The sequence below is a fragment of the Dromiciops gliroides genome, chromosome X (assembly GCF_019393635.1).
Source record: "Dromiciops gliroides isolate mDroGli1 chromosome X, mDroGli1.pri, whole genome shotgun sequence".
NCBI lineage: Eukaryota > Metazoa > Chordata > Mammalia > Microbiotheria > Microbiotheriidae > Dromiciops > Dromiciops gliroides.
The window spans coordinates 27,042,388-27,114,476 of record NC_057867.1 but is presented as its reverse complement, the minus strand read 5'-3'; the positions used below and the strand labels follow the sequence as shown (position 1 = coordinate 27,114,476).

General features: G+C 44.0%; 1 protein-coding gene across 2 annotated transcripts; it reads right to left on the bottom strand.

The window, feature by feature from the left end:
* Positions 1-25,188: 25,188 nt before the first annotated feature.
* Positions 25,189-58,351, bottom strand: EDA2R (ectodysplasin A2 receptor). 2 transcript variants are annotated; one of them, XM_043974548.1, is made up of 8 exons: positions 58,205-58,351; positions 40,916-41,051; positions 38,795-38,973; positions 36,121-36,206; positions 35,088-35,252; positions 26,327-26,452; positions 25,437-25,867; positions 25,189-25,336 (listed from the first exon to the last, which is right to left on the bottom strand). In XM_043974548.1, the coding sequence occupies exons 2-8, from the start codon at positions 41,000-41,002 to the stop codon at positions 25,301-25,303; spliced, it is 1,110 nt and encodes a 369-aa protein (XP_043830483.1). In that variant the 5' UTR covers positions 41,003-41,051; positions 58,205-58,351; the 3' UTR covers positions 25,189-25,300. The 2 variants fall into 2 exon arrangements, with proteins under 2 accessions (XP_043830483.1, XP_043830482.1); XM_043974547.1 differs by having other exon boundaries at positions 40,916-41,026.
* Between the last annotated feature and the right edge of the window lie 13,738 nt (positions 58,352-72,089).

Here is a 72,089-nt window from a genome sequence, read left to right as displayed (position 1 = left end):
TTCTAGCCCTGGAACAAAGTTACAATGTCCTAATCTTGGCCAAGTAGTGTCATTTTGGGGGGCTCTGAAAATTGATGGGTGGGATTAGATCAAATCTTAAACTGTGGGTCTCTACCTCACATGGGGTCATGTAACTGAACATGGCGGTCGTGAAAAACTTGGCACCAGTAAGAGGTTATATATACCTATTTTATATACCCAGATACCCGGGATTGAGTCAAAATTTCCCTGGTGAAAAGGGGTTGTGAGTGGAAAAAGTTTAAGAAGCCCTGGATTACAGGGGCAGCTAGGTGGCACTGCAGTGAATAAAGCACTGTCCCTGGATTCAGGAGGACCTGAGTTCAAATTCAGCCTCAGACACTTGATACTTACTAGCTGTGTGACCCTGGGCAAGTCACTTACCCCTCATTCATTGCCCTGAAAAAAGAAGAAGGGGAAGGAAGAAGAAGAAGAAGAAGAAGAAGAAGAAGAAGAAGAAGAAGAAGAAGAAGAAGAAGAAGAAGAAGCAGCAACAGCTCTGGATGATTAGAAGAGGGTCCTCACAGCTTTAACAAATCTATGTTTTAAGGTTCCTCCCAACTCCGACATCCTGTGTTCTATGTTCTGGGGCCTCTCCAGTGCTGTCCTCATTTTTCTGCTCTGGTGTTGTGGCATAACCATAATCCATAAGGCTCCTTCCACTGCTGTGATTTTATAACTCCTCTTCTCTCACACTGAGAGTCAGGAAAAGTGGACCGTAGTTTTGGACAAATCAGTCATTAATTCTGGGCCTCAATTATTCTGTCTATAAAATAAATCAGTTACTGCTCTAGTCCAACCTCTAGATCTAGAGCCAAAAGGGAGCTTGGGGGTGGGGAGGACTAGGCCAATTCCCCACTTTACAAATAAGAAAACTGAGGCTCAAAGAGATTAACTTAGGACCATAGAATCATAGGGTCCTAGATTTAGAATGAGGAGGGACCTCTGAAGTCACCTAATCCAAGTGCCTGATTTTATAGGTGAGGGTAGCCAGGGTATAGATGAGGGGTACAGGAAGGAAAGGTTTGGGCAGATAGGTGGCACAGTGGATAAGATGCTGGACCTGGAATCAGGAAAATTCAAATTCAGATTAAGCCTCAAACACTTGACTCTGGGCAAGTCACTTAACTGCTATCTGCCTCAATTTACTCATCTGTAAAATGGGGCCAACAATCATGCCTCTCTCCCAGGATTGTTGTGAAAATCAAATGAGATAATATTTGCAAAGTGCTTTGCAAAAGCTAAAGTAGTACATAAGTGCTATTATTACTAAGTGACTGGCTCAATCACACAGGCAGCAAATGACAGGGCTGAAATTTGAACTCAAGTCAAGTGACTTGCTCAAAGTCACACATTTCATAAGTGATGGAGCCATGATTTAAACCTTTAATGTCTGGCTTGAACTCCATCATTTTTTGTACCCTACCATGCTATATTCTGTCTCTGAGCAGGATTTTTGTTTTGTTTTGTTTTGTTTTGTTTTGTTTTGTTTTGTTTTGTTTTAGTGAGGCAATTGGGGTTAAGTGACTTGCCCAGGGTCACACAGCTAGTAAGTGTTAAGTGTCTGAGGCCGGATTTGAACTCAGGTACTCCTGACTCCAGGGCTGGTACTCTATCCACTGCGCCACCTAGCTGCCCCTCAGGATTGTTTTTAAAATCATCTCCCATATTGGCAGGGCAGCTGGGTGATACCATAGTAGATAGAGTGCCATGCCTGGAGTCAGGAAGATCTGGGTTCAAATCCAGACTCAGATACTTACTAGCTGTGTGACCCTAGGCAAGTCACTTCACCCTGCCTGCCTCAATTTCCTTATCTGTAAAATGAGCTGGAGAAAGAAATGGCAAACCAATCCAGTATCTTTGCCAAGAAAACCCCAAATGGGGTCACAGAGAGACAGACAAGACCGAAACAACTGAGTAATAACCACCACCAGTGTCTTCTGTTTTCATTTTCCAATATCCTATAATTAAATTTCTCCTTCCATAACCTCCCTTGGTTCCTATTATTTAACAGCTTTCAGTCCTAGGAAGTTTGTGTTTCTGCCTCACCTCAATCCTGTCTCTACAAGTTGTCTGTTTCTGAAAAGGACTTGCAAATGCTGGAGGGGCAAACCCTCATAATATTGAAAGTCCAAGTTTGGCTCCCCCAGAGTCTTAAATAAGATGACCCTGGCTAGGAACAGAGCAAGTATAATCACAGAAACCCAGCCTGTTAGAGCCAAAAAATAGCTCTGTGATCATTGAAGCCACGCACCCCACTTAGCAGATAAGGTAACCTGAGATTTGATGACTTGCCCATGGTCCCATAGCTAATAAAACCTGTCCTTTTAGACAACAAGGACAAAGTCCTTTCCACTATGAACCTCTGCCCAGACCTCGGGGGAGACTGGGAAATGGGTGCTATGGTCTCTTAAGTGAACCTCCACTCTGAGTTTTAGAAACTCATTTTCACTCTCCTCCTTTCTGGGGCTAACTGGAGAGGACAGACTATCAGACAGGAGGGGACGAGACTAGAGAGGGACTGAGTCATTGCTAACAGCTCTCTTCTGGGCTTTGTTAAAGAAAATACATTCTGCGCTCCTGTAGCAGTTGACACATCTCTTGGATTGGGCAGAGCCGTACAAAATCCCTTTTCCCCACAAGAATCAATGCCAATAGAATATTTTAGCTTCTAGCCTGATGCCCATACAGCTGCTGCTATTTCTCTTAGCCTGCTGGACAGCTCCCTGGGGACCCAGAGGAATGGCTTCAAGAATTTTTCTCCGTCCCTGTCAGAGAGCTCTGAACCAAACATCCTTCCCACCCCTTGCCAATTGCTTAGAAAAGGATCCCTTGACCACCGACCATCCCCCCCCCAGTCAATCTCAGACCCCTTCCTCCAAGACCCTTAAGGAAAGAGTGCATTGTAGAGGTGAGAGGCCAGAGGGGCTTGCCATCCTAGACCATCTTCTTTCATCCATCACAGCCTTCAATACAGACACAAGCTGTGAAGGATTCAGAAGTCAGAGGGTAGGTGGAGTTGGAGCTAGAAGGGACCTTAGGTGAATCTCCAAGTTTTAGAGATGAGGGAGAAATAGAGACCCTGACAAATATAAAATTAGAGGATCTGAAAACCAGAAAACCCTCAGGGACTCTGCGGTAAAACCCAGAGCTGAGCAAGACTTTTTTTTTGGGGGGGGGTGGGGAGGGGAGCAATGAGGGTTAAGTGACTTACCCAGGGTCACACAGCTAGTAAGTGCCAAGAATCTGAGGCTGGATTTGAACTCAGGTCCTCCTGAATCCAGGTCCGGTGCTTTATCCACTGCAGCGCCACCTAGCTGCCCCAAGACTTTCTTTTAATGGCCACCCAACAAGTGGGTGGATGAGCACTACTTGAAAAACTCCAGAGAGAGGAACTATGTCACCACCCCTACTCAATCACCACTAGTGAGTCCCTCCAGGATAAGATTTGTGGTTCTCTCTTTGACTTTTAAAGATCTTCCTAATCTGGACCCTTCTGACTTTCCTAGTCTTCTTTTTTTTTTAGAGCAGTTTGACTTTATTAGCCAAAGGCAGGTCTGGCCCCCTAAATGCTCTTACCTCCCACCATACTCTAAAATGCAGTGGCACAGCCTCTTGGCTGTTCCCCTCACATGACCCTCCATCTTTCAATTCTGGGCTTTTTCACTGACTGTTCCCCACCTAGAAGGCTCTCACTCATTACCTCCACCTCTTGGCTATCTTTTTTTTTTTTTTGGGCAGGGCACTGAGGGTTAAGTGACTTGCCCAGGGTCACACAGCTAGTTAAGTGTCAAGTGTCTGAGGCTGGATTTGAACTCAGGTCCTCCTGAATCCAAGGCCAGTGCTTTATCCACTGCGCCACCTAGCTGCCCCCTCTTGGCTATCTTTAAGAGGGTCCCAATCAATTTCACCTTCTGCAAGCATCCTTTCCCAGGTCCCCTCACGACTAATGCCTTCCCTCTGAGCTAACTTCCCATTTACACTGCATATACCTTGCACATGCATTGTTGTTTGCATAGGTTACCCCCATTAGAATGTGAGCTCCCTGAGGGGAGGGACCGTGTTTTGGCTTTCATTGTATCCACTGCACTTAACAAAGTGCCCAGCACTTAGTAAGAACTTAAATGCTTGGTTGATTCATGGATTGAAACTACTGCCATGGCGGCAGCCCCTTCTTCTCTGGGATAGTTCTCATCCTCAGGTAATATTTTTCCTTATAATTAACTTAAATCTGACTCTCTGTGGCTTCCCTCAATTACTCCTGATTCTGGCCTCTGGGGCCAAGCAGAACCAAACTAATCCCTTTTCATCAAGGGTCACAGACTGAGCGCAGGAAGGGAACTCAGAAGTCATCTAGTCCAACCCCTCCATTTTACAGATGAAGAAACTAAGGCCAAGAGAAAGGGAACATCTCACCAAAGGACAGATAGGTAGGGGGACATGGGTCAAATTGGAATTCGTATCCTCAGATTCCAAAGCCAGCACTATTTGCAGTGTGCTCTGCTGTGTCAATAGAGGATGTTCTCAAAGTCTTAGTATCATTTTTAAGCTATTTAAGCTTAAATAGCTTAAAGCTTGAATAGAGCTTAAAGCAGCACTAAGTCTTTTTGAGGCACCATGTACTCAAAGGCAGCTATCACAGTCCCTCCTGCTAAATATCCCTCGATCCTTCAGGCATGTTTTCCTGTCTTACCATGTTCCAGGTGTGTTCCCTAGATCCCATTTCACTATTCCTTTCTCTACCCACCCACCGTAGGGTAGAACGTATGTTGGAGGGGTAATAATAAAACCACATATCCCTGTAACAATTTATGGTCACAGATTTCCAACTGGAAGGGATGTTAAGGATTAGCTCGCCTAATACCCTTGCTTTACAGATCAAGAGAAGTGATTCTCACAAAGCCACAGAGGCCTTGGAAACAGCAGGACCATGATTCAAACTCAGGCCCTTAGACACCAAGGCAGATGACCTTGAAATTACACTGATATTTACAGACAACTTGCCGCATGAGATCCACCCTTCTTCCATAAGGTGTTATTTACACACGTACATACATAATACATATACATGTATACATATACACACATGCATATATGCACATGTGTCTATACACATATATACACAAATATACATATATATCATACATGCATGTAAATATATACATAATGTTAGAAACAGATAAACTGAGGCATGACTCCCAGTCTGGTGCAAAGAAGGAAGGCCACTTTGTTGCGATCTTGCAAGAAAGGGCATGCACTCTAGAAAAGTGGCATGCTTTGCCACAGTAAACTTCCCTTTTTATCCTAGATCTAACACAAAGTCCCTCCCCCATTTCACCCATTGCACATTCTCCGTAACACTCCTATTCATATTAACTCCTAAACATGTATCCCCACCCTGATCATAGGACACACATCTAATTATAATGTTAAATCTCCACCCAGGGGGGTGTCAATACTATGTATGAGGCTTATTATTTTTTTTTCCGGGGCAATGGGGGTTAAGTGATTTGCCCAGGGTCACACAACTAGTAAATGTCAAGTGTCTGAGGCCAGATTTGAACTCAGGTACTCCTGAATCCAGGGCCAGTGCTTTAACCACTGCTCCACCTAGCTGCCCCCTATATGAGGCTTATTAAGCAAGCACAGTGTCTTTTGAGGTTATTTAGGGGACATGAAGGGGCTACCTTAGGCCGTATCCTAATCTCTCTGTTTCTGGGGGGAAATTGTCCTTGTGGGACAACTTCTGATTGGATGGGGAACTGCCAGCTCAGTAGAAGGGGAAAAGGGAGGGAGAGGGGGCCCTGAGACTTGAACAATGTGGCCTGCCCTATCTATAGGGAACATGTACCACTGGTTTCTCTCAATTGTAACTGCTAACTCAGCAGGAAAAGGAAGGGAATGGGAGGGGGGTTGGGAGAAGAAGCCCCCAGGATCTAAATAATGGATCCTACCTACTGAGGAGGGCGCATTTAATTCTCTCACATAACCTTATGCATGTATGTATATACCCATTTGAAGATGAGTAAACTGAGTCTCAGAGAAGGGAAATGGCTTTCCTGCAAGCACAAAGATGTCATTAAGGGGTGTCAAACTCAAATAGAAATGGGGGCCATTAATCCATATACCAGGATCCCTGTGAGTACCTATTTACTGTTGTAAAATGTAACATCATCGAGGTCCTATTGTATTTTTATTTATTTTGTGAAATATTTCCCAATGACATTTCAATCTTGTTCTGATCTAAGTAGAATGGTGCAGGTGACATGGGTCTGGGTTATCTGTTTGACACTTCTGCTCTAAGTGGCTGAGCTGGTGGTTAGGGTTCTGGCATAGATCATAGAAAGTACCTCCCTGTCTCTAGACACAAGGAAAGAAAAGGGGCCAGATGACTTGCCCAGAGTCACCTAGCTAACAAGTGTCAGAGCTCAAATCTGAGCCTAGGTCTTTGTGACTCCCAGGCCAACACTCAGCTGACTGCTTAAGCCAAATCCTTTCCAATTGGCCCACTGGTCTTTCTTTCTGCCCACACCATACTGTTCCCAATTATCCCCATTTTGCATGTGGAAAAATGAAGCTCGATGCTTGTGATTTCCTTAGGGGGTAGCAGATGGCAGCTACTTGGAAGAAAGGAAAGCAGCATTTGGTCTTTTTCAATAGCTCAGAAAGAAGTAGATTGTAACAACACCTGCATGTTAAAGGACACGAGTAGCTCCACTCACAATAGCCCTGGGAGGGAGGTAGAACAAGCAATTGATTCCCATTTTACAGATGCAGAAACTGAGAATCCCTTGACATCAGAGCTGGAATTCGAGCAGATGTCTCCAGTTGGAGCTCTTTGCATTATCGATCAATAGCCAGGCATTTTATTTTAATTTAATTTAATTTTTGTGGGCAATGAAGGTTAAGTGACTTGCTCAGGGTCACACAGCTAGTAAGTGTCAAGTGTCTGAGGCCAGATTTGAATTCAGGTCCTCCTGACTCCAGAGTCGGTGCTTTATCCACTGTACCACCTAGCTGCCCCCTTAAGCTAGCATTCTTACTATGTCAAATGCTTTCCTAAAACTGAGACAAAGTCTCATCTACAACATTCCTTCCCAACCAGCCAGCCTGGCAGCCCTGTCTGCAAAGGAGTAAGAATAGCCTGTCAGGACCTGTTCTTGATGAAGTCGAGTAGGCTTTTTGTGTTAACCACCAAAGATGTTTGTTAACTATGTCTTAAGATTATGGTTTTGAATTTCGCCCAGAAGAGAGATTCCAATTTCCTGGTCTGGAGTGTTGCAGGTTCCATTCTTTTTCCTTTTCTGAAAGTCAGGAGGTTGCTTGTCTTCCCCTGCTGCTGTAACCCTTTGCCTACTCTCCACCATCTTTCAAAGATCATTGACACCAGCTCAGCAATTGCATCTGCTGAGTCTTTTAGTGCCTGAGAATGTCATTTACTGGGGCCAGGTGATAACTCATGGAGAGTGGCCAAATACTCTCTTCCTAGCACCTAACTTCTCTTTGATATAAACTCTCTGTTTCTTTCTCTATCTTTTTTTGTTCTGTCCTTTCTGGTCAAAGATCATTCTCCTTGGAAGAGAAATTAGAAGCCAAAAAAGAGTTGAGCGGTTGGCTATCATTGCCCCATTCATCCTCTGCACAGGTCCTAGCCTTTATTTCTCCAGACACAGCTAAAAAACCACAGTTATTGTTCAATCATTTTTCAATCATGCCCGATTCTTTGTGACCCCATTTGAGGTTTTCTTGGCAAAGATCCTGGAGTGGTTTGCCATTTCCTTTTCCAACTCATTTACAGATAAGGAACTGAGGCAAATGGGGTTAAGTGACTTGCCCAGGTTCACACAGCTAGTGTCCGAGGCCAAATTTGAACCCAGGAAGATGAGTCTTGCTGTCCCTAAGCCCTGCACTCAAGCTCTTCCCAACACACACACAAAACAAAAAACTCCACAACAAAATAAACAAAAATTCCCTCTTTCTTGTCTTAAGTTTTTCTCCCCAGCTTAAACTCATTTTGAGTGTTAGCACTCTGAACACGCCATTGTTAATTATCCTGCCATACTTTTGTATTCATCTGTCATTGCCTAACCCTGCTTATATCTTCTGCAGAAATCTTCTAAAAATCCACAATTTAGACAATTCCTTGTTTTCTCCTATTGGATTTCCCCCTGTACTTTGTGTCTTCCGAATATCATAACTGAGAGCTTCCTCTCCCTCCTGGATAACTTCCCCCACAGAATTTCAGGTCATAGGAACCCATCTATTTTTTGAAATCTGTCCCCCCCCCCCCAGAAATCTATAGTTCATTTCAAGCAATGCCTGGCTTTCCTCTCCCCTAACAGAAATTCTCAGAAGTAGCCACTTGTCTCCAAGGTTCCCATCATTTTTGTCCCAGAAGTTATTTTCTCACTGTTAGTGGAAATAAGATCCAGAACAGACATTCCCCATGTTTGGTGTCTCCAACCCTTTTAAAGGGTTGAATTATGAAGTCAAGAAATTATGAATTGCTCAGCTTTCGGGAGAAAGAGAGAGCTCCAACAGAGATCGGGATAGTTGAAGTCTCTATCACTACTATCGACTTCTGTGTCAGGCTTGTGAACTGTTTCCCAAACTCCTCATCTGTGTCTTCATTCTATCCAGGGTGTGTGTAGTGTACTCTAATGACAATACCCCTTCTGTTTTGTGCCTCTTTTAGTCAAATCTTCTCCAACATCCTTCCCTTTTCTGGTTCCTGGATTTCTTCTTATGAATATAATGTCTTAATATACAATGACACATCCTTCTCCTACCCTTTTATTTGTCCTGTTTCTTTTGAATAAGGGACACTTCTCCCCTTCCCAAGCCATGCAAGGACCTAGTCCAAGTTCTGGCTCTGCCACTTACTATCTTTGTGATCTTAAGAAAGCTCCTTGGGGCAGCTAGGTGGTGCAGTGGATAGAGCACCTGCCCTGGATTCAGGAGGACCTCAGTTCAAATCTGGCCTCAGGCACTTGATACTTACTAGCTGTGTGACCCTGGGCAAGTCACTTAACCCCAATTGCCTCACCAAAAAAAAAAAAACAAAAAAAACCCCAAAAAAACCAACCAAAAACAACAACAACAACAAAAAAAAAACCCACAAAGAAAGCTCCTTAACCTCTCTGGGCTCCAGTTTTCTCAACCCCCTTGACTAAGGGAATTGGTTTAGATGATCTCCACTCTCTCCTCTAGGGCTAAGCCTAATCTTTTTTTGGGGGGGGGCAGTGAGGGTTAAGTGACTTGCCCAGGGTCACACAGCTAGTGTCAAGTTTAAACTCAGGTCGTCCTGAATCCAGGGAAGGTGCTTAATCCACTGGGCCACCAAGCTGCCCCCTCTAACCCTAATCTAATCTAGGATTGATTGTACCAATTATCAGTGATATATACGAGGTTGAATTTGTCTTCTTGCGATTAGGATCTCTAGTTTTCACAAATATTATCAAATAAGCTAATATTTGTAAAGCACTTACCACAGTGCCTGGTACACCGTAAGGACTTGCTAAGTGCCCATTCCCTTCGTCCTCAGTCGTTCTGGCTTGCTAGCCATTCTTGGTATGTGGCTCTCAGAGATTGTGGATACTAGCACATGAACTACTCTTTTTTTTTTTTTTTGGCAGGGCAATGAGGGTTAAGTGACTTGCCCAGGGTCACACAGCTAGTTAAGTGTCAAGTGTCTGAGACTGGATTTGAACTCAGGTCCTCCTGAATCCAGGGCCAGTGCTTTATCCACTGCAGTGCCACCTAGCTGCCCCTACACGAACTACTCTTGACTCTAATTCCACTAAACTATAGACAGATCTTGGGGCAGAATATGGAATAAACCTAATACCTTCCCTAGGTCACTTTGGCAATACTACATTCAAGGGTAGGATCAGACCTTGACTGAGTTGGGAACATAGAACAGTCGTGGGGTTTGGGGTGGGGTGGGGGAGAAAAGAGGGGAAGATAACAGGGAAAGTAGACACAGAATCTGGAGCTGAGCACAAGCCAACCTTACTTCACCAGCCCCCAGCCCCCATCTCTTGGAACTGAACCAAGTTCACCTGACTTGCTGGATGTGTCATCTGATCTGAGGTGGCTGTAAAAAGAGCAGGATAAGGGAGGGAAAAACAACCTTAGTGTTCCCACATGTCAATAAAGCCGTCTTAGAGCTGGATAGAATCTTAGAGATTATCTAGTCTAATCTCCCACTTCTTTTTTTGTTTTTTTTTTTACAGAGGGGAGAAACTGAGGTCTAAGAGAGGGAAAGTGAGAAATCACTGAGAGAGGCAGTGGCAGAACAGGGACTGGAGATTTTCTGCCCCTTGCCCTTCCAGCTAGTCCTTTTTCCTTTCATCAGTCAAAGGGTACAAGCTTACTACGACCTCTTTAGAAAAAGAAGACTACGTAAGAGACCCAAGTGGTCACTACTTAGTCAAAGTCAACTGTGTTCAACCTTACCCCAGTGGGGGACAAATAACCCAGGCAAAACTGGGGCCCAGTCACAGCTACTCATCAATTGTTTTAGCTCACTAGGGGTTAGGTCAGAGAATGGGACACCTAGGGACTAGGCCTCTATTTACGAAGTTTTATGTGCTATTTCAGTATGTTGTCAAAGTTCGCCTATAGCTCCGATTTATTACCCCAGACCTTGAGCAGAAAACAAACGGAAGAGTAGCATGCCTGAGAGCACAGTTTAGAGCCTAATCCTCTAAATGGAATGGTTGCTAGGGGACCATTCCCCATAGATTAGGAATAACAAACTGAGGCACTGAATTTAAAGGGGAAAACGATTCCCTTCTGGTTGCAACAATATCCCTCATTTCACACGAGTTTCATGGTGGCAAAGTTCAGATGTGACAGCCACTGCCCAAGTCTGGAGAGACAAGAGATAGCCATGGGGAAGACGGACAGAGGGACCTTTAAGCCAGAAGGGCTTTTAGAACTCATCTCCAGGGGCAGCTAGGTGGCACAGTGGATAGAGCACTGGCCCTGGAGTCAAGAGGACCTGAGTTCAAATCTGGCCTCAGACACTTGACACTTCCTATCTGTGTGACCCTGGGCAAGCCACTTAACCCCAATTGCCTCACCCCTCCCCCCCCAAAATAAAGAAAAAATAACTCATCTCCGCCAATCCATGTATTTTTCAATTGAGGAAACTGAGCCCTAGAGATAGAAAGTGATTTATCCAAGGTCATCCAGCTAATTAATAGCAGACTCAGCTAGACTCTACTTCACATGGTACGGTCTTATTTCTGACTGATTGGTAATGTTGATGTTGCTACCATAAAAATATCTGTCCACCCTCCCAGGTTCATTGCTTTGCTTTATGCCATCTGCAAAAAGGTTCAGTGTCACTTAATTAATTAAGGCCCGTGGTTTCATCAAAAGGTATCCAGTACCCATGTACTAGATTTCCCCAAAGCCACAACATCCCTGCAGCGTACTTACCGGGAATTGCTTGCTTATCAGCTTTTATGATATTCCCCATTCCCACCACCCCAAGCTAGTTCGCTTCGTGGCACCTGGGTATTGGCCTCAATTCAATATTAATCTAGGAGTATGAAAATAGATTATCACTCTGAAATATTAAAATTATGGAAATAGTGGCTCTACTACTGCCGCTCATTTGGGAAATCTCCTGCTTTTGTCATTGACCAGCCTTATTCATAAGGCATAGAAGATGATCTCTTCAGTGGCCACATTCTTTTAAAATTAATCACATGATTTACTAAAACACAGCATAGGAGCTGTCATGGAGGACAAGTATAAAGAAATTGTTTTGTTCAATGTTATCTTCCTCGGATATTCCCAACTACCTTCGTTGCTCATGGGAAGAGAGGGGAAGGAATTGAATTTCTGAACCTTCTTTGTCAGGGGTCACTGTTCTATTTCAGCTAAGAGCTAGGAAATATTATGAGAAGACAATTTGTCCTCTTTCTTCTCATCAGGGGATATGGTACCCTTATAAGTCTGGCTTGGCTCTTGTCCACTAGTGCTAGTTTGCCTAGTTCCAGTAGGCAGCCTACATCTTTATTCTAGGGCTGAATCTCTACTGTGCCCCCCCCCCCAGGACCCGACCCAGCTCTGATGTCACCAGGTTGTATACTGCTTGGTAGGGCAGAAGCTGCAAGGGGCGTGTGGCTGCTGGCCACCTGGCCCACCTAGAGCTCCCAGCCTTAGGCCCTTTTCTTTCCTGGACATTGGCAAGGATTGGAATGATGGGACACAGGGCTCCTCCCATGGTAAAAAGCTGCAAACAGCCAAGGGGGAAGGAGAGAGTTGTGTATCCACATTCAGAATCTCTCATCTCTTAACCTCTCACACAGTCTCCTTCTGCTCTCAATCTTTTGCTCACACTGCCCACTAGGCTCCTTGGAGCACCTTAATCTTGCATAGGGATGGAGCACATTAACAACTCCTGCTAAAACTTGAAGAACATTTATCCCTTTCCCTAGCAGCCAAAAGCAAAAATCACTTCTTGAAGGGATCACAGAGAAAATCACAGAACCCCCAGAATCTTGGAGTTGGAAAACATCTTAGGGGCCCTAACTGAAGCAGGAATCCCCTTTTCAACATTCCATTGAAGGCCTCCTGTGACTCACCACCTTACAAAGCAGCATATGTCACTGTTGGATAGCTCCAATTCCCTTAATGTACATTGATAAAATGCCTACTGTGTGCAGAGAACTCTTTCTCTGCTGGAAACTACTTGATATAACATTTGAGCAGAGTTTCCATCCCTGCTCTGAGTTTCCAGTCCAAGTGTTTGAAAGTTCTTGGCTACATTTACTGTAATGGACATTGAGATGTATGTCATTGGTTAAGACTGGCTCTCTTGACTAGTACAGATCAGATATTCCTTTATGTTTTTCTCACCTGGATTGGTGTGCTTCTTTGTCTTACTAGAATAACTGTAGCAGGGAATTCCCCCCAGGAGCTAGAGGGAGGTCTTGCTCTGGATTTTTTTTTAATATACACACATGTAGATGTGCATGTATGTAATGTATGTATCTACATATAATACATATACAAATGTGTGTATATTGTATACATTATCAACCTGAAAATTAATAAAACAATATAACAAAATTAAGGTCTTTAATCGGGACAGAGGATGTTATGGGGGAAAAGGTGGGGGTTTGGGATAGGGGTAAGGGTCCTTAGGAATTCCTCTTTAAAGAATTACAGGGCGGGGCAGCTAGGTGGCGCAGTGGATAAAGCACTGGCCCTGGAGTTAAGGAGTACCTGAGTTCAAATCCAGCCTCAGACACTTAACACTTACTAGTTGTGTGACCCTGGGCAAGTCACTTAACCCCAATTGCCTCACTAAAACAAAAAAAAAAAAAAAAAAGATAAAGAGAAGTGATTGAGCCCAGGTCTTAAGAAGCTAAATCAAGAATTACATCCTCTTGCACACAAATCCAATTAGAATAAAATAAGTTTATTTAGGGTGCTAGGGAAAGGAAACCAAGAGAGAAATCCTTGGACTTCTCATGGTTAGAAGGTATGGCACAGAGAGTGGCTCTGAGATGCCAATCTCCTCCAGCAGGAGACAGGCAGATACTTTTATAGAGGACTGAGGGGGGTGATCATCTGACTATGAAAAGTTCCCCTATTGGGGGAGGACCATCCCCCACTGGTGGTGGCTGGAGGAGTTGAGTGAGGGATGGCTTCCTGATCTCTCAAGCCATCTCTCTGCTCCTCCCACCAGGAAGGCAGCAGCCACACCTAATCTTATTTCCCTGGGGGTCGGGAGACTGGAATGAAGGGTGGTGGTCCTGGAGCTAGCTCAGTCCGGATCTAGTGCTACTTATCTCTTTAGGTGTGTCTGTCCTTTGGTTTAGTTTCTCCAGGAGAAGGTTCTTTGATATATCCCAGAAAAACTTCTGGGGCGCTAGGCCCATAACAGAGGAGTTATAACTCAGGGCAGTGCATAGGAGATGCTAAAAAAAACCCCAAAGATGGGAACTAAGGACAGGGTTTATATGGGGTAACAGAACTGAGAGCAAAGAGATTGCCTCTGGGAAGAGTAAGTTTTTCACAGATAGGTTCTTTTGCATAATAATCTAAAGTCCTGGAAGAAAGCTTGGGAACCTCTGGGAGGGGAGAGTTTGGGAGATCTACAAAACAATCAGTCTGGAATTGACAAAGTCTCGTCTGCCCCAGGCAATTCATTGGCTTGGGGATGGAGACCAGGTGCAGATCAGTCAGTTTTTAATAAATTGTGTTTGTCATTGTGTGTGTGTGTGTGTGTGTGTGTGTGTGTAGGTATCTGTATGTGGCATGCATGCATGCATATGTGCATGTCTTGTGTGTGTGTTTTGGGTGGATGGGTGTGTGCATGTGTGTGTGTGCATGTATGTCTGCATATATGGTTGTATGTATGTATGGTTGTTCACTCATGTCTGACTCTTTGTGACTCCATTTGGGGTTTTCTTGGCAAAGACACTGGAGTGGTTTGCCATTTCCTTCTCCAGTAGGTATGTGCACATAGGTATATACTATACATGTATATATGTGCATGTAATGTGTATTTGCACATCTTTCTATCATCTGTCTGTCTATCTCTTATAATACTTAGGCTGCCTAGCTATTGTATCTATACATATATACACACAACATATCGTATATATATATATATATATATATACACAATATAAAAAGTGTATATATGTATACATGTAGTATATACTTGTATATATGTATATGTAGCACCAAATTGTATATAGAACACACATGTAATGTGTGTATATACCACATACACAACGCATACATACATGCCTATATACCCACATGCACACATGCATGCACACGCCTACACACACATGCACACACACACCTACCCACATACATACATCCATACACGTATATATATACATCCACACTCATATACGCACATCAGCCTGAGCTGTTCTGTTGGTATTGGCTTCCAGAGCGTGCATTAAAAGGGCATCATCAGTCTTTGATTGATGGCCTCTCTGTATTATGCAGAACACGGGATTGTAGACTTTTAGCTAGAAGAGACTTTAAAGGCCATCAATGCCTGTTCTTCATTTAGCGCATGAGGAATCTGGGGCTTCAAGTGCTCTTTTCATTTATCCGATCAACCAGCATTTTAAAGCACCTACTCTGTGCCATGCACTGGGATAGTAGCCAAAGATACAAATACATTTCTGGGTACTAGGGAGTAGAGGATTCTGGAAGGCTTCCTGTAGGAGGTGACTTTTGAACTGAACTTTGAAGGAGGCTAGGGAATCTATGAGTTAGAGGAAAGGCAGAAGGTCATTTGTGGATGGGGGGGGGGGTGGATCACCAGGTGTGGAGAACAGGAAGCCGGACCAATTGGGCTAGAACATGGTATGAAGTAGGCTTGGAAAGAGCAACTTAAGTCAGACTCTGAAAGGCTTTGAATGACGTATATTTTATCCTGGTTGGTTGGTGTGTTTGTCCTTCGTTCTCAAAGAGGACCGTGATATCTGGGTGATGTCACGGCTTGCATTGAATTTCATTTAAGTGAGGGAGGGCTGTGCAAAGTCACCAACCTCACTCTCTCCTCCAGAGCCATCTGGGTCTGATGGCAAGATAAACATCAGGAAGACTGGAGATGGCCCCAGATGTTTTTAAGGCAATTGGGGTGAAGTGACTTGCCCAGGGTCACACAGGTAGTCAGTGTCTGAGGTGAGATTTTATCCTAGATGTAAGAGGGAACTGCTCAAACTTCTTGAGCAGGGGAGTGACAGACATGATCAATAGCTTCTCAGACATGATCAATAGCTTCTCTGGAACAGGCCCATCCAGATAGCCGGGGAATGACGTAAAAGAACTGGATTTTTAATTTTTTTCCAGAGAGGAGAGAAGAGCTCTTTCTCTTTTTTCTTTAACTCTCAGACAGCCAGATGTAATGGTGCTGGACCTAGAGTTAGGAATACCTGGGTTCAAATTCAGCCTCAGAACCTTACTGGCTGTGTGACTCTGAATGAGTCACTTAACCTCAGTTTACCTCACCTCTGTTTCCTCAACTATAAAATGGGTATTGTTGTAAGGATCAAATGAGATCTTATTTATAAAGTGCTTAGGACAATACTGACACATAATATGCATTCAATGAATCCTTGTTTCTTTGTCATTGTCCCCGTTCCCCCCCCCCCCCCGCCATTATCTCTGGCTATCTTGCTGTCCACATCTGGCCCATAGGACTTCAAGCCAGAAAGGACTTCATGAATCATGTTGGCTGATTTTCTCATATTACAGATGAGGAAACTGAGTCTCAGGAGTTGATGACTCGATCAAAGTCACACAAGTTTCATGAGTGAGCCAGTGTTAGAATCCAGGGTGTCAGGTTTCTTGATTCACTGAAAGGAAAGAGGAGGCAATTCCCAGCCCCACCAGAGACCTAAGCCAGGAAGAATCAATAATATATGGATAACAAGTACAAGAAAGAATCAAGGAGAGCAGAGCCAAGATGGCAGAGGAAAGGCAATAAGCACTTGGAGCTCCTGACACAATTACTCCAAAAAACTCCAAATAATGCCACAAGACAATTCCTGGAACAGCAGAACCCACGAAAGGATGGGCTAAGACCATTTTTCAGCCAAATATGACTTGGAAGTATGGCAGGAGGAGTCTGCTGTACCTGGTGAGAGTGGATCCCCACCCACGGCTGCACTGACACAGATCCAGCCCCAGGCCCCCCAGAGAAAGAAACTTTTTGGAGCCTCTGAATCTGCTGCAGCTGCAGCTAACTCAGCTCACAGTCTGGTGAGAGGGTTGAGCAGTTGGCCAAGGGGAGATTATAGGGGTCTCTGCTGGCACTGAGGTAGAACTCTGATGTTTTGCCCGGGCTCATATACAGGACACAGTTGTGGGTGGTTGTCCCAGGTTGGGGAGGGGCACAGGCACCAAAGTGAACCAGATTTGTTTCCAGGTTAAAGAGCAAACAGCCTGTGGTTACTTGCCAACCAGAACACAGGCCGGGTGAGCTGAGAATGTGCCTCTCCTTAAATCTTACCACCTTGGACCCTCTGAAGCTTGGGACAGTGCATCCAGGAAGCAGTGCCCCAATTTAAGAAGGAGTCAAAAGTCAAGAAATAGGCTGGCAAAATGAGCAGGCAGAAAAAGGTGCGGACCATAGAAAGTTTCTTTGGTAACAAGGAAGACCGAGGTGCACACTCAGAGGAGGATAGCAACGTCAGGGCTCCTACATCCAAAGCTTCCAAGAATCGAGGAGAAAGTAAGAGGAGGCTTCAACTGTGGCAGAGAACAGAGAGATCGAGGAGTGCCATTGGGTCTCTATAGGCATCTGTAAGCAGAAGATGCAGCTGACACTACTTGTTACACCTCCCTCTTCAAAGCCTGGACATGGAAGTTCCCCAAAATTAATTTGTTCTTTCCCCAACTCTCTGTCCCCATGCCTGCCCAGTAACAAACACTATAATATACTATACTCATTCGCTAAGTAAAACATTTCCTGGGTCCTCATTTTTGTCTCAAACATAAAGAGGCCAGAGGTTGACAACAAATACACAAATATTTAAATTAGGACAGAGAACTTCGTTGAAAACTTGCTTAACTAGAGACTCCAAACTTTTGTAATTGTATTAATAAGGGCAGCTAGATGGCGCAGTGGATAAAGCACCAGCCCTGGATTCAGGAGGACCTGAGTTCAAATCCGGCCTCAGACACTTGACACTTACTAGCTGTGTGACCCTGGACAAGTCACTTAACCCTCATTGCCCCAACAAAAAAAAACAAACAAAAAAAGTAATTGTATTAATAGCATCTTGTTGGCTGTAGGCACCATAAAACAGAGACAGGAGCCACATGGTCTTGAGGGCTAAAAATTGAAAATGGACAAATTGTTTCTAACATGTGTCTGAATACCTCTCCAGAGACAGAAGGGGTAAGAAAGTGAGGTGACCAGAACTAGAGAAAAGATCATATCCTAATCCACTCTATCCTTTCATCCCCTAGGGGGGAGCCAAGGAAGACTTGGGAAAGAATTTAGCTTTGGCCCAATCTAGAAATGCCCTGAATACTGACTGGCCAACTCAACCCTCCCACAGTGACATCTACCAGTGTTAGAAGTATGGACCACTAAAAAGATTCTTTAAAAAACCCAGGGGCAGCTAGGTGGTGCAGTGGAGAAAGCACTGGCCTTGGATTCAGGAGGACCTGAGTTCAAATCTGACCTCAGACACTGGACACTTACTAGCTGTGTGACCCTGGGCAAGTCACTTAACCCTCGTTGCCCTGCCCCCCCCCCAAAAAAGATTCTTAAAAAAAGAAGTATGGACCACTGCAGAGCCCCCTTCCTCATTAGAGCCCTCAAGACTATACCTTTTCAAGTTGGAACAACCTGGTGAAAACTTCCATAAGGCTTAGCATGCCCAAAGGAGTCTGGTACCAAAAAAAAGGTTCCTAAGGACTTCTAAATTAGGGCTCCCAATAGGCAATCTTCTGTGTGGCCTCCAAGTTCTCCATCTGTTGGCTGGGGATGGCAGGGGGCGGGGGTGAGCTCTGCAGTCCCCCTCAGCTCAAGGTCCCACATGTGATCACTGACTGTGACTGCTCTGCCTCTGGGGGTCCCCACAATCCACCCTTGGGCAAGCCGGCCCCACTGTAACCATACTGTCCAGACAACCGCCCCACCAAAGTTATTCTGAGGCCTTTATTGGAATGCCACTGTGGGGGCTGGGGGGCTGGACCCAGGGCAATATTCCAGGCACGAGAATGACTCCAAGGCAAGAAGAACCCACTGAATCAGCCCAGAAATATTTAAGTGTTCCTGGACCATATAAAAGGATCATTAACAACCAGGCAAGAATCTCCCAGCACAACAATTTAAAGAGCAACTTAGATGCGGATCCATCCATCAGATGGAGAAGGACTCGGGCCTCATCAGGAGTAGCAAGGTGGACTGAATTCCACACAGCCCAGCAGCGGTGCTAAGCTAAGCCTTTCCTGGACTAGCTGCAGTGTCCATTATTATATAAGGTCCTTTCTCTCTCAGCTCTTAACTTTCCTGGGTGTCCCTCTTAAGGTTCGACCTTTGTCCTAAGTGAGCTGAAAGGAAAAGAATTTTCACGATCTTAGCTCAAAACTTGCCAGTCAATTTCCCCAGATCTCTTGCCCAACTCTCCCATCTCTCTTCTTCTACTTCTTCTTTTTTTTAATTCTTTTTTTTTTGTGGGGCAATGGGGGTTAAGTGACTTGCCCAGGGTCACACAGCTAGTAAGTGTCAAGTGTCTGAGGCCGGATTTGAACTCAGGTACTCCTGAATCCAGGGCCGGTGCTTTATCCACTGTGCTATCTAGCTGCCCCCTTCTACTTCTTGATATATATATATTTGTTTTGTTTTATTTTTGTGGGGCATTGAGGGTGAAGTGACTTGCCCAAGGTCACACAGCTAGTAAATGTCAAGTGTCTGAGGCCGGATTTGAACTCAGGTCATCCTGAATCCAGGGCTGGTGCTTTATTCACTGCAGTGCTACCTAGCTGCCCCCTATTCTACTTCTTAAACTGAAGCTGGCAGAATGAAGTGACCCACCCACAGGTCATTTAGAGCAAAGCTTCTTAAACCCATATGGGGTTATGTAACTTGAATGTAGGGGTCACAACAAATTTGGAAACAGTAAAAGGTTATGCATACCTATTTTATATCCCTATATACCTTGGGGTCACATAAACATTTCCCAGGCAGAAAGGAGTTGTGAAAAGGGAAAACATTTTAGAAGCCCTGCACTAGATGACTATAATCTTGCCAGAGGGACCCTAGAGGACATCTGGTCAGACTTCAACAGATGAGGGAACTGAGGCCCACTGAGTCAAAATGCTCTAGAGATCCATAGTGGGCAATGGAGACTAGATTTAGCCTAGAGTAAAGTTTTCCCCACCCTCATGTACCAGATGAACGCAAAGACCCAGAAATTCATCAAAACACTAAGAATACTTTGTTTCTTTATTTTGTTGACACTTAGGAGGTGATGTAGAGAGTATCATAAAACCAAATTCAACATATTTGTGCCAAACATGCAAGATGTCCAAAGATCTGCAGAAACCTCCATAAATATCTATTACAACAGAATATCATTTACATTCAATATAAAATTCCCAGGCTTGTCCAAGGAAGGGAGCCCAACCTGCTAATGTTACTGAGCCCCTAGAGGAGGTGAGAATAAGCAAGCCAAGATTGGACAGCTTTGGGGGGACAATCCCAGGTTGGGGAGGACTTGAAACATCCTGCAACTTCCCTTCTCACCCTGTGCACACAACCTCTGGTTTGAGGACAAGCCTTCAAATATCAAACTATCAAATAAATTCCCTGGAAATGCCACCAAAATAAATATGTAGCTGGCATCCCACACCCCAGTGGGGTTCCCTGCTTGTGCCCCCTGCTTCACAAAATAGCCTAAGTGGCTATTTATTAGAATTTTAGAATTTAGAGCCACAAAACACCCTAGAGGCCTTTTTATTTATTAAGGAAAGTGAGGCCCAGTTCACATGAGTTTCCAGCACAGCCATGATTTGAACCCAGATTTTTAAACTCCAAGTAATCCAGGGCTGGCAGGCAACATTGCCCCTAACAGAGTCCCTCACACCTAGAAATACATATTGTATATTCACACAAAAGGGAAGAGCAGAGGCCAGGGATCCTAGTGAATCTGGAGTCAGGACCCAGGGCCAGCTTCATAGGCCCCTGCTGCTCTACCAGTGTGACCGGGGCAGCCAATCACTTCATTGCTTTCTGTCTTGGGCCTCATCCATGTGGCCTCTGAGGGCCCCTGTCACTCATACTATCTATGAAACTAATGAAAACAATGACAAGAAAAATCATAAACAAAAAAGCAACAACAAAACTCCATCTTCTTTATACTCAAGGAGCCAAACTGCACACTCTCATATTGACTTTGGCTTAAGCCAACCGTGATATAGAAAGAGTGAGGAAAGCCTTTGCATCTGACCACTTTTGCCCCTTATTGTTGCTTCTTAAGCAAATCTCACCTGGGAGGGACCAAAGAAGAAAATGGTGGGGAGAAGGGTGCTTGGGTACCCATGGTAATGGGGAGGGGGGGTGGAGAGAGCCATGTAGGGTGGTAGGGAGAGAGATAAACAGAGAGAGAAGATAGTTTGGGCAAATGGAGGATAGCTTCTTCACCTCCCCTCCTTCATCTATTCTATATTCCTCCTGCACCCCTCTCCTCTTTTTTCTTTCCCTTTTTCTCTCCCCTTTTCCTCTTTTATTTTCTTCTCCTCTCCATTCCCCCTTCTTCTGCTTCCCTCTTTTCTTCCTTCTCTCTCTCTCTCACTCCCTCTCTTTTCTTCCTTCCCCTCTCCTCTCCTCTCCCCTCCCTCTCTCTCCTATCCCTTCCTAGCATCTCTCCTCACAGATGGAGCCCACTGTATGTAGTATTTTCACAACACCCTGACACCCTTCTAGCCACACCTTTGTTCAGATCCCACTTGGTGACAATTGTGGATGGCAACTAAATTTTAGACTTTTAAGCAGAATCACCAGCTTTGAAAGCCTTCTAGGGGTTGAAGTCTTTTGTGAGCCACTTAGGGATCCTTTCATAGGCTATTCACCAATTAAAAAAAAAAACCCTTCCAGGAAAAGCACACTCTTAATATATAACAAGAACAACAACAACAACAATAATAATAACAATTAATAATCTCATAATCACTCAGCTTATACACACTTCTAACTAAGCAAAGTCCCCACAACATCCCTGTGAGGTAGGGAAATAGTACCTACAAGCTTGTGTAATCCCCAACTTACTTACAGTGTCTATCTTCCAGCATTAGCCAGTGCTGGGCCTCTGACCCCTTGACCATTTTTTTGTTAGCACTGTGGTTATAGCCTCCATGAAGGCCTTGGGAATAATCATTCATGTCAACAGGATTCTGGTTGCTCATCATCATTTACCAGAAGATGAAAAAATAAGGGGGTGGGGCCTGGAAAGGAAAAAACAAACCAACAGAAGATGTACCCCATTATTATAGCAAAAGGGGATGAGGGGATACAGTACCTACAAAAAAGAGAAAGATTTAAAAAGACCTTGCTCCCAGTACCTGCAGTGGGTTTGGCTGTATACTGCCAAAATCCCCAGTGATTTTTCTTCAGGTATCCCTTTCCTTGTCGTATCCTGGTCCAGTGGATCTAGCCTATGGCTAGTTTTGTTTATCCCAAATCAGTGATTTCATGTGGTCTTGAAATCCTTGGTCCATGGCTACATTCTGCCTGGCAACCCTGTGGTGGTGATCCATTACCCCAAATGACACAGTGATTATTACAGTTGTCTATATTCTATATTAGCCAATGGCTCCATAGACCCTATAGTTTGGATTTAGGAATAACAAACTCTAAACAGACTCAGCAAAAGGAGGCACGTTCCCTAATGACCAGTTGGAAAGCCCTGAGTTACAGTATTTAGATAAAAACAGTAGGTCTCATGACCAACCCCCCTCCCCGCAACTCATGCTCCAGTTGGCCCCAAATGGGGATCAGTTGGCCAACTGCTTAGCACCAGTTTGATGGGGAATAAATTTGGCCCTAGCAAAGACTCCAAGGTGAGTAAGAGAGTCACATTTGCTTGGAAATTTGCTCCTCTTCCCCTTAAGAGTCCGAGAGCACCTCTTGACAATGACAACCAGTACAGTACATACCCTCCCCCTTTCGGAGAGCAGAGACTTGAGCACCTGAAGGGCTTTGGGAAGGGGGAAATTGGACCTCTTGGCCAGTTGGCTGCTCCTAGGCTCCGGAAGGCACCGCGGCTTGGCAACTTGCCCGGAGGAAGGAAGAGGGAGGAAGAGCAGGGGAAGAGGAAGAGGAAAAGAACAAGAGCAAAAGGAGAAGGAAGAAAAGGAGGAGGAAGAGCAAGAGGAGACAAAGGGTTCCTTTTGCCCTGTCATCAACTTAAAATGTGGCAGAACACAATCCTCTCTAAAAACACATTCACATATTATATGCTTTGAAGATGAAGATAAACAGCCACTCCCCCAAACCCACAAAGGGAAAAAAATGTTTTCCCCCAATGACGTTAATTACTATGCAAAAAAAAGACTAAATGAAGAAATGATATGGGAAACAATCAAATTTTGGATTCAGAGCTGGCAAGAAGGCCCCACCTGTCCTCCAAATCCCCAATTTTATGAAGAGAGAAACTGAGGCACAGCAAGTGAAAGAACCACAGCCTATCACTTCCAAAGCTAGTGCCCTCTTCCCCCCCACTCTGCCCACCTCCTATAGGAGGCCAAAACAAGTAAAAAAAAGTTGATCAAAAAACCCCTCTAGAACTGTCCTCAAATATTCCTGAGGGCCCACTGGGATTGTTGGAATTTCTCCAGAGCTTCTCCCTCTGGGCCCCTTTGTGACCTTGCCCCCATTGCCCATAGTGAGCTAAGCGCACAGAATATGCTGGGGCTGGTAAGTCCCTGGCCATGTTCCAGGCTAGATGCTGGTGGTAGTGCAATCTAGCCTGTTGCTGTCCCTAAATTTACACCCAAGCTCCACCCCAACCCCACTGTCATTCTCCCCTCAAAGGTTCTTGAAATTCTGGAAAAACAAGAACCTCAAAACCCTTTTCAGGCTTCTCAATTATAAAAACAAAAACAAAAACCAGGAAATGTCTCCAACCCTATACAGAGGAGGGAAGTCAGGTATACTTTTCTATCCCCTACAACTTGGGGAAAATGACAATCTTGGGCTCCCTACTAATGTTAACTATAAAAACAAAACCAGGAAATGTCTTTAACTCTATGGGCCAGGCCAGTCAGCTATACTTTATCTATGCTCCCCCACCCTCAATTCAAAGAAGCCTCACACACTTCACACCACCCCCCCAAAGATGAGAGAAGGAGGTGAGCCCAGGGGCAGAGAGAGAATGGAATATTGTAGTATCCAGAGCAAAGTTTTAAAATGCAGTCTTGACAGCCCCCTGCCTGGGCAGGCTCCCCCTCTGTCCCCTCCCCCAACACACACATGTCAGAGATCCCTAAAAGCGGAGAGGGAGGGCTTGAGTAATTCAAAGCAGAAGGAAGAAAGGAGCCCCCTGTGGTGTTCCCAGCCTCTGTTAAGAGGGTACCTGCTGGGGATCAGGGCCTGTTCAGATGGTAACAGGATTGTGCAGTCTCCCTGGGGCTGAAGCACAGCTGGGAGAGAGGAGGGGGAGGGGGCAAACTCCTGCCCTTCCCCCAACATCCCTGGGGGGGGGGGGGGCAGGAGGCAGATCTGACCTAACTAATATTGCTTGGTTTATTAAGCTTCTGAGCAGGTTCCTATCTAAATTAAGTCCCTGCATCATTTCCAGATATCAGAAGAGTCACAGGGCTTTGTAAAAGAAGGTGCTCAATAATTGTTAGACTTGTCAGAGCTGACAAAGCATGGCAGGGGAAAGGGGACAAAATAGTGCAAGCCAATGCTCTAGAATCTTCTTGTAACTGACAGACAGGTGAGGCAGGAGAGGTCTTCTGAATTCATGAAAGCACCATAAATATGATCCCTGAGCCCCACAAGGGATCCCCCTGACCTGAACCACTCCCCCTTCCAATGCCTCTTCTGAGATCTTCCTTGCTGCCATTTCTTGACAACCAAACGTAAAACACTTTTCTTCGGCCCAAGTTGTGGTTGGGGGATCCCAGAAGTAGGCTGGGAATAACACCAGGCAAGCACAGGTCTCCACCAGCCGGCCAGAAAGAGTCAAGAAGGTGAAGCCCACGGGCTGGGTACTTCCTGAGTTGGCGGGGATGGGCAGTGGAGACCAACTGGCCTTGAACTCTCAAGGCCGAGTATGGTGTTTTGTTTGGTTTGGTTTTTTTCCCAGGGCCCACCACTGTTTTGGCAGTCAGAAACTACCGAGGGTTTTTCAAGTGAATGTTCAAATCCATATAAATTCAGATTCTTTGCCAACCTCTAAAAAACTGGAGGCTGGGGGAGGGAAGGGATTGGTTGTGATCAGGGTTGGACTTGCTAGTGAAAATCTCAATCCCTCCTTTTACCATACCCTTCCCTTAACTTCTCAGTTCCTTTGGGGAGCTTAGTAAAAAAAAAAAGAAAGAAAGAAAAGAAATGTCCAAAAGCAAATCTTGTGGCGGCACCCACTTCCCTTTGCCCAGACACAAGAAAGACCATTCAGATAGTTAAATCAGTTGTTTTTGGAAAATGGAGGGAGACTAGCCTGGGGAGCTGAGTTTGCACCCTCCCCAGGCTTGCAGAGCAGATACGGAAAAAGTCATCAATACTGGAGCCAATTGATTGAAGTCCAGTAATAGGTGGCTTGACAGTTTACCAGGACATGTGGCCGCCATTGGCCGAAGAGATCTAGGGAGGAAGCAGAGAAGACTGTTTAGACCCTTGGACTCTCCCACCATCTGTGTCCCAGAATGCCCACCATTTTGTAATGTTAGCCTTATGTTGTTACCTTAAAGGAAGAATCCGGTGCAGGAGACTTTCCCTCTAAGTGGTATAAGGAAGGGGTGAACCCCGCTCTATCTCCGGTGCCCCCTGGCATGGCCCAGATGACAGCTTCCCTGTGCCCTTCTGCACTGGTGTAAGGGCTGCAGCTGGAAAACTTGTGAAGGTCCAGCTCCGTGCATTCGACGGGGGCGTGGGCCCAACACGATTGTGTTTCTGAAGCGCAGGAAGGAAGTGTCGGGGGGTGCCCCGTTGGGTCGGGTTGGGCTTCAGAAGGCGGGCAGGTGTGGATGAGTGCCTGGGCGTCAGTGGGATTGCCGGCCAGCTGCTGCCCGGGGTGGGAAGGCTCAAGGCTGGGGTGTAGGTGACGAAGCCGTTCGCTTCCTTCGGTTCTGGGTGCTGGACCGTCGGCCACAAACTGCACCGAATCCTCAGAGGCTGGAAGGAAGGAAGCCACTGGCTATTGAAATCAAAGGCCTGCTTGCCCAGATGAGGCAAGAGCACCCGATTCCCACTAAGGCATTATAATTATCTCACAACCAAACATCCTGATGGGGTGGCTATTACCAGTATAGAACCTGACTTGTCTCCTCTCAACAGTACAAAAGCAAGGATTTGAACCTTGGTCTTTTGCCATCAACAGTATATTTTTTTCCCTTCTTTTTAACTTTGACAAAGTCTTTTGCTGGGCACGCCCTAGCTGGGAAGCAACTGGCCTAACAACTAGAACTCAAGGAAGGAGTTCTGAGTCCCATCAGCCTCCAAGGGAAGACTGAGGCCTACCCACCTAAGAAGATGCCAGAGCCTGAGCCTGAGCCTGACTTTTTGCTTTGTTAGGGAGCTGCCCTACTGTGTAAGGAACTCCAAGGAATGAACACAGGAGTAAGGGACACTCACCTCCATTTTGCTCGACAACAGGCCCCAGATTTTTCATGCCCAGCTCTCTGCTGGGCCACGGACCTGCGTAATTAGATGGTTGAGATAGTTCTCTCTGCCCCCGAAAGTCTGGAGACCCAATGAAGCCTGCAGGGGAAAGAAAGAAGGCGATGAATGAGAAGGCTATGGCAGGCAAAGGAAGAGGGCCTTACTCTCCTCCTCTACCTCCCCAACTAGAATCTGTATTCCCTAGCTCCCCACCTGCTGATGGTCACGATATCAGCTCTCCAAGCCATGCCTCTGTCTAAGTATATTAAAACAAAAAGGCAATGGGGGAGTTCCCTCTGTGCAGAACAAGGGGCAAAAGATCCCTCAGCTTTGTTACTCCCAAGCTTGGGTCACTTGATGCCAGCCTCTAGGGGCAGGTTGTTAGTTAGACTCTGAGCCCAGTCCTAGACAGTGAGCCACACTGGGCCCAGTCCTGCTTCCTGGGCCCAGTCCTGCCTCCTGGGCCCAGCCTACCTCCTGGGCCCAGTCCTACCCTCTGAAGCCAGTGCTGCTTTCAGCCAGAATTTAAAGGCGCAGGATTGTGCTGATTGGCTAAGCTCTGAGCCAACATTGTGACCTCATCCTCTGCTTTTCAGTGGGTGGGACCTTACCTCATCCATTATGGCCAAAGCATTACCTGGGATAATGAACAATGAATGGGGTCAGCAACTGCATCATCAACATCTGGTTCATGCTTACCTTGGGTTTTGTCCCCATATTGGAGACAAGCCAATGTATTGGAAAGGACTAGTTATTATAAGCTTGAAATCGGGAGACCCGAGTGGGTCCCTAGGCCCTCGAGGCCTCTCATTGGACCTCAGTTTCCTCATCTGTAAAATGAAGTTGGCCAAGATTTTGATCCTGAACCTCTGAGACCCATATATTCTAGGCATTTGATGACAAATTCAAAAATAGCTACTTCTACTTTATGTAGCAGGGCATCTAATATTCCATTGTTTTTCTTTTTATAGACATTTTTTTCCTAATGGTTTGAGCCACTGATCAATACAATGACATATGAGCCCATTATCACTCACTATACCTAGAATGTAAGTTCTTTGAGAGCAGGGACCATAATACTTTGTCTGTAATCAAGAAGACCTGAATTCAGATACAGCTTTAGACACTTACTAACTGTGTGACCCTCAGCAAGTTACTTAAGCTTTGTTTGTCTCAGTTTCCTCATCTATAAAATCCCCAGGGCTGTTTTGAGAATCAAATGAGATAATACTTAGAAAGCTCAGAAGAGCTACTTAATAAATGCTTATTCCTTTCACCCCTCCCTCAGCTCTATCTCCCCGGTGTTTTTAATTGTTTTACACATTGTCTCTCCTATTAGAAATGTAAACTCTTAGAGGACCGGGGCTAAGTTTGGGGGTTTGGTATCCCCAGGGCCTAGCACAGTTTAGATATTTCATAAAATGCCTATTGGTTGGCTTATGTGGTTTCCTCAAAGAGGAATGTAGACTTCTAGAAGGCAGGGATGTACCTCCCAGTGCCCAGTAAAGGGCCTGGTACACAGTGGGTATTTAACAACAGCTAATATTTATATAGCCCTTTCTGTAGGCCTTCTTAAAATTTTTCCACTTGTGACGCCTTTTCGCCAGAGAAATTTTTACATGACCTTGGTTTTGTAATAAGTATTTGTTGGTTGATTGATTGAGCATCTCTGGATTTTGGATAGATTTACATAACCTTTTGCTGGAGTGCAGCTAGGTGGCGCTGTAGTGGATAAAGCACTGAGTTCAAATCCAGCCTCGAACACTTGACACTTACTAGCTATGTGAACCTGGGCAAGTCACTTAACCCTCATTGCCCCGCAAAAAAAAAAGAAAAAGAAAGAAAAGGAAAGAAAAGGAAAGAAAAAGAAAAAAAACAAGCAAGCAAGTAAGCTAGGGCTTACTATGTGCCAGACACTATGCTAAGCATTTTACAAACATTATATTATTTAATATTATTCGATTTAATCCTTACGACAATCCAGGTAAGTAGGTAGTAGTATTATCCCCACTTTGCATATGAGGAAACTAAGGCCAACAGGTGAAGTGAATTGCTCAGGATCACATACCTAGTAAGTGTCTGAGGCTGGATTTGAATTCAATTCTTCTCTAGTCTGGGCCCAGGGCTCAAACCACTGTACCACCTAGCTAAGCCTGCTTGCTATTGGACATTTTTATTTTCAGAAACTGTCTTTCAGGGGTGGCACCTAGTAGCAGTGACTGACTAATAGCAGCGACCAAAGCCATATTTGACCCGAAGATTTTATTCTCTCGGATCATGTCCCTCTTTGGTCTTTTTCGTTCAAGACTGAATATGTCTGAATTTAATGGCCTTGTTCCCTATGGAAGTTCCGCCAACCTTTGGATCATTTAAATTGCTCTTCCCTGATTGTTAGCCTCATTTGATGGTTGAGGCTTTGAGAAGTTAGGGTAGCCTACTCATAGCAATAGAGGGTGTCTAAGCACCACTGTACCAGCTGTACAAGCTCCCTGTCTCACGAAGTTGGGCTAGAATTGAGCAACCAAAAAGTATTTATTAAGCACCTACTAGATGCTAGACATTGTAATAGGAGATGGGAGATACCATAAACAATGGATTTGGAATTCTAGATTGAGAGGGAACCCCCAGAGGCCACATAGTCCAACTCCTTCATTTTACAGATGAGGAAACTGAGGCTCAGGAATGGGAAGGGACTTGCCCAAAGTCACACAGCTAGTAAATGGCAGAGTTAGGATTTCAACTAAGGGCCTCTAAATGCTGAGTCCAAATTCTCTCTATTGCACCACACTACCTCTTTAAACCACTCTCAGAGCTGTAAAGGACCTCAGAGACTATCTAGCCTTACTCATACCAACTGAGAAAACTCTATACCATCTCTGACCATTGGTCAAACAGCCTTTACCTGAACACTTCTAGTGGGGCATCTTCATCATCTTCTAAGTTAGGCCCTCCCACTTTTGAATCAATTAACTATTAGAAAGTTTAAAGGGTACCTGGGTTTGAGTCACAGTTATGCTACTTCTTACCTATGTGACCTTTAACAAGTTACTTCCACCACATAGGACCTTTGGGGCCTCACCTATAAAATGAGGGGATTGGATGTGATGATCAATCCCAAGGTGCCATCCAGCTCCAAAGGACCCTTGTCCTTGGTGACTAAACTCCGGAGCCTTAGACTCTAGGTCCTGCTCCCAACTAAGTCTCGCCTTGGTTTAGTACCTTGCCTCCAAGAATATTCCACTATTAAAATGAAAGTTCTTTGAGGGTCTGAACCATCTCATTTCTCTTTGCATTTTCTCAGCATTGGGTAGAATGGGTTAGAGTTGGTTCTGAGGAAATGTTGAATGAAATGAGCCTTATATCTGAAGCTCACTCTTTGAGGCTTGATTCAACACCCTTGGAACACAGCCTTGCGTTCCATTCTTCTTGGGTTCAGCTGATTGACAATGAGAATATGGGCAAGGGAGAAGTCATTTAATTTCTTTTGGCCCAATTTTTATCATCTATGAACTGGGGACAGTAACATTGCCTGCATGACAAAGGGGCTGTGATTTGGAAAAGCACGTTGCCAAGTGTAAGGTGAGCTGGTAGTAGTGGGTGTCCAGGAGGTGCAGTCAGCAGACCTGGCAAGTATTTAATTCATGTTTTGGTGAATTTATTGTGCTGAACTACATCCCAGATCTGATACTGACTAAGCTACCAATCTTTTTTCTGATGTGCATTTCAACCATCTTTGTTTCACTCTTCATATTCCTTGACCTCAAAACTTTGGGACAATGTCGACCACCTGGGGCTGAGAGGTGCTGTGTTCTCTTGGGTCTGTCTGTCTATCTGTCTGTCTGTCCCTTCATTGAAGATCCAATACTGATTAGGTTACCAGTGTTTGTCTGATGCAAATTTCAACCATCTTTGTTTTACTCTTCATCTTCCTTGACCTCAACAACTTTAGAACAATGGTGACCACCTCGGTCTCAGAGATGCTATGCTCTCTTATGTCTCGATCTTCACCCCCCCCCCCCGCCCCCGCCCCTCTCTCTCTCTCCCATGTCCGAGATCTGATACTGACTAGGTTACCAATGTTTGTCTGATACACATTTCAAACAACTTTGTTTCATTCTCCATCTTCCATGACCTCAACAACTTTGGGACAATGGCAAACACCTCAGCCTCAACAATGCTATGCTCTCTTGGCTCTCTTTCTCTCTCTTTGCATCCTAGATCTGATCCCAACTAGGATACCGATATTTGTCTGATGAAAATTTCAACCATCTTTGTTTTACTCTTCATCTTCCTTGACATCAACATCTTTAGAACAATGGCGACCACCTCGGCCTCAGAGATGCTATGCTGTCTTGGATCTCACTCGTTCTCTCTCTCTCTCTCTCTCTCACTCTCCATCTCAGATCTGACTAGGTTACCAATGTTTGTCTGATGCAAATTTCAACCACTTTTGTTTTACTCATCATCAACCTTTACCTCAACAACTTTGGGACAGTGGGGACCATCTCAGCCTCAACAATGCTATGCTCTCTTGCTCGCTCCCCCCACCTCTGCATCTCAGATCTGATACTGACTAGGTTGCCAATGCTTGTCTGTTGCAAATTTTAACCTTCTTTGTTTCACTCTTCATCTTCCTTGACCTCAGCAACTTTGGAACAATGGTGACCACCTGGGGCTGAGAGGTGCTATGCTCTTTTGGCTCTGTCTGTCTGTCTATCTTTCTGTCTCTGCATCCCAGATCTGAAACTGACTAGGTTACCAATGTTTGTCTGATGCACATTTCAACCATCTTTGTTTCACTCTTCATCTTCCTTGACCTCAGCAACTTTGGGACAATGCGACCACCTCAACCTCAAAGATGCTATGCTTTCTTGGTGTGGTCTGTCTGTATGCCTGTCTGTCTCTCTGCATCCCAGATCTCATACTGACTAGATTACCAATGTTTGTGTGATGCAAATTTCAACCATCTTTGTTTCACTCTTCATCTTCCTTGACCTCAACAACTTTAGGACAATGGCGTCCACCTCAGCCTGAAAGATGCTATGCTCTCTTGGGTCGGTCTTTCTCTCTGTCTGTCTATCTCTCTCTTTCTTTGTGCATCCCAGATCTCATACTGACTAGGTTGTCAATGTTTGTCTGATGCACATTTTTTTTTTTGCCGGGCAATGGGGGTTAAGTGACTTGCCCAGGGTCACATAGTTAGTAAGTGTTAAGTCTCTGAGGCCGGATTTGAACTCAGGTACTCCTGACTCCAGGGCAGGTGCTCTATCCACTGCGCCACCTAGCTGCCCCTGTCTGATGCCACCTCGGCCTCAGAGATGCTATGCTCTCTTGGGTCTCTCTCTCTCTCTCTCTCTCTCTCTCTCTCTCTCTCTCTCTCTCTCTCTCTCTCTCTCTCTCTCACTCTCGCTCTCTCTGTATCCCAGATCTGATACTGATTAGGGTAACAATGTTTGTCTGATGAAAATTTCAACCATCTTTGTTTCTCTCTTCATCTTCCTTGACCTCAACAACTTTGGGACAGTGGAAAGCACCTCGGCCTCAAGAGATGCTATGCTCTCTTGGGTCTCGGTCTTGGTCTCAGTCTCTCTCTCTCTCTCTCTCTCTCTCTCTCTCTCTCTCCCCCCGCCCTATTTTTCTCTAAGGCTGTTAGGTGGTGCCAAGGATTGAGTGCATGATTTGGAGTCAGAAAGAGCCAAGTTCAAGTCCTGCCTCTGAAACTACCTATCTGGCTGAACCTAGGCAAAGTCTCTGTTTGCCTCAGTTTCTAGTTTTATGTAAAGTGGGGATAATATAACATCTACCTCCCAGGGTTGTGAGTATCAAATGAAATATTATTTGTAAAGAGGTTTGCAAATCTCTCTTCTATGCTGGTTCCCCATCCTTTTTTAGACTTCACTCCCCCCACCCAAGTTTCTGTTGATGATTCCTCTCTTCCTCATCCTCTCTCTCTCTCTCTCTCTCTCTCTCTCTCTCTCTCTCTCTCTCTCTCCAGTTTCTTCCCTGGGAATCTTAGTCACTTCCACCACTTCAACTACTACCTCCAAGCAGATGATTCCCAAAACTCTAGCCCCTTCCTAGAGTCTGTTCTGAGCCCCAGACCTGTATCTCTCCAAACATCTCCACTTGGTTTTCTAGCTAACACTTCCACTCAACAAGACCCAACAAAAGTTCATTAGCTTTCCCCCTAAAACTACCTTGTGCAAGGAAATGCTAGTAAAATGTTTAACATCTGGTTCCATGAAAATGCAAGAATCTTCATCATTATTATTTTTTCCATCACTTTCTTATGTCTAAACGGTCAACAAAACAATCATTCAATCCTGATTTGGAGCATTCGCTGATTTCTGAGATGTAAATACTCACCCAGAAAATTTAACAATTGTCTCTGCAAGAGCTGGCTCCACCACACCCTGATCCTTATTCCTTTTGACTGTCCTCTCCCTAGTCTCTACTCTCCCTTTTCTATTTTAAAATTATCTCCACTGAGATGTATTGAAAAACACATCCTTAAACATCTTTAGAATCGTGTCAGGAAGGACACAATGTAGTTAGGTACGGCTGCAGGGTAGGGCCCCAAGCTCCAGGACTTCTATTTAAAGATGGGGTTCAGCACAGTCTTTCTCCCCATTTCCTACCAGCTACACAGCTTTGGAACTTCTCTAGAAATATCCAAGATACCCCCAGCAGGCTACCTTCCCTACCCCTTCTGTTTCCTCTTGTGTCTCCACTTCCCCCATTAGCTTTTAAGATCCTTGAGCGAAGGTTTTGTCTTTGCTTTTATTTATATCCACAGAGCACTTAGCATAGAGCCTGGCACACTGAAGGTGTTACTAAATGTTTATTGACTGACTGACTGATCTGTGACCAGGTTTATCTTAAGTACTGTTCCCTAGAATAGTATATCAGTTCCTAAATTAGTAGTAGAGTCTAATTGTGATGACTCCACTATTATCAATAAGAATAGCTTGCTTTACAAATGTGGGTAAATCTATTCTATGTCACATCCACAAAGGTTAATGGGGTAATCTGCTTGAGGTAAGTCTCACACCAACTCTCTTCTACTTCTTTCCACTGTTTTATGAGGCTATGCTATTTCAACAATTTTTTAAATATGAGTTTATTCTAAATCCTTGATTATAGTGTTTCTTCTCTTGGCAAGATGAGACAACACTTGGCCAAAGTGGTTTCTGGGCTCCTTTGGCCTCCTTGTTATGGCACCGCTTTACATCTGCTACACTTCTGTAGCAAATGGTGATGGCCAATGTCAGTTTCTTTTTCTTTATCTGTTGCTCATGTTTCAGGGTCAACAGCTTACTTGAATACCTCAGTATGGAGCTGCTATAATTGTACACAGTGTCTTCTCATGTTCATCCTTTCTTCTAATTTGGTTTGGGTTTTGACCTTTACTTTAACCAGTGAATGATGTGATTGCACAGACACCTGATACTAAAAATGACTCCCACATGAGTAACCAGCTGTTTTCTGTTTGTCAATTTCATTTTTCATGATGCTGTTTGGGGCTAACTACATCGAAAACCTTTTCATGCTCTTTTGAAAATATTCATGATCGACAGGGCTTAGACCACCGAGGCCACTCTACAAGCCTTTAGTCTCTTTTATGTCTTAATCCTAAATATATTTTCTACCACTCTCCTCAGTGCCCAACTTCACATTAAAGTCACAGTTATTTACCTTGGTTTGTCAAGTTTTTTTTCCAAGAAACTCTCCAAATTATCCAATTTTGGTACATAAGCTATGATTTTCTTCATGTTGGCCTGTTCAAGTCCACTCATCATAAACATTACAAAATGAGATGATCAAGTAGCCCATGAAATGATACTTCTTGTTATTGCCTATAGGCACATTATGTGTCTACCATGAGCAAACTTTTATTCCCCATTTTGAGGAGATTTCATGAGTTCCTTCATTTAGCTAAAAATTACACTTTACCTTTTCCAGTTTGATTTTCAGTAGCAATGCCAACACCAATATGATTCCGTTTCTTTGTTAAAGAATGATCTTTACATAGAGTATCATAGATACTATTGGGAGGGATTGCAGTGGTCAGCTAGTTAACCCCCTCATTTTACAGAGGAGGAAATTGAGGTACAGGGGAAGGGAAATGATTTGCCCAAGGACACACAGTTAGGAAGCAGCAAAGTCAGGATTTGATACTGGGTCCTCTGTTCTTTCCACCATTCCTACCTCTGTGGGTCTGTATTGTCTCCAAGTCCCAGAGAATACCTCAGTTGACTGGACCTCACTCAGGCCACTCAAGAGGTAGCAGGTAGAGTGGTGAACTGAATGGCAGGACATGGAGGCAGGAAGACCTGAGTTCTATTCCTGCCTCAGACATTTTCTAGTTGTGTGCAAACATGGGCAAAGTCACTTAATCTTAGTTTCCTCATCTATAAAATGGAAATAGGGGCACCTAGGCGGCATAGTGGATAAAGCACTGGCCCTGGATTCAGGAGGATCTGAGTTCAAATCTGGCCTCAGACACTTGATACTTACTAGTTGTGTGACCCTGGGCAAGTCACTTAACTCTCATTGCCCCACCCCACCCCCCAAAAACAAACAAACAAACCCCAAACAAATGGAAATAATAATAGCCCTTACCTCTTAGGGTTGTTGTAAGGATGGATGAAATAAGAGAATATAGGGAAAACATTTTGTAAGCCTTAAAACACAATATAAGTCTTACATCAGCATCATCAGCATTATGCCTTACCATGCCGGAATTGGCGCTTGATGAACCGCTTACAGTAGACGATGGCAAAGGCTATGAGAGCCAGGGCGAAAACAATTAGCACACTGCTCGTTAGTACCATGAGCGTGGCTTCCTGAGGGGGTGCTGTGGGTACCTCAAGCTTCACGGAGCTCAGTCTGAAGGCACCTGTGGTACAAGATGGGAAGTAGTGTCAGAATGGGGCAAGGGCACAACTCCATGTCAGAGCCCCCCCCCCTTTGTGGCTCTCCCAAGTCCAGGTGCCAAAGGCCTCTCCTCATTCTAGTCATTGTAGTCAATAATAGGTTGCTACATTGAGATTCCCTCCCCACTGGGGTAGAGGAAGAAGGTAGTGTGGTGCAATGGAAAGAGCACTGGATGTGCGAGGTGACAGGCCATGGGTTCTGGGCCTGGCTCTGCCTCTATTTACTCACTGTTTGATCACAGAGCCTAGTATACATGGACAAGTCATCGTCCTTCTTAAACTACCCACAAAATGAGTTTCTTAGACTTGAAGATCTCCAAAGTTCCTTCTAAGCCTCATGTTATATCATCAGAGGGTTCTAGATCTGGAACTCAAAGTATCCTCACAGGTCCTTTTCGAACAGAGGATGGGTGACACCTTAGTGGCTGTGTGAAAGCAGGGATTCCTTTTGGGTAGAGGTTGGACTAGACAGCTGCTGAGGTCTCTTACTGTTCTGTTATTTTCTGACCTGGTCGAAAGCCCTTCTTTTACTTAACACCTTGAGGAAACCAAGGCCCAAATGACTCAGCAGAGGTCTCCCAGAGTTAGGCTTGGAAGCCACTTCATTGGATTCCAGGGCCAAGCTCGTTCCACTATACTACATTGGTCTAAAGCCCTCTCTTTGTGGCTCTGATGTACTATTGTTTGAGGTGCCTCTGGCTTTTCCCACTTGATGTTTCTACATTCTCCTGTATTTCCATCCCAGAAGCCCTTATTGTGCTTTCTGGGGCACCACCTTCCTGGCCTGCTAACTCTGCCCATCTCCAGGGGAGAATCAGAAAAGATACATACATTGAACCTCCGACACAGGGGTCTGCTTGGTGCATGAGATGCACTCCTGGTCCTGAAGGCCACCGATGCGGGTCTTACAGTAGAACCTATAGGTGAGGAAACAGGAAAAGAAGAACCTCGAGTAGGTAGGAAGCTTCCCAAAGATGTACAGAAGTTCCATCCCCAGGCCTGTCCTTGAAGCCTAGAGTCAGAGAACTTGGCTTCAAATCTGGCCTCTTCCACGTACCAGCCACGTGGCCTTGGGCAAGTCACTTCCCCTCCCTCAGCCTCATTTTCCTCCCCCATAAAGTAAGAAGAATTGGACTAACTGGCCTCTGATGTCAATTCCAATTCTTTTTTTTCCCCTTTTTTTCAGTCATGCAAAACATCTTCACCTTAGTCAGGTTGTGAAAGAAAACAGACAAAATAGCTTTAGAAAGAGGAACTAACACATAAAATTATACTTCAATATGGATTCAGATACCATCAATTCTTTCTCTATTGATGGTTTGCATTTTTTATACATCCTTCTGATAACATCCTGCTCATCATTTTTTTCTCAGGTCAATTCCAATGATTCCATAGGAGACCTTGGTCTCTAGCTAGCTGGCCTCTGAGGTCGCTTCTAGTTCCAGGTGTAAGATTTTCTTATCCTTTCCCATTTTGTAGGATCTGGCCTCACCTTCAAGTACCCATGGTCATATCTTGATGCGGTCAGAGAAGAAAAGCAGCCCCTACTTGAGCAAAAGCTGGACTGATAAGTAAAGAATAATTTCCATTACCTAAGTGCGTACCAATGTCCATTCAGTAGAGGCAACCGATGGCCATTCAGTAGAGGCCAGGCCAGTACCTTCTGATATGGAGTGGTCATGTCAGAAAGAATACTATATGAGAAGCCAGAAGACATGGGTTGGAGACCAGATTCTGCTACTTCCTTGATTTGACCTTGGGAATCACCTCCATAGGCTGAGATTCAATCTCCTTATCCATAAAATGAGGACAATAATACTGTTAAAGCTCCAAGTACTCTCTGCACAGTACTTTGTCCCTCTGAAGTGCCCATAACTTGTTAGACTATGCAGCCCAGTTATCTGCGTCTGTGTCAGACCCCTCACCTTCATCATGGGAACAAAGAGCATGTGTCATCTAAACTCTTTCTTGCTTACTTCCTAACACAGTAGTGACTTAATAAATGGGTTTTTTGAATGAAGGAAGGATGGAATGTGTGTTTTTATTCCTGAATTGAGGAATGTCTGGGATGCAAATTTCACAAAACATAGAATGTGAACAAAAGACTCAATCAGTCCATGAGCCTTTATTTTGACCCTGGAGGGCAGCTCAGCAGTATGCTCTCTCTCCCCTAAGCTGGACTGCTGTGGAGGAGACATGTTCACATGGAAGTATATATAGAGACTAGGGCTTCTTCAACTTTGTCCACTCACAACCCCTTTCCACCAGAGCAATTTTTACGTGACCCCGGGTATAGAGGTATATAAAACAGGTGTGCAGATCATTTACTGCCACATTTCTCACAACCCCCATATTCAGTTACGTGACCCCATATGGGGGCATGACCCACAGTTTAAGAAGCTAGGGTATAGAGCATCGGTTGGACTTGAGCCCAGGTCTTGTTGATTTTATGGCTGGCTCTCTCTCCTCTAAGCCCAGCTCGCTTGGAGGGGCCATGTCCACATAAGGGTATATCTAGAACATTGTTGTTGTTGTTGTTGTTTGTCCTTCATTCTCCAAGAGGACCATGACATTGGGAGGTGATGCCCTGCCCTGCACTGAATTGGATTTAAGTGAAGGAGGGCTGTGCAAAGTCACCAACCTCACACTCTCCTCCAGAGCCATCTGGGTCCAGTGGAAAAAGATGAGACACAGAGAGAGAGAGAGAGAGAGAGAGAGAGAGAGAGAGAGAGAAATCTCTCTCTCTATATATATATATATAGATATGTATAGATATAGATAGATATAGAGCTCTCTATATGTGTGTATATATATGTATATATATATCAGGATGTGGTACAAGATGGTGCCCCTATGTATGTGTATACATGTATATGTATATGTACATGCACACGCGTGTCTAGAATACATATATGTATATATGTATGTGTGTGTGTGTATATATATATATATATATATATATATCAGGATGTGTGTGTGTTTGTGTGTTTATCAGGACTAGAGATGGCCCCAGAAGTTTAAGGCAATTGAGGTTAAGTGACTTGCCCAGGGTCACACAGCTAGGAAGTTTCTGAGGTGAGATTTGAACTTAGGTCCTCTTGACTCCAGGGACAGTGCTCTACCCAGAACAGTGTCAACAGTGGAAGGGACCCCAGGAATCATATAGCACAAGCCCCTAATTTTAAATAAAAGGAAATTGACACTCAGAGAGGCCAAGAGATTTGCCCAAGGCCACACAACCACAAAACACCCAAGCCAGTCTCCGAACCCAAAGTCATGAGTCTGTAAAAGGAACTTCAGAAGCCATTTGCCCAAAGCTGAGAATGGTGCAGGTGAGATGGCTGAGATCTGCAGCAGTCTAGTGATTTGCCAATGGCACCATTAACGGCCCCTGTCCATCATCTCAGGAAGTTGTTAAGTTGTTGGTCAAGCAGGGAAATGGGAGTGACTAATTTCCTTCTTGTTACCAAGAAGCTGTGGTCTCCATGCACAGGAATAAACTCACCTGGGGAGACAGTCTCCGCAGACCCCGTTGGAAGTGGCAGTGCAGTTTACTTTCTGAACCCGGTTGATGACAGCACAAGTTAGGCAGGCCTGACAGTTATGGTGACCCCAGCCACTCTTATATCTTCGGGGAGGACAAGGAATGCAGAATGCATCTCCTCCTTCCCCATAGCCACATTCCTGGCAGGAAATGGACACAGGACATAGATTGCAGGCATCATTTCTCGCTGGGGAGCTGGAAGCTCATCTAACTCAACCCCTTCATAAAGATTTCAAAATGGGCACACATTTGGGAATGAGCAAAGCTTTCCACTCAAAAGTGACTCTTTCCCTTATTGTGTACCATTGAGATGAAATGGACCAACCACGTAACCAGCTTTCTCTGGTACATGAGATGTGGTATGGCAGCTGGGGAGGCAGAAGTGGAGAATGCGGCGGTAGTGGGAGAGGGGCTAGTATGCGGTGGCAGCAGTGGGAGAGGGTATAGTCAAAGGTGGAGAAGATGAGGCTGGGCAAGAGTAGACATGTAGAAGATCTGGAGACTGTAGTGGAGCTTTGACATGATAGTAGAATGTGGCAGACCAAAAAGATGGGGCCATCTTAGGCTTTGTTCAGAAAGGGTCAGCTTCCCACCTTAGGGAGATGGCAGGTCAGTGCCTCTAGATGCTGCCAGGCTCAGAACACATCTGGATTACTGTGGCCAGTAATAAGCATTCCTTCTTAAGAAGGACATTGACAAGTTGGAGCAGATCATGAGGGTGTCCAGTATGAAAATCAAGCCAGAAGCAGGCATGGTTGGAGGAAATGGGCTTGGGTGGGGAGGGAGTTTTAGCTGAGAGATAGATGACTTGATGGGGGATCACTGTCATAGATTTACGACGGAAAGGGACCTCAGGGGCCCTATGGCCCAGCTACCCCATTTTACAGTTGAAGAAATTAAGGCAGAGAGAGGTTCCTAAGTGCGTGAGGTGGCATTTGAACCCAGCTCTCCTCGACACCAAGTCCAGATCTCTACTTTCATACACAGGGTGGCCCAAAGTCACGAAGGGGTCTGATGTTTTTAATAACTCTTTGAAAAAAGGATTTTTTCCTTTCTTTTTCATCACTTAATGAGATTTGATTTTGTGCACGTACTATAAATCATTTCCCTATATATACTGTATATGATGCTATGGCATTATAAATCAAAAACAAACAAAATAAGGGAGTTATTAAATATTCATAGAAATGGGCAGATGACACCAAGAACAATGGAGAGACAGTGCAAAGAACCACGGTTTCACTCAATATAAATTAGAAAAACATTTCTAATAATCCCATCTGTCCCAAAGTAGAAAGGAGTGTTTTGGGAGGCTCCCCATCACTGTGCGTCTTGCAGTCTCCTGAAGCCTTCATCCCTGGAGGTCTTTAGGATCATGTGTCAAGGATCAGATCCTGGCTCTGCCAGTTACCAACTCTGTGACCTTGGGCAAGGCATTCACCTCGCTGAGCCTCAGTTTCCTCCTTTATAAGTTAGGAGTTGGACTTGATAATCTCCTAAAGTTCCTTCCAGCCTTAAATCCTAGGATCCTATTTTCATGGAGGGGATTCCTGCTAGGATAGGTGTGGGACTAGGTACCTTCCAAGATCTCTTGGAATACTCTAGTTTGGCACTGCTGCTCACTAGGCTTTCTGACCTTGGGCAAAAAACTTCTGCTCCAAAATATTCAACTTGGTCTAGAGTCTCTAAGGCTCTTTACAATTCCAAAAGTTGTCTCAAGGGAAGGCTCGTGGCATAGCGGCTAACCAGAGACAATTCTCAGTGCTAGGACAGAGTGGGCCCTCTCCAATATTTGGGTATTTGTCTCCCAGACCCAGAGAGTAACTTTCCTAGGGGCAGGAAAGAAACAATTCAGAAGTTGCCTGTCTAGTCAGCCACTATCCCATAGCCCCACAGACAGACATATTTCAGAAACCTCCTTCCCAAAGAGGCATTGTCCTTAGGACCACGGAGATATGTTCAGCCTTCTGGGTTGGGGTTGCCTAAATGTGGACACTGGTCGGTTCTGTACCCACTTTGACTCCTTTCTCTCACCACCAACTATTTTCAGGGCAGGGAAAAAAATGATCTAGTAGGTCTTACCTTGGAGAGCTCCTGGCCAGGGCCGCACTGTTGGCAAGTGACACAATGTCCCCACTGGTCCCGGTATTGATTCTCTTGGCACTCCATGTTGCTGGTCTAGGAGTGGGGAAGCTGGGAGTGGACACCAAGGGAAGGTCTGAGATAGGAGCAAGGAGAGATGTGGCTTTTCACAGTGCAGAAGGAATACCACTGGCCTTAGGTTTGAGGTCCAGGCTCGGTGCTATTTAACTAGCGGTGGGGCGGCTTCCTTCTCTGTCAAATGCCACCCAGAATTAGGGACTATGCTCTTGGCAACAAGTGAGGTGCAGAAATAGCCTGGTGTACTGCCAAGAGAGCTGGGGGGGGGTAATGTCACGGTAGGGAGTGGGGCCATCTCAGACTCAGCCCTAGATCACAGGGGAGGGGGGCAAATGTCTGAACCCACTCCCATCCCCATTTCCCTCATCTGCACAAGTACCTGCTCCAATCTACTGCCCTTCTCAGGAGTCAGTGAGAGGAGCCCATCGAGGAGACTCAAGGTGATTACAGGGCTCAGGAAACAGAGAACAAGATTCTTTGGTCAACCTGAGCCCACACCAAGGGGAATAAACTAGTTTCTTTTTTAAGGGAGTTTGTATGTGTTTGGGAGTGGGGACACCAGCACACCATGACGGCAAGAACACTGGATTTGACACTGGATGACTTGGTGAAGAATCTCCATACCATCACTACTGTCTCATGTCTGTAAGAAAACCACTTACATTTCCTCAGCCTCAGTCTTCTTCCCTGTAAAATGGCCATGCTTATACTTTTATTCCCTGCCTCCTAAAGATATTTCTAGGAAAACAGGTTTTTTTTAAAACCACAAATTGTTCTAGAAATACTAATGGTTCTTAATTGTGTCCCCCAATACAATGTGGTGAAAAAAAATGCTGGACTTGAAATCAGCTATGTGAGTGACCATGGGCAATTTCTTTCCCTCCTTTGAATCTTGGTTTGCTCATGGGTAAAATGGAACTAATCAGGAGAACACTTTCTATCTCACAAGACTGGCGTGAGAAGAGCCCTTGGCAAACTCCAAATGACCAAGAAAACAGAACAATTTTAACTATACCCAAGTTTGACCCTGCAGTCAGGGGAGGGTATTGGGCACAGAGAATATAACCCTAAATAAAACCCACGTGATAAATCTACCCATAGTGGTATTCCTGGAAAGGAAACACCTTCTCCCCACTGCTCTCACAGGCCCATAGATCCAGAGCTACAAAAGACCCCGAGATTCTCTGGTCCAAATTCCATGAAGAAGATGAAGAAACTGAGGCCTAACAAAATGCAGCAACATTTTAAGAGTCACATAAGTAGTAAGTGGCAAAGATAGTATTTAAATCCAGCTTGAACCACTGAACAGGCTTTCCTCCCTCCCTCCCTTCCTTCCTTCTTTCTCTTCCTCCTTCCCTCTCTTCTTTCCTTCCTTCCATCCTTCCTTCATCCCTCCCTCCCTCCTTTCCTTCTCTCCTTTCTTCATCCTTCCCTCCCTTCCTTTTTTCCTTCCTTCCTTCCTCCCTCCTTTCCTTCCTTCCCTTTCTCTCCTTCCTTCCTTCCCTCCCTTCCTTCTTCCCTTCCTTCCTTTCCTTCTTCCCTCCTTTCTTCTTTCTCTCCTCTCTCCCCTCCCTCCCTCCCTTCCTTCCTTCCTTCCTTCCTTCCTTCCTTCCTTCCTTCCTTCCTTCCTTCCTTCCTTCCTTCCTTCCTTCTCCTCATTTCACCTAAGCTGGAAGTGCATGAATTACTCATTGCTCCAATCTGATTTACTTCTCCTTAGGCAACATGGTGTCATCTCCTGCTCCTGAGGGCTTGCCATATTTATGCCAAACTTAGTACAGACACCTGATTGTCTTCGTCCATTGCAGCTTAGGACTCCTGAGCTAAAGAAATCTACCAGCCTTAGCCTTCCTGAGAGATGGGATTACACATATACTTTACTGTGCTCTGTCTATAGTTCACTTTCAAGAGCCTAGAAACATTCATCTCTTGTATAAAGTTATCAACTTCTCTTAAACTCAACTGGTGGTCCCTACACTTAACCTGAGGCTGAATGGAATCATTACCTCCATCCCCCTGCTGAAATAGAGGAAGGAAAGAGAGAAAAACTGGAAGGGAAGGGGAAGAAGGGGAGAGCAGGAGGAAGAAGAGGAGAGGGAAAGAGACACACACATAGAGGAGGTGTAAGAGGATGAAGAAAAAAGGAGAGGGAGGGGGAAGGAGAAAGAGGGAGAGAAAAAGAGGAGAGAGGGAGAGAAAGAGATTAATTCAGTCTTTTGTAGGCCTCACTCGTGACACAGGATTCAGTGCCAAAGGCTTAGAGCCAAGCTGCTGGTCTGGACAGTACCCCTATACCCTTCTCCTCCCTACAGAAATAGAAAGAGGCTTCCAGAAGCTGCCCACCAACAGTGTCCTTGGGGCGAGCTCTGGGCAGTGGTATTTGAAATCTGCAGGGTGGTGACTCCTAGCCTTTGGGAGGGGAGACACTTGATCTAGTTTGGTTTCTTAGAGGATTGTAGAGTTGGAAGGGCTTCTCAAGGCCATCTAGATCATATGGTATCTGAGCTGGAAAGGGCCTTATGGTTCAACACCCGTGTTTCACATTGTGGGCAACTTAGAAGCAGCAATGGCAGAAGATACTGGAAAGAGCCATGGACTTGCAGTTGAGCTGCCTGGGAGTGGTCTCAGCTCTGCCCCTGACTAGCTTTGGGACCACAAACAAGTCCCCTCCTCCCTCTGGGCCGCTGCTTCCTGAACTATAACATGAGGCGGCTGGAGACTTGACCTTTGAAGTCCCTTCCAACTCTGTTTTTTTTTTAATTTGTTTTTGGGGCAATGAAGGTTAAGTGACTTGCCCAGGGTCACACAGCTAGGAAGTGTCAAGTGTCTGAGGCCGGATTTGAACTCAGTTCCTCCTCAATCCAGGGCCAGTGCTTTATCCACTGCAGCGCCACCTAGGGGCCCCTTTAACTCTGAATCTATGGTCCAATGACTAAAGGATTTGTAAGAACTCTTCCATCTCTAAAGCATACTCTCCTAGGGGGCCCAGAAAGGTTCACTAACTGCCCCCAGGGCACAGAGGAAGAAGGTGGCAAAGCTGGAACTGAAATCCTAATCAGCTTTCTTTCTACAAGCCTTTCCTAAAGTTACCTGTGCCATAGAAAGTGGAGTTTTTTAATGCCACCTTCCCTTTCTCTAGCACTAAGATGCCTGAAGCACTTTCTGATTTATCATTTATGGTGGGGTTTCCTAACATTGGCACTATGAGATATTATCCTCATTTTACATAGTAGGAAACTGAGACTCTAAGGTGTAACATGACTTCTCCACAGTCATGAATCAAAGTCACTGGCAGAGCTAGGGTTTACACTGGGGTCTTATTATTTCCATTGTACTGCATCACGCAAGTTCTGGGGCTTCAGGGGTCTGAGCTCTGGGACCTTGGGCAAGTCAATTGCACTCTCAGTGCCTTGGTCTACTCATTTTGAAAATGAGGGGGAGGCAGTTAGGTGGTGCAGTGGATAGAGCACCGGCCCTGGATTCCGGAGGACCTGAGTTCAAATCCAGCCTCAGACACTTAACACTTACTACTAGCTGTGTGACCCTGGGCAAGTCACTTAACCCTAATTGCCTCACAAAAAAAAAAAGAAAATGAGGGGACGGGGGACGGGGAGGGGGGGCAGCTAGGTGGTGCCACAGCGAATAAAGCACCAGCCCTGGATTCAAGAGGACCTGAGTTCAAACCCGGCCTCAGAAGCTTGACATTTACTAGCTGTGTGGCCCTGGGCAAGTCACTTAACCCTCATTGCCCTGCCAAAAAAAAAAAGGAAAATAAGGGGACTGGATGAGATGGCCTCTGATGTCCCTTCCAGCTCAAGAGCTAGGATCCTTCAAGAACTAGCTATACAATATATAGGCTCCTTGTTGTTGTTGCTATTCAGTCGTGTCCAACTTTTTGTGACCCTGTGGACCATAGCTCATCAGTACTGTCCATGGGATTTTCTTGGCAATGATATGGGAGTGGTTTGCCATTTCTGTCTCAAGGGGATTAAGGCAAATTGAGTTAAGCAACTTGCTCAGTCACACAGCAAGTAAGTGTCTGAGGCTGGATTTGAACTCAGGTCTTCCTGACTCCAGACCCTGTACTCTATCCACTGAGCCATCTACTTGCCTATAGGTTCCTAGAGCTGCCCAACAAGTGGGCCATTATTTCCCCAAATCAATGTCTGATGACTATTCCTTGGGAACAAGAGAAGCCCCTCAGTCAGCCTCACCTAAGACTACATAACAATCTAGACTCAGGCAAAGGAAAAATGCAAAGCAAAATGAAAATCAAAATGACCTGAGGTGCCAGGAAGGCAAGTGTTAGCAACGATCTCAGACCCTGGTGCTATCCCTGCTGGGAATCTCCCTACTTATCTTTCCCCCTTCTCCTTCCCAAGAATGTTCCCCAAGAGTGGCATCTCCCTCCAGACCAAGAGCTCTCTTCTCTTCTATCTCACTCAGAATTTTGACCACATGAGCCATTGTTCAGTTATGCTTTACTTAGAATAATTAATCAGGGGCAGCAGTGGATAAAGCACCGGCCCTGGATTCAGGAGGACCTGAGTTCAAAACCAGCCTCAGACGCTTGACACTTACTAGCTGTGTGACCCTGGGCAAGTCACTTAACCCTCACTGCCCTACCAAAAAAAGTATTTGGTGACTTGAGGGGGGGATCATCTACAAAATAGACTAATTAATCACAGAAAGTTAGAGCTGGGAGAGACCTTGGAAATCATCCAGCTCCACCTCCTCTGTTGTCAGATGGAGACACTGAGGCCAGAGAAGGGAAGCAACTCTGCCACAGTTATATGACTAATTAATGGAAACCACCTGGTGTAGTGGATAGAGTGGTGGCCTTGGAGTCAAGGAGATCTGGGTTGGAATTCTGGCTTTGACGCAATAGCTGTGTGATCCGGGGCAGGCCACTTAACTTCTCTGAGACTCAGTCTAAATAACATCTGTAAGATGGGGATGATAATAATAGCACCTGCCTCATAAGGTTGCTGGGCAGATCAAATGAGATGACATGTAAAGTTGTATAGAAATGTCAGCCAGCATTATTAATGGCAGAGCTTTTGGGAGGAAGGCCAAGTCAGATGTAAAAAATCCTGCTCTAAAGTGAGCAACAGTATATTAGGTGGGGCAGGGGTGTGGAAGCCAACTCTGATCTTCCCTGAGAACTGATTGGTTAGTTTTCTGTGGGAGCATTTACACCTTAGAAATTGGGAAACACTACAAATTAGGGCTTGGCTGATTGTTTCATTGATTGTCAATAAAGATTAAACTTAAAAGTATGTTGTGTATATATTTCTCTCCCTGGAGAGCTGATTGTTAGTTTGCCAGCAATCCCCTGATTAGAACCCTGGTTTCTCTTAAAAGAGTTTTTAAAAGCAGGAAAGAGGGGGGCGGCTAGGTGGTGCAGTGGATAAAGCACCGGCCCTGGATTCAGGAGTACCTGAGTTCAAATCCGGCCTCAGACACTTGACACTTACTAGCTGTGTGACCCTGGGCAAGTCACTTAACCCCTATTGCCCCGCAAAAAAAAAAAATTAAAAAAAAAATAAAAGCAGGAAAGATATAGCAGAAAGAACAGTGGCATAGGAGTCAGGTGATCTGGAATTCAATTTTAGTTCTGTTGCCAAGTAGCTGTGTGACCTTTGGCAAGGAAACTCACCTCTCTGGGCCTCAGTGTCTTTGTGTGGAGTAGGCAGCATGGCCTAGTGGAAAAGGACCCTGGCTCTGTGGCTCACTACCTGCATGACTTTGGGTAAGTCACTTCATCATCCTATGTCTTTTTGCTTCTCAGTAAAATAAAGAGGTAGGGGAAAGGTAGGTGATCTCAGAAGGTGGTACCTTCCAGCTCTGACAGTCTATTAAATCTCTGAATAATTTTGTTGGGAGCATTTCACAGACAAGCCAACTCTTTCAGCCAAAAAAAATTAATGGAGACAATAAAGAAATTCAACAAAGTCACCGAATACAAGATTAGGCCACAAAACATCATTAGTATTCTTATTTACTATCGATAAAGATCAAGGAAACATAAAAATGAAACCCCATTTACAACCACAACAAAACCCATCAAATACTTGGGAAATAACTGACCTAGAAATACACAGGAATTGGTTTTTTTTTTTTTTTAAAAAAAGGGCAACTATAAACCTAGAAAGACTGAAATGAAGTAGGACTTAAATAACGTGAGGGACATTCAACATTCATAGACAGGCTGAATTACTATGGGAAAAAGGATAATGCACCTTGCTCAAATTCTTTAATGTTTAATTCAACACCAATCAAAATACCAAGGATTTTCTTTATAAAATTAGATGATGGAGTCTTCTTTGGGGGGATTGGATTTGTGATTTCACCAGTAAAGGGAACTGTCAGGGACTCTGGCCACTGACAGAGTCAAAATTCAGCCTGGCCCATGATTCCAAATCCAGAGATTCCCCCACATCCCCCTGCCACATGACCTGCATTTCTGTAGATCCAATCCCATCGTATTCAACAAGCATATACTAAGTGTCTACTGTGTGCCAGACACTGGAAATAAAAAGGCAAAACAATGAAATAGTCCCTGCCCACAAAGGGACTATTATAGGAAAAAACAGACATAATTGCAAAATATAAACAAAAAAATAGAAAATATTTGGGAGGGAGGGATGCCCCAAATTGGAAGGTTCAGCAGACCTCAGATGAGGAAAGTCAAGTCCAGAGACAAGTAACTTATTTGAGGTCACACAAATAGGACTAGAACCTAGATTTCTGAACTGGAGGTCCAAGGCTCTCTTTGTAACATCACAAAACCAGTAACTTTCTATGTTAGAATTCTCTTTCCACGCGTCACATCCTCCTATAGACTATAAGCTCCATGAGGACAGTGAGCAGCATAGCTTACTGATACGCTGTCTCTCTCAGCACCCTGGACAGCACTCTGCACAGACCAGGTGCTTAATAACTGTTGACTAAGCCAAGAGTAAGGGTTTGGAACCTAAGGACCTAGATTCAAATTCTGATTTTGTTTATTGCTGTGCAGCTTCTGGCAAGCCGCTATCCTTCTCTGGGCCTCAGTGTCCTCCTTTGTAAAATGAGGCATCTGGAGTAGAGCAGGAGTTTTTAAACCTTTTCCTTGGTATCATGGTCTGGTAAAGTCTCTAGATCCCTTGTGAGAATGATTTTTTTTTTCAGTGCATAAAATAAAATATACAGTATTGTAAAGGAATCTCTCTCTCTCTCTCTCTCTCTCTCTCTCTCTCTCTCTCTCTCTCTCTCTCTCTCTCTCTCTCTCCCCATATATATATATTTAAAGTTCAAGGATCCCAGGTCCAGAATTCTTGGTCCACACAATTTCCAAGGTCCCTCTCTCCTCTAAATCCTATGATATCAAGTCCAAACTTCTTTCCACATGAAATGCCCTACTGGTCCAGCAGTGGCAATGCAGTCATCTGGGCCACCCCCCCCCAACTCAACCCCACCCCTGCCCCCAGCCTCAGTCTGTTCTCAGTTTGCTGCATGCCTAGGGGGTGAAGCACTTTGTCTATCCCAAGCAGAGGGTGGGATGACAGGTCTAAATTAAGCCCCCATGCCTAAAGGAAGATATTTGCTTTTCCTGGACAGTACACTTGGTGGGGATTAAAACAGGCGTGGAAAACAACACCCAAGGTAGCAGCCCTGTACCCAGCCCATCATTGCCCAATTCCTCAACCACTTTCATTCTTTCCCTCCCTCAAGCCCAAGAGTTTTTGCATGTCTTCTTGCAAAATCAAAGGGGAGAGGCAGGACCCAAGGATCCCTCTTGTGGGCTGCATAGGGCCTTTGGCCCTTCCAGATGTGGGTATTCTGATCCCCCATGCAATTCATGAAGTTGGTTTTGACACTTGGACAAGGTGTCCTATTCTCCTTTGCTGGGCCAAGACCGTTTCTCCCATTAACACCATCCCCATCCCCATGGTGACAATTGCCAGCCTGTATCAGGGTGTAATCTTAGCAGCATGGTGGAAAGAGCACTGAATTTCTTGCCAGGAGATATGGATTTTGACAAATGGTTTCCTAGATGTCAGATAGGCCAAGTCACTTGAATTCTCCGGGCCTGTTTCCTCTTTGATAAAAAGAGAGGGCTTGACAAGAACAGTGTTTCCCAAACTAAGCTACCTTATGCATGGGGGGGGGGGGAGAACTAAATTCTTATGAGGAAGTAGAAAGAATAAAGGACTGGGAGGCTAGATAGAGATCCTGATAGGGAAATGAAGTGACATGGCTACCCGTTAACTAGGGAGTGACTAGAGCTGGGCCTCATGCTTCTGACAGCAAGCATCCAAGGCCACTGCATTTTCCAGGACACCACTGGGCACTGTGTGACTGTGGAGAAGTTGCTTCACCTCTCTGAGGCTCAGCTCCCTCTAGAAAGTGGGGTATATGCTTAAGTTTCTCTGTCACCAGGTTGCCAGGAGGAAATTGTTTTGTAAATTGCAGAGCACTAGAGAAATGTGAGTTATCCATCTACTTTAGACTGCTTTGGCCTTTGAAAGCTTGAGAACAAAGGCAGAAAAAAATGAAACATCTTTTTCTTTCTTTTTTTTTTTTGGCTGTTTGTTTTCAGGGTTACAGGTTTCAAGTAGAAAAGTTGGCAAAAGTTTGCACTAGTCTATTGCTAAGCCAGGAGTGGGCAGTTGGAAAATGGTCTCTGATGGACTTTTTACATGGCTTCTAATACCCTCTCAGTGATTTAACTCCTACCTACCCTTTGCTTTCTGGTATTATTGCTCCACTTCACATATTTCTACATTTTAGTCACATTGGGCTGCTGCTTGGTGCACACAACATTCCATATCCTCAATTTGGGTCTTTGTTTAAAAGACACACCCTGAGTCCCCACCCCCCACCCCAATGTCTGGAACACACTCCCTCCTCCTCCTCCTCTTCCTCCTCCCCCTCTTCTCCTTTCTCCTCCCCCCCTCCTCCTCTCGGTCTCTTTGAAAACCACAGCTCCGGAGGTGTGTCCTCAAAAAGACTCAGATTTCCCAAATTGTTACAGCCTTCCAGCCTCTAGAATCCACTTCGTATTTGCTTATTCACAGACTTATTGTATTCCACCCCTAGCCAGAGAAAGTAAACTCCTAGAAAGCAGGAAGCGGGTTTGTTTTGTTTTGTTTTTGCTTTTGTCTTTTTTTTCCTTCAACACCAAGCCTTCCACAGAGTCTGGCACATAGTAGGTGTTTGGAAATTCTTGTTGACTTATGGAGAGGCGCCAGGTTTCCAAGGGGCAAAATGAGGACCTGGGAGGTGGTGGTATGGTTTTCTCTTTTATATGGGAAATGTTAATCTGGATAAATCACAATAAAAATGTGGATTTCCATTTTGCCCGTAGGGAGGTACATAAGAAAGCTAAAGAGAGGAAAGAAGAAAGGAGAGAGAAAAAGAGCAAGGGAGAGCGGGAGCGAGAGAGAGAGAGAGAGCGCAACACTGTAATTTTTCTGTGTCTGGCCCAGCTCTTGAGGAGCGTTTCAGAGTCCCTCTATTTCCCAAAGTGACAGCGGAGTTTTAACTGAGTGCCAGTGGGAAGCCTTAGGTTGAATATTCCAAAATCAGTTCCCTAGCATAGCATTCTTGAGGGACCCTCACCCAATTACCACCCAATTTCTGCCAGCAGCTCCTCACAGCAGCAGGGCAGTCAGCTCCAGTAAGATGCCAAAGTGCCAAGGACCCTTATTAAAAACAGTCAGGGCACCAGGAGGAGCCGGCTCTCTCAGCCCAGCCACAAGCAGATGCTTGTCATATGGTTTAAATTCCTTATACTTACACACATACACACACACACACACACACACACACACACACACACACACACACACGCTAAACCTCAAAAGACAAACACAACATGAGCTTATGAGGAGAGTGGGAGAAAAAGCAAAAACTATAAATATTTGGGTTGAATCTGGCAACTGCTGAGAAGAAATTCTCTCTAAGTGAGAGAAAGTGAAATTTCCTAGCCTGGGACATAGGGACATCATTAATAAAAGCAACTAGATCAAGTATCGGGCAGTGAAAGACACTCATCTTTGAGATGACTGTCAAGGAGGAAATCATTCCTTTAATGACTGTTGAACCCACATCCCCAGAGGGAGCAAAGACAGGCACAAGGAGTCTGGAAGTTCTCTTGCCCCTATTCTGCCTCATTAGAATGAGATAGGGCATAGTATCTCCACATGCTATGGACTCCTTGGTTTGAACTGCTGCCTTCAGAGCTGGCAAAGTGGAAAGAGCACTGGTTCTAGAGTAAGAGGACCTGGGATCAAATCCCATTTCTGTTGCTTCCTATTTGTGACCTTGGACAAGTCCTTTCTCCTCCCTGGGCTTCAGTTTCCTCATGTGTAAAGAGAGAAGCTAGATGGCATTCCAGCATAAGATCTAGGACCCTATGGGTGACCTTGGACAATTCATTTCATTGCCCTGCGCCTAAGTGTCTTCCTCCCTCCCTTCCCCTCACATTTTCTCTAACTTCTCCCCCATGCCTGGATGCTGTCCCTCCTCAGCTCTAACTACTGATCTCCCTGGCTTTCCTGAAGTCCCAATTAAAATCCTACCATCTACATGAAGCCTTCCTCAGACCTTCATTCTAGAGCCTTCCCTCAGTTTATTATTTCCTATTTCTCCTCTATAAAGCTTGTTTGAACACATTTACTTGCCAATTGCCCCCCACCACAATTTGATTGTAAGCCTTAAGAGCAGGGATTGTATTTTGCCTCTTTTTATATCCCCAGGGTTTAATACAGTGCCCTGGCAGGAGACACAGTTGTAAATGACTATAGTAATGTACTGTTTGATAAACCCAAAGACTCCCGCTTCTGGGATAGAAACTCAGTATTTGACAAAAACTGCTGGGAAAACTGGAAGATAGTATGGCACAAACTAGGCATAGACCAACATCTTACACCTTATACAAAAATAAGATCAAAATGGGTTCAAGATTGATACCATAGATAAATTAACAGATGAAGGAATAGTTTACCTCTCAGATCTATGGAGAGGAAAACAATTTATATCCAAATGAGAGATAGAGAATATTATGAAAAGCAAGATGGAAGACTTTGATTACATTAAATTGAAGAGCTTTTGTACAAACAAAAGCAATGCAGCCAAAATTAGAAGGGAGGCAGAAAACTGGGAAACAATTTTTACAGCCAGCATTTCTGATGAAGGCCTCATTTTAAAAATATATAGGGAAGTAAATCAAATTTATAAGAATCCAAGTCATTCCTCAATTGAGAAATGGTCAAAGGATATGAACAGGCAGCTTTCTGATGAAGAAATCAAAGCTATCTATTGCCATATGAAAAAAATGCTCTAAATCACTATTGGTAAGAGAAATGCAACTTAAAACAACTTTGAGGTACCACCTGACACCTATCAGATTGGCTAATATGAAAAAAAGAAAATAATAAATGTTGGAGAAGCTGTGGAAAAATTGGAACACTAATGCATTGTTGGTGGAGCTGTGAAGTGATCCAACCATTCTGGAGAGCAATTTGGAACTACGCCCAAAGGGCTATGGGACTGTTCATAGCCTTTGACCCACTGGTGCCACTGCTAGGTCTGTATCCCAAAGAAACCATAGAAAAGGCAAAAGGACCCACATGTACAAAAATATTTATAGCAGCTCTCTTTGTGGTGGCAAAGAATTGGAAATTGAGGGAATGCCCATCAATAGGGGAATGGCTTAACAAATTGTGGTATATAAATGTAATGGAACGATGAGCAGGAGGAGAAACATGGAAGGACTTACATGAACTGATGCTGACTGAGAGGAGCAGAACCAGGAGAACATTGTACACAGTAACAGCAACATTGTGTGATGAACAATGGGGATAGACTTGGCTGTTCTCAGCAGTGCAACAATCCAAAACAGTTTCAAATAACTCATGATAGAAAATATTCTCGACATCCAGAAAAAAGAACTGTGAATTATGAATGCAGATTAAATCATACTGTTTCTACTTTTGGACTGTTTTTTTTTCCTTCTTGTTTGAGATTTTCTTTTGTGCTCTGATTCTTCTTTCACAAGATGACTAATGTAGAAATGTTTGATATGACTGTACATATACAACCTATATCATACTGCTCTCCATCCTGGGGAGGAGGGAAGGAAGGAGGGGGGTGGGAGAAAAGAAAAATTTGGAACTAAAAATCCAGTGTAAACAAATGTTGAAAACTATATATGTAATATGTAACTGATAAATAATAAAATGAAATTTTTTAAATAGCAGTGCCTAGCCCATAGTAGGCACTCAACAAATGTTTATTGATTGACTATATCACCTCTGAGGTTCCTCTGATCTATGATACTATTATAGTTGATGGGAATAATTAATGAGTTGTTTGTAGTGGTGGTTTTTTGTTTTAGTCAGACCTCAGATTTCACGTGAGCAGGAATGCAGAGCTGCCTGGGGGGGCTGAGGTTAAGTGACTTTCCCAGGGTCACTCAGCCAGAATGTATCATTGATGAGATTTGAAATCAGGATTTCTGGAGTCCCAGGCCATCTTTACATCCATACTCTAACGCAAGAATAATAAGAGGTGGGGCAGCTAGGTGGCACAGTGGATAAAGCACCGGCCCTGGATTCAGGAGTACCTGAGTTCAAATCCGGCCTCAGACACTTAACACTTACTAGCTGTGTGACCCTGGGCAAGTCACTTAACCCCCATTGCCTCAATTAAAAAAAATAATAAGAGGCAGCTATGCCACACTGGATAGATCCCTGGGCCAGGAGTCAGGAATACCTGAGTTCAAATCCTGCCTCAGACAGGTAATAACTGTGAATTTGGACAAATCACTTCACCTCTTTCCTCAATTGTAAAAAGGGGAATAAGAAAACCCACCTTAAAGAGTTGTTGTGAGAATCAAATGAGCCTGTCTTCCCCCCTGCCCCGACTCTCTGTGGATCTATATCTACACACACATATACAACATTTATACTCTATATACATATATAATACTTCTTTGCAAACCTAAAAGGACTACACACATGCTATTATTGTTGTTGTTATCATTATTATAGGACATTTTTAGTGCATTCATTGATGGAGCATTTTTTTCCTAACAACCAGTGGAGGGGTATAAGTTTGATTATGGCCATTTTACAGATAAGGAAACTGAGGTTCCAAGAAGGTGAGCTGCCCAATGTCACTTAGGCCAAGCCAGGACTCCATCCCAGATTACTTGACTCCAAATCTAGTGCTCTTTCCATTAAATTACATGGCCATTCCCTACTACTGAACTCAACCAACAATTCCCACACCTCAGTGGATCTGGGAAGAGCCGCAGAGAGCAGGAGGGTGGTTTTCCCTCTTTGTATAGGCGAAGAGTCTGCAGTTCAGGTACTCGCCCATGGTCAGACAGATAGGATTAGAACCCAGTTTTGCCTCCACAGCCACAGAACTTGCCAATAGAGCACCCTGCCCTCCATCAGATCAAGAATAGCAGCTCAATGAAGAGCTCTGATTATTGGGGGCACAGGGAAGACTTTTGAGTACTGGAAGACATGGCCTTTTGGGTGATTAAGTCATTTTGTGACCTCTAAGCAGAGCCCCCTTCCTCCTCCAGTCCTTTTAGCTCAGAGTTTGCCTGCCTACACAGTGAAGGTCCAGATTCAATCCTAAGATCTCTTTATATCCATCCGTGATTCAATAATTCTATGACTCCTCCAGAGGTTGGGAATTGGGTAGATGTTTTTTGGAGTGCCTTGGCCCTGGGCTTTACATTTTTGTTTCTGTTCATTTTTTTGGGGGGGGGAGGGAATCACCACCATTCTTTTTTAATTTTTTTTTTGTTTTTTTTTTTTTTTGCAGGGCAATGAGGGTTAAGTGACTTGCCCAGGGTCACACAGCTAGTTAAGTGTCAAGTGTCTGAGGTTGGATTTGAACTCAGGTCCTCCTGAATCCAGGGCCGGTGCTCTACCCACTGCGCCACCTAGCTGCCCCTCACCACCATTCTTGTCACCCAAGCTGGCCCTTTCCCCTATAAGCTTGCAGACTTCACTGAACCTGGGCCTTGGAGGTCCCAGAAGTTCTAGGGTGAAATACCACTCCTGGAATAAAGAAAGCCAGTCCAAAGGTTCTCAGCAGAGCTCTGGACTGCAGCTTATCACATATCACAGACCTCACCGGGCCTCTGGAGCACTGTAAGCTCCCCATCATAGGGTTTAGAGCTGGAAAGGACTTTAGAGTAGGCCTCTACTCTGCTAAATACAAGCCTTCATCACCCTCTGGCCTAGAATATTTATCAGAGCAGTCACCCTGCCCTTTCTCCTCTCTGGTTTCCACCTCACCGCCAGTCCATCCCTCACCAAGCAGATCCATTCATCTTCCTTAAGTTCCTCTACTCCGAGCCGGTTCCTATTGGTTCTGGGTAAAAATGCAAACTCCTTCTCCTGGTAATTAAGGCCCCCCCCAAATCTGGCTCCAAACTTCCCTACTAACTTTGTTGTCCATGATCGCTTTTTACATGCTCCAGTCAAGCTGGAATTCTTGAGAACTGACCCTATAGGCAGTTGGCTGGGTAGTATGTAGAGTCTAGTTCTCTATGCATTACCCAGACTGGCTAGATTTGTCTCTGTCTCCCTTCCCCCTCCCCTCCTTCCTTCTCCTCTCTTCCCCTCCTCTCCTCCCTTTTCCTCTTCCCTCCCCTCCTCTTTCCCTTCTTCTCCTCTCTTTCCTTCTCTTCTTCTCTCCTCCCTTCTCCTCTTCCTTCCCCTCCCCTCCTTCCTTTTCCTCTCCTTCCTTCCCTTCTCCCCTCCTCTCTTTTTTTTCCTCTCTCTATCTCTGCCTCTATTTCTTTTCTGGACCACGGATGGCAAACAGTGAGCTGCTATAATAAGAAGAGAAACTAGGGACCTGGGTGTACCTTAAGAAATGGGATAATAGAGGGCAGCTAGGTGGCACCGGCCCTGGATTCAGGAGGACCTGAGTTCAAACCCGGCCTCAGACACTTGACACTTACTAGCTGTGTGACCCTGGGCAAGTCACTTAACCCTCATTGCCCCCACCAAAAAAATTTTAAAGAAAAAAGAATTGGGATAATAACCACTCTGTGTGAGTTTCTAGCCACTGGATGGCTTGGGATTCTAATGACCCTCTTCAAAGACTTCTGTTTTCTTCCCAGAATTTCTCTTTTTTCAAAGAGAAGCCCAACACATTTGTAGCTGTTTATCCCCATCCCTAAAGGAAGAGGACATTAGACAAGACAGGCTTTTCTTCCTAAAGTAGAGAAAGATAAGCCATGGTTTAGGGATTTGGGGAGCTGAGATTGAGTTCTGAAGCATAATTTAGTCCTAGTCATGGATTAAAAGTGCCATTAAGTGATGTGTGAGTGAGAGAAGGCAACCCTACCTAAGAGGCCTTTAGTCTGGTAGTCTTTGGTAGCTTTGGAGTGTGAAGATCTAGGGATAGCATTCCTTGCTCTAACTCTTTTTTTTTTTTTTTTAGCGAGGCAATTGGGGTTAAGTGACTTGCCCAGGGTCACACAGCTAAGCTAGTAAGTGTTAAGTGTCTAAGGCTGGATTTGAACTCAGGTACTCCTGACTCTAGGGCCGGTGCTCTATCCACTGTGCCACCTAGCTGTCCCTCTTGCTCTAACTCTTACTAGCTGTGTCACCTTGAGAAAGTTACTCAACATCTCTGGGCCTCAGTACCCTCTTCTGTAAAATGAAGGGGCTTGGTGAAATGATGGCTAAGCTTCCTGCCACCTCTAAATCCTGTTCCTAAGATTATAGCTCGAGAGAGATGCCACCCCTCCTTGCCAACCAATCCCACTTGAGATGGCTCTGTGGGTAACACCTGTCTAGGGCCAGGCAGCTTTGCTTTCCAAAGCCTGACAGCTGCCTGGCCCAGGTCAGCGTCGGAAGAGGGGGGAGGGGGATGAGAGAGGATCAAAATATCACCCTTGCCCAGCCTTGCACAGAGAGAGAGAGAGAGAGAGAGAGAGAGAGAGAGAGAGAGAGAGAGAGAGAGAGAGAGAGGGAGGGAGAGAGGGAGAGAGAGAGCAAGTGAAACTTAGCCAAGAGAAAGAGAAAACAGCCAGCAAGTGGAGAGCCCCCAGACAGCAACAAGCCCTGACTTGTCTAGAGGCCCACGTGGGCGGCCAGAAAGCTCAGCTTCCCCTCAGGATGCCGGGGATGCTTGGCCCACCCTTGCCTCCCTTCAGCTCCATCCCAGCTCCCAGGCCCGCCTCCAGCCTCGCCATCTCCCCGCCCCATCCCGCCTCAATCCAGTGCCAACCCTCCCCACCCCCTCAGGCCTCCCAGAGGCTGGGATGCTTAAGGATGAGGGATGCGCCCAGGCATGTTCCCAAGAGCACTCCTTTTGCAGCCTCGGGGTCATGGAGTCACAGAATGTCAGAGCTGGGGGGAACTTTGGAAAACCCAATGGGAGATCTAGAAAGGGACCTTGGGCCCTAGAATATTAGGCAGAGAGAAGGGGCCTTGGGCCCTAGATTGTTATGATACTGGAAATCACAGAGAGAAGGGACCTTGGGCCCTTGATCGTTATGATACCGGACATCACAGAGAAAAGGGATCTTGGGCCTTGGAATGTTAGGACACCAGACATCAAAGAGAGAGGGGACCTTGGGCCCTTGATCGTTAAGATACTGGACATCACAGAGAGAGAGGACCTTGGGCCTTGGAATGTTAGGACGCAGAATGTTAAAAGGCCTAGTGTCACAGCTGGAAGGGACATTCAAACACAGAATGCTTAATTTGGAAGGGGACCTTAGAAAGCTTGAACTTTGGGGATGCTTAGAATGTGGGTCTCAACTAGAAGGCTCTTACAGATCCTTTATTCCAAAGCCATCATTTCCAAAAGAGGAAACTGAGGCCCGGGGAAGGAAAATGACTTGCCTTGGGTCACAAAGGCAGGGGTCGAGTCCTCCTCCCCACCCCCACCCCCACCCGCGAACTCGTTCGGCCACAGCTGCCGAGGCGGCTCAGGGCGAGACAATAGCCTACCCTTTCCTCCCCATTCAGTCGGAGCCTTCCAAATGGGACTGGGGCTGGGGCTGGGAGACGGCACGAAAGCATCCTCCTTTCCAGGTCCCTAACACGTCTAAGGAAGGCAACCAGCCCAGAAGGCCCCCCCTTCACCCCACCCCACCTCCAAAGGCCAAGCGTAATTCCAGCCGTCCACCCACTCCCCTCCCGGGGCAGTCACCACACCTGCCTGTCCCCTCCCTACCAGTCTAGGAGGTGGTGGCAGCGGCGGCTGAGTCAGGCAGGATCTGCAGTCAGGCTGTCGGGCAGACCAGCGGGCAGATGGACAGACAGGCAAGCAGGCAGGCAGGAAGGCAGGCGGGTGGACCCCTACCCCGCCCAGCTCCCAGTTTGCCCCCTCACACACTCAACTGGCAGGGGATAGAGACTTCAGCAGTCAAATATCCGATTGACTCATCCACGTGTAGCCCCAGCCTCCAGCCCCGCCCTGGCCCAGTCCAGGCCCTGCCCCAGAACCATTGGTCCTCTCCCTTTACTTGGGAGGGGCTATCCAAAACAGGTCCCCGCCCCTTCTCTCCAAGTGGGCGTGACCCATGGGCTGGGTAAACACTGTGAGCTTCCAGCTGAAGCTGAATGAGCGATGGAAATGTTTGGGAAGGCATCCAAGGCCTACATAGGTCATGTCATGTCTCAGCTGTGACCTCGATGAAGAGGCACTCTGGGAGTTTATGAAAAAAGAGACAAGGGAAAATCCGTGACAAAGACAGACTGACCAACAAAATCGACTGACTGGTCAAGAATTTCAAGGCCTAGGGACCTTGGAGGAGTATTAGAACTAGGAAACTTTGTGGTATATGGTGGAAAGAGCAATGATTCTATAGAACCAGATCACCTGCTTTGAATTCTGGCTCAGTTACCTATCACCTGTGTGACTTTGGGCAAGACACTCCCCTTGACCTCAGTTTCCCCATCTGGAAAATGGGAAGGTTGGGCTGGATGGGCTGTAAGATTCCTTCTAGCTTTAAATCTCTGAGTTTTACAGTCTGTCAGAGCTAGAAGAGACCTTAGATCAGAGAATGTCAGAGCTGGCAGGGACCTTAGCACCAGGCCGTTAGAGCTCAGCATCTGTACTTATGGTGCCTTAGAATAGGGTCTAGAGTATCCAAGGACTAGGTGGAATGGAAGATCTGGGGTACCTGAGGACCAGACAGGGACCAGTCATGTAGAAGACACGAATGTTTATTGAATTGAACTGAACATTTACCAGATTGTGAATTCTATGTTAACCCCAGAGTGCCTGCTCCCCCCACTTATGGGTGGCTCACATAAACTGCCTGAATCTAGTCCCGAGGACTGACACAAGAGGCTCACTGTCTCTTTGGCATATTGCCCCGACATGAAATGATTCCAGGAAGACTTAACTATAGCTTGAGTCTAGGTTTCCCCAAACATGGATAACAGGGTCCCAGTTCCTAGAAATGTGCCCAAGCTAGCTATCAATGCATTTTGCTAGGAAAGCCTTCATTTTGCTGGGCAGAAGATTCAAAAGACACATGGGGGTTCGTAAACAGATATGAAAACATATAAAGCACTCAAATCACCCCTCGGTTCCCCTCAGAGGAAAACTGAACTCCAGAGTTGTCATTGAGTCAACCCTTAGACAACAGAAGGTTGTCTTAATCCTCCCACAGGGTCTTTCCCAGACTCAAAATACAATCCTATGGTTTGGATTACCCACAGAAGACAAATATATTTAGAGGCTTGATAAATAAATGAAGCCCCCCAAAAATTTAAAATAAATAAAAACAAACAAACAAACAATAAATAAATAAAGCCCTTCCCATTGGACCTGTTCTGGCCAAATAACTTATTGGTTTTGTTCTTTAAAAATATTTTTCAGGAACTGTTGGTGATTTCCTCTTCTTTCTCCAAAGAACATATTGTATCAGGATATCTTTTTCTTCGAGAAGGTCTGATACTCCAGTGGGGTTATCCAAGAAGCAACCTTTAGGAAAAGCAGTGCCAGTAGCATAGAAATCTCTCCGCTATGCACAAAGTTGGGGTTAAAGGGCATTATCTGTGAACTATCCTCTCAGGCTCAGTGGTGGGCACAGCCACAAACATCTGCCTCTGCAGGAAATCCAGATGTGCCTCTCTTGGGCTAGAAAAGTTAATCCTGGGGGCAGCTAGGTGGCGCAGTGGATAGAGCACCAGCCCTGGAGTCAGGAGTACCTGAGTTCAAATCCGGCCTCAGACACTTGACACTTACTAGCTGTGTGACCCTGGGCAAGTCACTTAACCCCAATTGCCTTACTAAAAAAAAAAAAAAGTTAATCCTCTGGATCTTTCCATGGTGCCACACGTGCAGCTCCTAAATACCTCTGACCCAAAACAGCCATTTCCAATTCATGGCAGGGAAGGATCGTTTCTACATGGGCATAGGGCTTCTTTCCCTCTGACCTGTTCTACTATGTGCTAGTCTGGCCTGTCTTCTGAATAAGGGAAAGAAACAAGGCAGTCCAAAAGACAGTGCCTGGAAGCTTGCTTTTATGGACCACAGATTTGGATGGTTTCTCCTACCAAATTCTGCCCTCTTCTTTCCACATCAGCCCATCAGCTTGGAGGCAGCCTCAATCCCTTGAAACCAATGAGGAGTTCCGTGTCCTTTCAGCAAGGCATACCCATACTGTCCATGGGAAGGTGATACCCAATTGATGTCTCTAAACAAAGGCTCTCTCCCTGTGATCTCACATTGATTAGGGACCCCCCACTTATCTATTTTATACCCCCACCCCAACACTTAACACACTGTTTTGCACATAGTAGGTGCTTAATACTATAAATGATTAAGTGATTAAATGAATAAGCCAAATGAGTCAACGAATAAATGAAGTATTCCAACGATTTTAGAAACTAATCCTCCAATGTCGTTTACTTTTTGTTGCCCCCAGCCTTGGGCAATCTACGCAAAGAACTTATCCTCACCAAACCTGAGTGGAACACCATGCCTTCCCCACCTGGGTGGAGTCTGAATGAAAAAGAAGGCTAGCTCAGGGGGCAGCTATGTGGTGCAGTGGATAAAGCACTGGCCCTGGATTCAGGAGGACCTGAGTTCAAATGTGACCTCAGACACTTGCCACTTACTAGCTGTGTGACCCTGGGCAAGTCACTTAACCCTCATTGCCTTGCAAAGAAAAAAAAAAGAAGGCTAGCTCAGCAGAGACTAAGGTCTTGAAATGAGGATAAAAGAAAAAGGAGGAAATCTGAATCTCCCTGAATCATGGGTTATTAATAACATTTTCTCTCATAACAGTGAGTGGGGAACATGGCATATGCTGGCAGAAGGAAAGAAGAAAAAAGGCCCTTGCAACTAATATGTACAATCAAAAGAAATTACCTCATTGACTGTATCCAAAAACAATTGTCTCATTCTGCATCTTGAATTTATCATCTCTCTCAGGAGGTAGGTAGCATTCTTCATAATCAAGTCTCTGGAATCCTGGGTGGTCATTGCATTGATCAGAATGTTTGAGTCTTTCAAAAGTGTTCCTTTTTACAATGATGTTGTTATTGTATAAATTCTAGGCTTATTCCCACCCCCTTTTTTTCCCTCATATCATTGCTATAGCTAACACTTCCTTACATTGCTCACTTTGCCCTGAATCAGTTCATACAAATCTTCCCATTTTTCTTTGAAAGTGTCCATTCACTATTTCTAATGACATCATTAGATATCATTCATTACATGTATATAACATAATTTGTTAAGTCACCCCCCCAATTATGGATACTCCCTAAATTTCTAGCTTTTGTGGCTACCAAAAGAGCTGCTGAAAGTAATTTTGTACATATGGGTCCTGTTCTTCATTTTTTTCATCTATAAACTTAATAACAGTATCACTGGACCAAAGGGTATACATGGTTTAGTGACTTTTTGGTTGCTTTCACAAATGACCGGACCAATTCACAGCTATATCAACAACATATTAATGTGCCTATATTCCTGTAGACTGCTGTTTTCCTTTTTCAAAAATCACCTTTAACAATCTAATGTACATGAGGTAAAACAAGAGAGTTGCTTTAATTTACATTTTTCTAATTATTGATGATTTGGAATATTTTTATATGGCTTTTGATAGTTTGAATTTCTTCCTTTCAATACTGCCTGTTCATACTCTTTGACCATTTGTCTATTGGGTAATGACTTCTGTGCTTATAAATTTGAATTAGAGCCTTATGTATCTTTTTCTTTTGGGTGGGGCAATTGGGGTTAAGTGACTTGCCCAGGGTCACACAGCTAATGAGAGTCAAGTGTCTGAGGCTGGATTTGAACTCGGGTTTTCCTGATTCCAGGACCAGTGCTCTTTCCATTGTGCTACCTAGCTGCCCCTCCTTATATATCTTTGATGTAAGACCTTTCTCAGAGAAATTTACTGCCAACATTTCCCTCCGGGTTACATTTCACTTCTAATTTTACCTACATTTGTATTCAAAATCTTTTTACTTTGACATCATCAAAATTGTCCACTTTTTCTTTTGTGATTCTTGCCATCTCCATCTCTCTCTCTCTCTCTCTCTCTCTCTCTCTCTCTCTCTCTCTCTCTCTCTCTCCCTCTCTGAGAAATAATTTCTTTTTTGATCCTTTGATTTGCCTATGATTCTACATTTTATATGTAAGCCAGTTTATCTTGGTGTACCCTATCTGATTTCTGCCAGGATGCTTTTCTTTTTTTCCCAGAAATTTTTGTCAAATGGTGAGTCTTCCCCCGCCCCCAACCATGGTCTTTGGGTTTATCAAACACTATGCTACCGTGTTTATTACTGTTATACTGATTGGTTTTTATTTTTTTATCAGTACTAAATCATTTTGGTGGTTACTGTATGTAGCATAGTTTAAGACCTTGTTGGGTTGTTGTTCAGAAGTGACTGACCCCGTATAAGGTTTTTTTTTTTTTTTTTTTTTGCAAAGATAATGGAGTGGTTTGTCATTTCCTTCTGCAGTGGATTAAGGCAAACAGAGGTTAAGTGACTTGCCCATTGTCACACAATTAATGAGTGTCCTAGGCCACATTTGAACTCTGGTCCAGGAGCTGGGCTCTAGGTTCAACTAAGCCACCTAATTGCCAATTTAAGACCTAGTATTGCTGAAATTCCTTGTTTCCCATTTTTTCATTATTTCCCTTGAGATTCTTGACCTTTTTGTTCCTCCAGGTAAATTTTATTGTTTTTTTCTATTTCTATAACTAATCCTTTGGTAGTTTGAATTGTATGGTGCTGAATAAGTAAATAACTTAGGTGCTGTTGTCATTTTGTTATAATGATACAAACTGTCCATGAGCAACGAGTAGTTCTCCAATTATTTCAGTCTGTCCTTAAAAGAGGATCTTGCGGGTGTTTTCATACAGCTCCCATGCTTGTCTTGTTAGATAAACTTCCATATTTCTTCCATACTTCTACGTTCTGTATCTATTACAAATAGAATTTATCTTTCTATCTCTTCCTTCTGGGTTTTGTTGTTGACAGGCAGAAATGCTAGGGATTTATGTGAATTTATTTTATATTCTGCAACATTGGTGAACTTATTATTTCAATTAATTTTTGTTGGCTCTTTAGGGTTCTCCAGATAGAACATCATATCATCTGCAAAACATAATAGCTTTGTTTCCTCTTTGTCTAGGCTTATTCCCTCCCCCTTTTTTTTCTCATATCATTGCTATGGCTAACACTTCCTTACATTGTTGTTGTTTGTCCTTCATTCTCGAAGAGGACTGTGACATGGGGGAGGAAGTGATGTCCTGACTTGCAGTGAATTGGATTTAAGTGCGGGAGGGCTGTGCAAGGTCTCCAAACTTACTCTCTCCTCCAGAGCCATCTAGGTCCAGTGGCAAGATATACAACAAGATGACTGGAGATGGCCCCAGATGTTTAAGGTAATTGGGGTTAAATGACTTGCCCATAGTCACAAAGCTAGTAAGTGTCTGAGGTAAGATTTGAACTCAGATTCTCCCAAGTTCAAGGCCAATGCTCTATCCCCTGTGCCATCCAACTGCTCCAGCTAACACTTCCAGAACTATGTCAAATAGTAATGGTGGTAATGGGGATTCTTGCCATACTCCTGATCTTATTGGAAAGGTCTCTGACTTCTCCATTACACTTAATACTTGCTCTTGATTTGAGAGAGATGCTATTTACCATATTAAAGTTCATTTATTCCTATGCTTTCTCGTGTTGTTTAACAGAAATGGGGGTTGGGTGTCATCAAAAGCCTTTTTCACTAACTAGTAATATAATAATATGGTTTTATTGCTTTTGTTATTAATATGACTTATTACACTTATAGTTTTCCTTATATTGAACAAAACTTCACATTCCTGATGTGAATTCAAACTGGTCACACAATGGCATCTTTTCAATATGGTTATTGTAGCCTATTTGCTAATATTTTATTTAAAGTAATTGTACTGGGGGCAGCAAGGTGGTGCAATGGATAAAGCACCAGCCCTGGATTCAGGAGGACCTGAGTTCAAATCTGGCCTCAGACACTTGACACTTACTAGCTGTGTGACCCTGGGCAAGTCACTTAATCTTCATTGCCCAGCAAAAAAAAAAAAATTAAAATAAAATAAAATAAAATAATTGTACCAATTACTTCATTAGCAATATTGGTTTATAGTTTTCTTTTTTGGAAAAAAATTATTTACATAAACATTAAAAATACAACAAAAATTAAAAATAATAATTTTTAAAAGATAACATTTCCATTTTCCAAGCAGAAGACAAAAATAGGATTATCTATGAAACTATGAATTTCCACTCAATATATCCTGGGGGGTTTTAAGCATATAAGGTCTTTAATTTTTTTAATTCTAAGCTTAAGCACTCAAAAAGAACACAGTAGAGCCTAAAAAGGGGGATTCCTTATTAAACCATGAATCCCCATTTAACACTACCTTATTTATTTAATTATAGAAAAACTTCTCTGTGTTACTTTCAAAACTCTCCTCGTCTTCATTTCTTTCTAAACTCTGCGTTTTTTCAAAACATGTTATAGCGGCCCCCTACAGTACCATCACTATTACAAACTTCCCCTTAGGAGATCGAGAATCGGCTTTAGAAAGCAGATTGTTTTATTTTTTAGTGTGAGCATGTACACCTCAGAAATCTGCAAACGCTACACCTATGGGCTGAATGTATTGTTTTGTTGATTGTCTAGACCTAAGAAAGTGATGGAGAAAATGTTAATGCAAATTTAATTGAAAAGTGTGTTGTGTGTACATTTTCCCCTCAGGAATCTTGTTGTTAAACATTCACCTGCATACCCTTCCCTCTCCATTTCCCCACAGAACTAACCCCGCCCCTTCCCACCATTAACCAAGAATAAGTAAAGTGGGGAAATCTTGTAGAAAATAAATATGATCAAGGAAAAAATCCATCCAGTGGTCATGGCCAAATGCACATCTTTTTTTTTTTTTTTTTTTTTTTTTTTTTTTGGTGAGGTAATTGGGGTTAAGTGACTTGCCCAGGGTCACACAGCTAGTGGCAAGTAAGTGTCTAAGGCAGAATTTGAACTCAGGTCCTCCTGACTCCAGGGCTGCTGCTCTATCCACTGCACCATCTAGCTGCCCCCAAACATACATCTTTTTTAGTACTTCATGGGTATCACTTCTTTGTCAGGAGATAGGTAATTTGCTCAATACCATAGCTCCTTTGAAGACATGATTGGTCATTGCATTGATCAGAGTTCTTAAATCTTTTAAAATTTTTTGTCTTTACAATGTTTTCACTGTCTAAACTGATCTCCTTATGCTGCCTCACTTCATTCTGCATCAGTTCATACAATTTAGGGTTCTCCAAAATCATATATTTCATAATTTCTTACAGTGCAGTAATATTCCATTACATTCCTGTACAATTTGTTCAGCTGTTTCCTAATTGTCTAAGATGCCATCAAAGGCATCTCTCCCCTTAGATTTTAATTAGTTTCTCTCCCTCCCCACCCCTTTTAATTCCTGCTTCAGGGTCAGGAAGCTTGTTTTGCTCCCTCCCCATTTGTTTCCTCCTCAATATTATCATCCCCTTTTACCCTTTTTCTTCTTCCCATCCCCACTTTTTTCCCTGCTGAGTTTGATATATTTCTATACTAAAATGTTTGTGCATGTGTGTGTTCAACCTTCCCTTGTGCATTTCAGATTTTTTTTTGTGAGGCAATTGGGGTTAAGTGACTTGCCCAGGGTCACACAGCTAGTAAGTATTAAGTGTCTGATGCCGGATTTGAACTCAGATCTTCCTGAATCCAAGGCCAGTGCTCTATCCACTGCACCACCTAGCTGTTTTTGTTTTGTTTTGTTTTTGTATTGGGGGGGAGGGGTGGGGCAATGAGAGTTAAGTGACTTGCCCAGAGTCACACAGCTAGTAAGTGTCAAATGTCTGAGGCCGTTTTTGAACTCAGGTCCTCCTGAATCCAAGGCCAGTGCTCTATCCACTGCGCCACCTAGCTGCCCCCTCTCATGCATTTCAGATGAGTGAAGTTCTATTACCTTTTTCCTCTTGCTTCTTTTTCTTCTCTTCAGACCCTCAGAACAGAACCAACCCATTCCCAGACCCTCTGTTTTGTTTTTTTTCTTATTTAACCCCTTCATTACCATTTGAAGATGTTAAGGTTTTGATGAGACACTTATTCCTTCTTTCCTTATTAGAATGTTATTGGGAGGGGCAGCTAGGTGGCATGGTGGATAGAGCACCGGCCCTGGAGTCAGGAGTACCTGAGTTTAAATTCGGTCTCAGACACTTAACACTTACCAGCTGTGTGACCCTGGGCAAGTCACTTAACCTCAATTGCCTCACAAAAAAAAAAAAGAATGTTATTGGGCAAAGTGGATAGAATACTGGCCTTGAAATTTGGAGGACCTGAGTTCAAATCTCACCTCAGACACTTATTAGCTATGTGACCATGGGCAAGTCACTTAACACCAATTGCCAGGGCCATCTCCAGTCATCCTGATGTATCTCTTGCCACTGGACCCAGATGGCTCTGGAGGAGAGAGTGAGGCTGGTGACTTTGCACAGCCCTCCCTCCCTTAAATCCAATTGACTGCAAGTCATGACAACAGCTCAATGTCATGGTCCTCTTCAAGAACAAAGGACAAACAAGAACACCACAATGTTAGCACTACATCATCTCACAACTCCTTTCAATTGCTTAAATGTGTTTCTCTTTCTAGGTTCCTCTGGACTATTCTGTTTATATTTCAAAGAATACTCAATTTTGGTGAGCATGGCTTCTTTTGTTGTGCCTTGCTTGATTTTTATGATCTCATTTGATTTTAATGAACTCATTGTCTCTCTGATGCACATCTTTCAAGGAATCTTGTATGATTTTTGGCATATGTATGGTAGAAACTTTGAAGAATTTTATGATTTGATATCATAAAGGGGAAGGGGATCTTGTATTTTATACAATTTCAGCCCTTTGCATAAACATGTGGTCTGCTGGAGAATATCCTGGTAAGCCTGCTGGTTCTCTTCTTGTACCTTCATCAACCATGGTCTCAATATACATAAACTATTCTTATTTTTTTTAAAAAAGAATAGATAGGAAAGAGACACACAAAGGTTGAGTCAGTTCTTTGGTAGTTATAATACAGTCCAAGATTTTTCCCACTTCTCTGGTCTCCTCCCCACTTTTAGATACATTGAAAATTGATCTCCCAACGCCCTCAGAATTGTGTTGCCACCAGCACAGACCTCCTCTATGTATACTTGGTCTATTTCAACTGTTTGTCCCATATTTGCTTCCTTCAATGCTATTTACACTTCCACATGAAGCACATGTGGAACTGTGATATTAAAAGTCCAAATGTGGTGGCTCCACTGTCCTTGATGATGAAAAGAGTTTGTTATAAAAACTGTTACAGATCTTTTCCATTTTCTGTCTATTTGTTGTCATCTTTCAATTTTCATCCTTAAATGCCCCTGGGAAAACTAGTTAGTCGGGTCTCTCGCCAAGTGCTCTTTAAATGTTTTTTTGCCTATGACTTTTTGATATTTTATGAGGTGATATTGCTTATAATCTTCTACCATCCTCCTCCATAAGATGTTACAAAAGAATTTCTATTCTAAACTGCTACTGCCCTTTTTGATCTTTGCTTTAACAAGTCAGTGGTCTGCCTGTACACAGAAAGCTAGTTCAGAAATGACTCAGTAACAAGTAATTTCCTATCTGTTAAAATCTAATCGATTTCATTTTTTGTTATGTTATTTGGTGCTCACCATGTTCACTACCTCCTAGCTGGCTCTCTGGCTCTCTGGCTCTCTGGCTCTCTGGCTCTCTGGCTCTCTGGCTCTCTGGCTCTCTGGCTCTCTGGCTCTCTCTCTCTCTCTCTCTCTCTCTCTCTCTCTCTCTCTCTCTCTCCCTCCCTCCCTCCCTCCCTCGCTTCCTTCCTCCCTCCCTTTAAGTATGCATTTTTGTTCAGAATTTCCTATTTTAGAACCTCATATCTCTTTTTTAAAAAACATTTATTTAAAGAAATAATTTTCACTTTCCAATGAGTGACTCTTCATTCACCACAAAGAATCAGTTATTGGAACAAAGAACCACACAAATGAACACATTTGCTGTCTGACTAGCTTTGCTTCATTCTACACCTATATTTGGCCTCTCTAAAATTTGAAGATTTTCAATCCAACTCTTTTCTCAAAGAAGGTATTCATGAGATATAACCATAAGGTTTCTGTGTAGTCTAAACATTTTTTGGCCTTTGTTTTGAGACAAGGTTCAATAGATAATAAGTGGCAGAGAAAGAATAGGAACTCACAGATCGTAGTATCATAGATTTAATGAAGTAAGGGAACTTAGAAGCCAGTGACTCCAATCTCCCCATTTTACTGAGGAAGAAATTGATGCTGAGACAAGTTAAGAGACTTGACCAGGGTCACACAGCTAAGGGTCTGAGGCAGGTTTTTAATTCAAATTTTCCTACTCCAAACTAAGTGTCCAGAGAATTCCCATAAATATTTTGCAGAGTCACTAGTTATTGTTGTGCCTTTGATCACATTTTAAAAATGATAATCCTCTGTGATATTCTCCCTTCGTTTGGAATCATCTCTTCTTTGAGATATCTCAAAAATGGATTCTGATGTGCCTCTCAAGTTGTTACCTTGAGTATGGCTTTCTTCTTCTTCTTCTTCGCAGGGTAATGAGGGTTAAGTGACTTGCCCAGGGTCACACTGCTAGTAAGTGTCTGAGGTTGGATTTGAACTCATGTCCTTCTGAATCCAGGGCTGGTGCTTTATCCACTGCCCCACCTAGCTGCCCCCATGGCTTTCTTCTTTATGAAAAAGGGAGAAAAGCCCCAGGCAAACTTGGAAGAGACCATGGATAAGAAAGAATCACAAAGAACAGGCAGGTAGGTAGGCAGAGATCAGTATCATTGTAGGGACCATCCTGACTGAGTAGATTATAGAATTGTGGGAGTAGTTGAGGATTTCAGTAAATCTAAGTGTTCTTCCTAACTCCATTTTCTCATGTGCCGGAAATAGCTTCCTTATATACTACATAAGATACTGAGCCATTAGAGTCTAACTGTGTTGGTCTAGTGTTATTGATGATGAGATGAGATCATTACAGACGTTCTGGCAAATCTGTTCCATTCTTCACTGACATGTCATCCTTTCCAGTTCATCTACAAATGTTCTTTGGGGGTAGTTAAAGAATCTCACAGAATTACACTAATAGCAGAAAACAAAATAAATTGACAAAAATTACTAAGAAGTCCCAGGAGGGAGACAAAGAGAGATAAATTCCATTGAAAAATAACTACAAAATGGACAAAACACCTGAGCATTAGCCAACTAAAGCACATTCAGAATTTAAATAGCTATGACTACAAAATCTACTTTACAGAAATAAAAGAAGTTTTAAGTAATTAGAGGGATATTCATGGCTTATAGCTGAGTCATGATGTTACAATAAAAATGATGATCTGAGTATAAATTAACCTAGAGATCTAACGCTATGCCAATACCAAGGTGTAACTTTATAGAACTATACAACATAATAACAAAATTCACTGAGAGGCATAAAATTCAAGTGGGATAAGAAAAAGCTGTGGGAATGATGGGTTTCATACATGACCACATCTGAAAATATATTTGAATGCAATAATCATCAAAAGTATGTAGTATTAGAGGGGCAGCTAGATGGCACAGTGGATAGAGCACCGGCCCTGGAGTCAGGAGTACCTGAGTTCAAATCCGGCCTCAGACACTTAACACTTACTAGCTGTGTGACCCTGGGCAAGTCACTTAACCCCAATTGCCTCACTTAAAAAAAAAAAAAAAACAGGAGCAGCTAGGTGGCACAGTGGCTAAAGCAGGGGCCCTGGATTCAGGAGGACCTGAGTTCAAATCTGCCTCAGACACAGGACACTAGCTGTGTGACCCTGGGCAAGTCACTTAACCCCAATTGCCTCACTAAAAAAAAAAAAAAAAAAAAAAAAAAAAAAAAAAAAGTATGTAGTATTAGAAAAAGAAGGAACAGTTGGTCAGTGAAACTGACTAGATAAACCAATGAACACAGTAGCTCTGTGTTTAATAACCTCAAGAAAACAAACTATGGAGAATGACTCTGGATTCAACAAGAAGGCTTAAGAAAACTGGAATTTGATTGGGAAGAAAATGCATTAAGGCCAGCATAAGGGTGGGATTGATTGATTTACTCAAAAAAGCCACCTCTATCCCCTTTTCAAGTAAGTCATCAGATGCTCAGTACATAAGACTTGATCCTAGGCTATGTGTGAAAAGTCCTTGGAACTCTATGATATTGGACAGGAATCATGTTTGAAGAGGCTAAGGAAACTTGCTTACAGCCCAGGGCTCATCAAGCCAGTTTAGAAATAGAATCATTCAATATGTTGGAACAAATGGGGCCTTCTTGGCCAACCCCTCTGAGGAGAAATTTCTTGGAGGAAGGAAGGAGAGGCCTCAGCTCTAGATTTAGTACTTTAGTACTCTAGATTTTAGTACTTTTTTCACTTCCTTTGACTAGAGGAAGAACTTCTACATTCGAAGGATCCACAAGTTGTTAGACTTCCCATTTACACATTAGTGGTATTCCTGGATTAGCTAGCAACAGTGTCTGTATTAGAAGCCAAGGGCAGCCTAGATATAGATTCATGGCTATACAAAGAGTCTAGTAAAGAAACTATATAATGCCTAAGGGCAACCTCTTGAGCTTTCTGTAAATAGGAGAAAAGGATTTCCAGAAAACAAAATCTGTGAGTTATCCCATTTGCCACATGTACCCTCTAAACTTTAGTCCATTTCCCCCTGGAATCTGTATGTACTTATGGGAGGGTGTGTAATGTAATTTGGGGGGCGGGGTTGTACCAATTGTATCCCCATAGTAAAATATCCCTTTCTAAAAGCCACTTAAAGTTGGCTGACTAAACTGATTCACAACTGATAATCTTAGGTGGAAGCACTGGTTGGGGCTTGAGCCAATGGCATTAGATTCCTCAGGGATACCCCTAGAATCCTGAAGAGAAGATGCAGCCTTAGGATAAGGACAGTGGTATACTGGAAAATGGTTAGTAACCAGCTCTCTGGGCGGGGGGGAAGTATGTATGACATACCTTTAAGTTTTATCTGTATTAATATTTTCTCCATCACTTTGTTTTCTTTTTTTTACATATAACGTATTTTATTTTTTCCATTACATGTAAAGATAGTTCTCAATTTTTGTTTATACAAGCTTTACAATTTCAGATTTTTCTCCCTCCCTCCCCTCCCTCCCCCCCTCCCCTAGACAGCAGGTAATCTGATTTAGGTTATATCTATATATCATATACATATACATATACATATAGATATACACATATATATATATACACATAATAACATTAATCCTATTTCTGCATTAATCCTGTTACAAGAGAAAAAATCAGAGCAGTGATGCAGAACCTCAAAATAGAAAAAAACAAACAACAGCACCCAAAACAAAAGAAATAGTATGGTTCAATCAGCATCTATACTCCACAGTTCTTTTTTTTTTTCTTGAATTTGGAGATCCTCTTCTATCATGAGTTCCCTGGAACTCTTCTGTACCATTGCATTGGTGAGAAGAATATAGT

Excerpts from the sequence above, each read along its gene's own strand:
- EDA2R (XM_043974548.1), bottom strand. The coding sequence starts at position 41,002 with ATGGAGTGCCAAGAGAATCAATACCGGGACCAGTGGGGACATTGTGTC. Across the intron at positions 38,974-40,915 it reads CTGGCCAGGAGCTCTCCAAG|GAATGTGGCTATGGGGAAGG; the intron begins GTAAGACCTACT and ends ATTTCCTGCCAG. Across the intron at positions 25,868-26,326 it reads TGTTGTCGAGCAAAATGGAG|CCTCTGAGGATTCGGTGCAG; the intron begins GTGAGTGTCCCT and ends CCTTCCTTCCAG.